This window comes from Bos indicus, chromosome 10 (genome assembly GCF_029378745.1).
Source record: "Bos indicus isolate NIAB-ARS_2022 breed Sahiwal x Tharparkar chromosome 10, NIAB-ARS_B.indTharparkar_mat_pri_1.0, whole genome shotgun sequence".
NCBI lineage: Eukaryota > Metazoa > Chordata > Mammalia > Artiodactyla > Bovidae > Bos > Bos indicus.
In genome coordinates this window covers 58,458,600-58,523,006 of record NC_091769.1, presented here as the reverse complement: position 1 = coordinate 58,523,006, position 64,407 = coordinate 58,458,600, and the positions used below count along the sequence as shown (strand labels likewise).

The following is a 64,407-nucleotide window of genomic DNA, read 5'->3' as shown; positions in this document are numbered from 1 at the left end:
ATGGGAGGGGAAATCCAATAATCACTCTTAGTTTCTCAGAATGCATGAGTCCTGTCTAATTGTGTTTATGCAATGTCTGTCAAGCAGGAAATACTGGCCTCATTCGCCAACGTCTGTAAAATGTTGATATCCAAGGAGAAGAAACCTGAAATTTTACCACGAACCCTTCAGGTGCATGGGCAGCCAAGTCATCCGGGGTCCCCATGACATCAGCATGCCTACAGGGATGGCTGGAGGGATGGGCTTCGGAGCACCAGAGCAAAGCTATTGATTTTCTGCTCCACTAAGAAAGATGTTTAACTGTATTTTCAGATACACCTTTAGGAGAAAGAAGAACAATCTCTCTTATTGCTGTCTCTACTGATGGGCAGTAAATTTAAAATAACCCTTTTCTTTTAAAGCTTTTTATTGTGAAAAATTTCAAGCATATACAAAATTAGAGATTAGTATATTGAATCTGTATATGTGTACTCATTACCCAGATTCAATAATGATCAATTAATGGCCAATCTTATTTTTTATATTTAATCTAGCTATATATTTTTTCCTATTTTTAGTTTTGCTTTTGCTTTTTTTTTGGCTGCACTGACTTGCAGGATCTTAGTTCTCCCGGCAGAGATTGAACCCAGGACCCTCAACAGTGAAAGTGCAGAGTTGTAACCACTGGACAGTTAGGGAGTTCTCATTCCTGAGGTTTTAAAGCATATTCCAGGGATGGATATGGCTTGCACACTTACTACATGTCAGACACTATCCTAGGTGTTTGGATTCAGCAGTGAAAAAATAATAATAATAATAAAATAAAATTCCTGTCCACAAAAATCTCACAGTCTAGTTAGAGAAAGATAAAGAAAATCAACAAGTGCGTTATCCGGTATGTTAGGTGGTAAGAGCAATGGAGAAATATAGGCAGAGGGAGGGCGGGGAGAATGCAGGGGCAGTGGCTACAGCTTTAAACAAGGGGGTCAGGGTATGTGTGGTGAAGATTGGGATGCCTTGCTCAGATGCCACTTTAGAACTGAAAATCTTATCCCCCCAACTGCTGAAATGGAGAGGGCAATGGCAACCCACTCCAGTACTGTTGCCTGGAAAATCCCATGGATGGAGGAGCCTGGTAGGCTGTAGTCCACTGGGTCGCTAAGAGTCAGACGCAACTGAGCGACTTCACTTTCACTTTTCACTTTCATGCATTGGAGAAGGAAATGGCAACCCACTCCAGTGTTCTTGCCTGGAGAGTGCCAGGGATGGGGGAGCCTGGTGGGGTGCCGTCTATGGGGTCGCATAGAGTCGGACACGACTGAAGCGACTTAGCAGCAGCAGCAGCAACTGCTGAAAAGAACCACCTCATCCAGGGTCCTGACTGCTTCCTGGTAAGGCCTATACTCAATGACTGATCTATTCAGGAGTATAAAGGCCTACATCTCTTGCCGCAACTCCAGACAGTTCTGAAGGATCATCTCATCTTTAGATCCCCTGCAAGGTTGGCTAAAACCTCCACTGATATTGTGTCATGGCTCAGTTTTTTCCACTGGCAAATCCTTCTCATTTTTCCCTTCCATAGGTGTTGATTCAAGAGACTATCCTGCATGCTAATCTCCATTTCAGAGTCTGTTTCTCAGGGAACTCAACCTGAGACACTAGGCCTTCCCAAGACCATGATTTCTAGCAAAGATATGATCTGTGTTAAGGGATTAAGCCCTGGAACTATTTGGAGGAAGAACATTGCAAGAAGAGAAAACAAGTTCAAAGGCCCTGCAGCAGAAGTAGGCCTGCTGTGTTTGAGGAAGTCAAGAATGGCCTGGACTTCATGCCAGCTGAACACGTGTTACAGCTAGTACCTTGTGAAGATCCACAAGGAAGCACATGCTGTCAGTAATTCAGCAAGTCCTAGAATGGACCATATAGAAAGGAATCCCGGTTTGTATCCTTTAACTTCCTTTCCCACAAACCCCAAACCACTACAGAACAGGGAGAAAGCCTGGATAACCCCCTATCCCTAAATCCTGGTGCCACAGAAGCCAGCTGCAGGACCTGGGAGGGTGTAGGATGGATACTAACTTGAGGAGCCCTTGGGAAGCCTTAGCCCACCTCAGACATGACCCTGACCAGGTAGCAGTTTTACCCCTGCAATGGGAGGGGATTAGCAGGGCTGATGGAGAGGGATGATGTCTGGCAAAGTTTGGCTATTTGAGGTACACATGTGGCTTAGGAAAAGGTGTCAAGTCTCATGTAAGAGGGACTGTTGTGGATAGATTCATAAGGTGATAAAATTTATTCAACAGACATTAACTGACTTCTTTACAGTACCCTAGGCACTAAGATAGAAAGGTGAGTCCTCATCAGCACCTCCTCTCAAAGAGGTCACAATAAAAAGAAAATATGAACAATGACCATGCACTGTGAAAATCACCTAGAATGGTATTGAGTAGTACCAGAATAAAAGACAAAAAACCCTCTCACTGAATTCTCATTCCCCTCTTGCTGATCTTATCACTTTCTATTTTCACATCCCAGAAGATAATTCATTTAAATTGTCTGAAACATAATAGAATATCTTTTAGTATATAAAATTATTTATACAGATTATATTGCTTTATTGAGTTTTTTTCTGATTATAAAACCAGTACATACACATGTTGAAAATTCAAGGAATTTACAGCTGCCTAATTAACAAAGAAAAAGTCCTAACCTAGCAACCACTCTAAACATAATCAGTTTAGCTCAGTTCAGTTGCTCAGTCATGTCTGACTCTTTGCAACCCCATGAACTGCACCACACCAAGCTTCCCTGTCCACCACCAACTCCCAGAGCTTGCTCAAACTCATGTCCATTGAATCGGTGATACCATCCAACCATCTCATCCTTTTTTGTCCCCTTCTCTTCCTGCCTTCAATCTTTCCCAGCATCAGGGTCTTTTCCAATGAGTTTGTTCTTCGCATCAGGTGGCCAAAGTATTGGAGTTTCAGCTACAGCATTAGTCCTTCCAATGAATATTCAGGACTGATTTCCTTTAGGAGTGACATAATGGGATAAACATAATGGGAAATAAAATTTTCAAGTCACTATTTATGAACACACACATGTACACAACTTTTATGATATGAATCATACTGCTAACAGGAAACTTGATATTTTTACTCAGTAATGTTTAACCTATCTTAAATACTACATTCTATAATGTAATGAACATCTGTTGTTTTGTTTGCCTTACTCGCTCACCCTATTCCTTCTGGGAAATTGCTCTACCATTGTTGTCCTGGAGAAAGCCCTTGTATGACTCACTTCTTCCTCCCACGACCCCTGGAGCAAATGATTGACCCAATCTGGTTTAGTCATCGTACAAACAAGGTAAGCAAACAACAGAAAACTTTGCCATCCAGCCACCTTCTCCTCCTTCCCACTCAGATTCAGTGCTGGCACTTTGCTCTCTGTAGGTGACCTATCACATTTTGTCATTTGGGCCCATTTTCTTTATTCATATACTTTTTTCATTTCCATGCTTTCACTTTCCTTGTTTTGTTTATGTATAGCTGTGCTGGGTATTCATTGCTGCCCTCGGGCTTTTCTAATTGCAGAGAGGCAGGGCTACCCTTCACTAACGCAGCGGGCTTCTCATGGCAGTGGCTTCTCCTGTGGTGCACAGGCTCCTCAGTAGTTGTGACAAACAGGATTATTTGCCCTGCAGCAAGTGGAATCTTCCCAGACCAGGGATGGAACACATGTCCCCTGTGGACAGGCAGATTCACAACCACTGGACCACCAGGGAAGTCCTCACTTGTTTCAGTTGTCTTATTTGCTCATTTTCATCTTCCTTGATGACTTCAACTTCCATCTCATGGTGAACTTCCAGATTCCACATTTCTCGTCTGAGCCACACCAACAGCCATCTCTAGTGTTGGCATCCTGTGTCAGCCTTTTTAACAGCAATGAATCCATGCCTATAACTGTAGCTGTAAAAGCTTTTGCCAGCTCTGTCTCTCTATTCTTAGTCCTTTCGTGAATACCTCTTCTGCAAGACTACTCTCCTTTGTTAAGAAAATGCTGAGTGGATAATCACGCTGACAGAGTGGCTAACAGCTCTTGAAGGAACTGGCAGCTCCTGGAACTGCAACACTGTCATGATCCTCCAATGTGGGGCAGCCATCAAGGTCTCAGCATTTGAAGAGCAAAGGTAAACAGACAAGCCTCCATCACTTCATTCATTTACTTAAGCAAGCAGATTTCCAGATACTGTAAGAAGGGCTGAGAAATGAAGGGTGAGCAAGATAAGACCTTTCCCCTTGGAGAGTTCATAGATTAGTAGGATAGACAGATATGTATACAACGAGAAATAAGATTTTATAAACATATGTACAAAACATTTTCTTAGAAAAACATGCACCAAAAGGAAATATGCCCAAAGTTAGCAGGGATTGCCTCTATTAGATGATTTTTCCCCTTTTAGCTTACTGTATTTTTAGAATTTTTCCTTCAATGTATATTTATTATTTTTGAAATGAAAAGAATCATGTACAAAGAGCAGCACAATAAGACACATGCTGTATTGGAAGTGTGCACAGTATTCTAAAGAAGCAACCAACATGTCTTGGGAAATGAACAGAAAATCTTGCAATATCTTATACTGATATGTGTCTTTCACAAGCCAAACAAATGCAATGTATGGCCTTGTTTGGATTGTGATCTAAGCAAACCATCTGTAAAAATATTTATAAGGCAAGTGGGGAATCTGAACTTTGGCTGAATATTTGATGATAGTGAAGTATTATTATTATGAGATATGATAAAGGTATGACAATAATGCTAGGAAAAAAGAACTCTTATCTTTTAGGTAAACATACTGGTATGCTTGTGGGTGAAATGATATGAAGTTTGGGATTTTTACAGGTGAATATAAAATAAAAACAGTGGTCATGAGTTAATGATTACTGAAATTGGGTAATGAATTCATGGATTTTGTTTCAATATTTTTACTCCTTTTGTGTTTGTCTGAGACTTTCTACAATACAACATGCAATAATAATATAAAATTTTCTCTAAAAAACTTCAAGTATCTCCATCTTCAAGACTAAGCTCGAAAGGCATCTTCTATACTGAATGATCAATCCATGTGTAACACTGATGAAGTTACTGTGCCTTGTATGTTGTTTATTTCACAATCACCTGATCTGCTTCAGTGATACTTGTCTTGCAACTTCAACATATATTTGTTTATATTATTCAATGTTTCTGGTGTGCTTTTACATAACAATTGAATATTTTAATCTTTTTATGATTAAAACAAGAGATCTTCTCTTTGAAACCTTTCCTGATCATTCACTCCATTATTTGCACCCCACCTGAACTCTGCATATACCACAGGGAACCCATAAACACTCTTGTGTTTATTTGTTCACTTATATTTAAGTGACATCAATGTGTAGCACGTGAAGAGCATTCAGTAAATAGTTGCGGTGGTGCTTGTTATAATCAGTCATTTCTCCCAGGCTACAAAACCAGCAGTGACTATATCTTACTTATCTTTGTATACTTGGCAATTATCTTAATACCTGGTACATTCTGAGTGCTCAATAAATATCCCTTAAGTGAATGAATGAATAAATGAAACTTAGGATTACTCTACTCATAGACCTATGCTGAGTCTGATAAAAAAAATCCATAAGACTTAGAAATGTAAATTAATTCATGCCTTAGAGTTTACCCCATGCTCCACAGTTCATTTGGTCAGAAACACACTCTTAGATTTAACACTTTGAGTGCAAATGACAGGGAAAAGCCAAATACTTTTTTCATTTTTGGCAAGCAATGCAATGTCCTCAATAGCCGTGAAAGTGAAAGTCGATCTACTCTTTGCAACCCCATGGACTATACAGTCCATGGAATTCTCTAGGCCAGAATACTGGAGTGGGTAGCCTTTCCCTTCTCCAGGGGATCTTCCCAACCCAAGGATCAAACCCAGGTCCCCACATTGCAGGTGGATTATTTACCACCTGAACCACAGGGGAAGTCCAATAGCCATCCCTTACCTTAGTTGTATCCTGAGACCCTCCCAACTGCAAACACACATTGTGGGGAAAGGCAAGTTAAAGGATGGGACATAGGATGGAGTGGAGCTCAGGGATTAGATCAGCGACAGAGTAAGTCTCCATGAATGGCTATTTCACCAAATTTTTGGTAATGTTTCTTAAAAGCTAAAAATACTTCATGACTTATTTTTTAGGCTGTGTCAAAACATTCCTGGCATAAAATGATTTGATCAAGGGACTTCCCTGGCAGTCCAATGGTTAAGACCCCGTGCTTCCAAGAAGGGGGCAAGAGTTGGATCCCTAACTAAGATCCCACATGCCGCACCATGAAGTTGAAAAAAACAAACAAAATGATTTTATCAAGACATGTATTCAACTGTTCTCCACAATTACATTGCAAAGTAAACAGAGCCTGCCACCTCTGTTTTAAAGAAGAGGAAAATAAGGAAATTTACCCTTCACTTGGATAGGATTTCAAATTGGGAGATTTAATTTTTTCAAATGCGGCCTACTGGGATACTAATGTTATGTAATTACTGCCAAGAAACAACTGTTTGCTTTATTTATTTATTGTAAAGTAAAAAAAAAAAAATAGCTTTATTGCTTTGCCAGGCAAATGGGGCATCAGGTGATGATGGGAGAACTGTGACCTTCTCTGGAATGAAGAGTGCTCCATCAAGTAGTTAACATCTTCAATTTGGTGGGGTTTTTAGTTCTACAGACGATCTCAAATATATTATGTGTTTCCCTTGAGGGGGAACCTGGACCCTGCCCCCAAGGCTGCATTACTGTTTCTTGACAACTATTTGTTTTAAAGTAGGTGCTAGATCCAAAGTACTCTTTAGATTCTTAAAGTATTTGAGTGATATCCAAACCCAAAGCCCTTCAGAATGAGGGAGATTTGTTTGTTAGCTTGCTTGCTTGTTTATTTATTTTTAGGTACTTGAACAACTAACTTGCTCCTTGAAAAGCAGGGATACAGAAATCAAAGGCCTGATTGTGCTGAATTCTTCTCTGTGATCATTATTCAGACTAGTTCCCAGCATGCCACAGTCCAAAGGAAAGGGTCCAAGATCTGTTTAAAACTCAGAGACTAAACAACTTACTCAGCACCCTGCTCACATTATTAGTGTTGCTTGTATTCATTATTTTAAAGTCTTTTTTTGCTAGCTCCTTTCATGCAATAATCTTAGGCTTCTGGAAATATTCTCGAAATATAGGAAGCACCTCCCTGACCTGGTTATGATGAAAAATGCTTTTCATGACTATCCCGTCTCTTCAAGGAACCTTGAAACAACCAAGTTCTTAGACATAATTGAATCCCAGGGAAGAATTTTACAGAAGTGCAGCTTCCTCCCCCCCACCCCCATCCCATTTCCCCTTTTTCCTTTCTTTCTTTGAAGAGGGGTTTCCCATCGTGAGAAAGGGAAATTTTTTTTATCGAAATTGGCTCCTCCTGCTGCTCACCTACCCCTGAGTGTTGAGGATATTCACTCTTAGGGGAACAAGCAATGGTGTGTGTGGGGGGGGAGGCAATGGTGTGTGTGTGTGTAGGGGGGGGACAGGCAATGATGTGTGTGTGTGTGTGTGTTCTGTTTCAGCATCTAGGAGAGTGACTGTGTTGCAGCAATCTATTTGAAAGAACGTTCCCTAAATATCCCAATTAAAAAGACTCCATAGAGCTGAGACAAGAGCACCAAGAGAGCCCTGGTATGTCAACCCAAATTACAAAAGGCACAGCTTTTCTAAGAATATAAGAATTATATCTGTCTTTTAGGTACAGACAGTGGAATGGAAAGGACTTTTTGGAGAAGATATCCCAGAATAATTTCAAAGCAGAACCCTTTGCCTAAGGTTATCTAGCTTTCCTTAACAGGTGCACAGGCAGAGAAGGCACTTGGTCCCTGAGGTAACATTTACTTGCAAGGTTAGGACATGATGTCCACGACCCTGATTGCAGGATCAGCCCTAGGACTGCGGCACAGAAAATACGCTAGCCCGTCTGTCGTCCCTCCCCCGCTTCCATTCGTGGAGAGAATTGGAGTAGCTTTGGAGTTGCTGACGCCATCCCTTCCCGCCTCTGACTCTCAGAGAGCATGCGCTTCCATCCTCACTTCCTCTCAAGGAGGGAGCGAGAATAAGGCTACGCCCAAGCCGACCCGCTGCCCGCTCTTGTCACAGGAACTTCAGCACCCACGGGACGGACAGCGCTCTCCTCCACCTGGAGGAGACCTGAGTCCCGAGCGCCCACTGTCTAATTAATCCCTTTACTCCGGAGCCCAGCAGAGCTCCACTAGACGCAGATCCCCGCCACTAGCCCTCCCCGCGCCCACTCTCCTAGCTTTTCCTGTTTTTACTCCTCCTTTTCATTCATAACAAAAGCTACAGCTCCAGGAGCCCGGCGCCAGGCTGTTTCCGAAGCCAAGCGTGGAAGAATGGGTTTCCTTTGGACCGGCACTTGGATTGTGGTATTGATGCTCCACAGCAGCCCAATTCAGGCTTTCCCCAAACCGGCAGGTAGCCAAGGTACGTGGACCCTTTTCTTCCCACCTCCTTTCTATTTTGCTACGGAAGGTAAAGCTTGATATAATGCACGAGCTGTATATCACCGTGCCTCATTTTCTGATCACATGATATCCACGCACATTGACAAAGAAATCGGTTAGAACTTAGCCAGAAGACAGATTTTCCTCACTTTTTAAATGATAGAGCAGTAACATGGATTGTTTTGAAAAATCTTATTTTGAAATTGGGAGGGGGTGGCTTTTCCGTCTATTAAAGTGGTTTCGTTGTTTGTTTGTTTTTTTCCCTAGTCATCTTACAACCTTTCTCAGATTTTCTGTTCATAACATGTTCAATGTGTGATAAAAAAAAAAGCTTTTAATGTGCCAACAATTCCAATCCAAATTATGCTCTGTCTCCTTGAAAACAGCTGGTAAACCAAGTGTTAGAACTCTGTTAGATTTCTGGTCAGCAAAAAAAAAAAAAAAGTGTAATTCTATACACTGGGATAATAAGCAAGGCAACGCTGATAATCATTTTTATTGTATAATCTTATAATTTTTGTCAATATATATTTTTGTTTCACAGTCATCCAAAAATATTTCTATTTTCTTTTTTGAAGATTTTATTTAATGAGACACATTGTCTTTCGAATACACAATTAAATTTGCATTTGTGTGTGTTTATTCTAGACAAACCCCTACATAATAGAGAATTAAGTGCAGAAAGACCTTTGAATGAGCAGGTAGGTCAGAAGTAAATGTTATTTCATTTTATTTTAGTTATACTATTTAATGTAATCATGCTGTGACCTTTTAGCCATTTTGAATTCACAGACCTCAAAACTTAATAATAAACTGACTGAAATTATGATGGGAAATATAATTTTGGTAATTTCTGTATCCTGACAGTTGAATATAGAGAGTTCTGTATAAAACAAAGAGTTGACTGCATAAAAATCCAGTAAGCTCAACATCACATCCACTCTATTGTAAGATTTCTTAACTTATCAGAGATTTATCTTTTACCAATATTATCAGAGAAGGGAATTAATATTTATAGACCATTTGTTCTTTTATTTCATTTAATCTTTATGACAATACTTTGAGATAAAAAAATATTATTTATATCCTACAAACAATAAAACTAAATCCCACAAGGATTAAATTATTTAGCTATCATATTTGGTAAGTGGTAGAGCAATGATTTAAAACCGGGTCTATCTCCTGTTTGTTTCACAGATTGCTGAAGCAGAAGCAGACGAGATTAAAAAAACGTACCCTCCAGGTAATAAGAAATTAGTTGATGTTAATTTAAATAATGTAGGCCGTGAGAAGCTTAACTAAAATGGATGTGCTGGGCTTGGGGGCTTTTCTTCCAGAAAACAAGCCAGGTGAAAGCAATTTTTCCTTTGTTGATAACTTGAACCTGCTAAAGGCCATAACAGAAAAGGAAAAAAATGAGAAAGAAAGACAATCTGTAAAAATTTCCCCAAATGATAATAAATTGAATGTGGAAGATGTTGATTCAACCAAGAATCGAAGACTGATTGATGATTATGATTCTACTAAGAGTGGACTGGACCGTAAATTTCAAGGTAAATGAAGAAAAAGAATGTTTGCTATCTATTTTCTCTAATCTGTAGTTTCCCATTATAGGTAAGAGAAAGTCCTATACTTTGAAAATCTCTCTTACACACTCACAATCCTTTATTAGTCCATGCCCAAACTTAATTGATATCATGCACAATTCCAGCTCCACAGAAGCCCAGGTTTTATTGTCTCTTTAAAGGGTCCTTTGAGTTCATTTTAACATTCTAATTTATTTTAACTATAAATACAAAATATCATAACTCCCATATAATTAAATCAACAAAATACCTGACACACACAATTCAAGGTGAAATACTTATTACTCCCTTTCCAGTGTTCTCTTCCTAGCTATAGCCTGTCTCCCTAGGCATTCTAACCTTTCCATGGCTTCAGTTCCCATCTATATCCTGATGTCTCATATCACTAGCCAGACTTCTCTGAACTATAGACCGATAACTGTCTACCAACTTAACATCTTCCCTTTGAAGTCTCAGAAGCACCTCAAACTTAACATGTCCAATGTTAAACTCATAATTTCTGTAAACCTTATAATTTAGCCCTCTTTCCTCTAGGAAAGGCACTACTATACATCCTATTTTTCAAGACAAATCTAGGAGTCAAACCATTATTTTCCTTACCCCTCACATTCTAATCCATCAGTCGTATCATTTTTACTTCCTATGTGTCATCTCAATTTTTTTCCTCTGTTACTAATCACCTGCATCCTTTTCCAAGCTCCAATCATATCTCACTTGAACTACAGCATAATCTTTTAATGGATCTTCCAGCATTCGCTCTGACCCCCTCCAGCTTATTCATGTAGCAGCCAGAGTGATCTATTCAACACACAAACATGAGCATGTCACTCTTTGGCATAAAACCTGCTAATAGATTCCCATTTCTCAGGATAAAACCGAAAATCCTTAATGTGTCATCTACAGTCTTACCTGGACTGTCTACTTCTCTGGTTTATCCAGCACATGATCTGATAGAAACCTTGTTTCTTTCCAACATGGCACTGATCGCAGTTTGTAATTTTACATCCCTGAGTGTGACTACTTATGATTTATCTTTGTCTCCTAAAATAAACTGAAAACTCAGTGAGAGTAGAAAGACTATAGTCCCAGTGTCTGGAGCTCATGAACTGATAAATGAACAAATGCACAAATAAGGGAATACATGAGGGAGTAAATTAAATATTGTCCTGAGGCATTGAGATCTGCCTCAATTCCTCAGTGTGTCTTCCATTCTGAGTACTGGTTCTTAGGAGTGACTATAGATTTTCTTATGTGTCTTAATTCTCTTCCATGGGCCACAAGAGAAATATACTGATTATCTCTGCCAGAAAACAACTACTAATTAGACTTTTATAGGCTATCATAGCCTGAGGAGAATTGTGTTGTATATGTATGGGGTAGGGGAGATGGTCTATATTTTTATACATTTCATGTTGTGTACTACATGAAAAAGTTTTTTTGAATTCTACTCTTTTTAACCTAAAATATTTGGGCTAGCAATAAATGGGTACTGGGTATAGCTGCATGTGAAACAGATTCAACCACTTGGGTTGAGTTGACCGTTTAATAAAAATATAAAAATCATCTAATGTTTGTCTGTTTTTTGGTCAGATGGGTTGTGCATGCAGACAGAGGTAGATCTGTTTGTGATCTGATCACTAACTGAGCACCTTATTTTTAACATTGTTCAGCATTTTATTAACATCCCAAATAGATTCTAAACTATCAAATGCTAGGCTGATGGCTCTATGCTTGCCCTAGAGGTCATTTTAAGTCCACTTGAGTATATATAGAAGATTCTTGGAGAGAATGGTTTATGAGTAAATTGTTAATCTTCTCTCATACCCTGGTAATCCTGGAACCAGAAGGTTTGGGACCACCCAGGTGACTAGAGCCTCAGACGTGCAAACTTTCATCCAATAGAGAGGCCAAGGGGCCTAACTTCTGCAGGGCACTTTTACACCTTTAGGAAACCTCTGAATGAGCTTGTGCTGGAGAACCCAACAACTCTCCTTCTTGGTGTTTTCTGCAGTATGTGTGAGTTAGGATTTTTCCAAGTTTCTTTTAAGAAATATTGCTTTGGGGCTTCTCTGTGCATTCACCAAACAAATATTCATTGAGAAATTACTAATTATCAGACTATGAGCTAGACAGTAAGCTCTGTGTAGTTAGGGACCATGTCTAAACTATTTATCACTGTATTTCCAGTCTCAGCCCCTATTAAGACTTTAATACTAACATATTGAATAAATGAATGTTAAGTGCCATATTAGTTGCTGAAAATTCAAACTCAACTGGGCAGATGATGGAACAAGGCCCTTTTATATCCACTTAGAACTGGAGCTGCTTTAAAAAGTTATAAATGTTGAACTCATGTTTGCTTCCCCTCTGAGGTCTATATAGGAGGGTGAAATACCCCTTCATGAGCAGTAGAGAAGTCATTCTGAGTAATTCTTTCCATTGTGGAGGAGCAGGGGAAATCACAGAAGGCAAGGAGCATTGCCCCACAGTTCAGCTATTAACCCCGTCTAGCCAACCTGCACTAGGGGAGATCTGAATTCTTGGCTCCAGAGAATCCAGCAGTGCGGGGAGGAAAGAGGCTACTTCTTTAGAGTCTTGCTAATGTTCTCTCTGTAGTGAATTAAATGAACTTAAAAGCAGCTGTTGCAGTTATTTTCCAGCTTCAGCAGGCAATCACTATTCTTCCTTTTTCAGATCCCAAGGGATAAATGGGAAGGGAAATAAATTCTTCTGCCTTTCCCTAGGCCTGGGTAGTTTCTGCTATACTTACTCCCCAGAGTCTGACTTGCAACCCACAAATGGACAAATCAGACCTAAGTGACAGTGAATCTCTGCTCTGGAAAAAATGGATGAGGAACCCAATTTTCAGTCAGCCAGGAGGGCAGCTGATTTTACAGGGTTTTCTAAGGGACTTTCTTGCTTGTTAGTCACTCTCGTACATAGGACTCAAAGGCCTTGCAGCTTACTGCTTGGCCTGCGATTCAGCAATAATACACTGTCAGAGCACTCCCAGCCCTCCATGGGTAATCACCCTGCTCACTTTCCTAAGCTTTCTTCCAAACAACACAAAGATGATATTCTGCCTGAGGCTGCATACCCTTCCATCTTTGCAGAGTCTGGAAAAATCTATGAATCCCCACGAGCTACAGAAGAAAAAGATAGAACCAGAATAGAATTATGTACTAGGTTCTTCTTTCTTTGGGTGGATATGTTCAGAATTCTTTGGACAGAATTTGGCTAGGGATTCAATGTCTATTTTCTCTAGAAGATAACTGCAGTTCCTTTATTTCAGGTGCAAATCCACTGTCCATAGTAATACAACTACATTAACTTTTGTATGATACTTGGCAATTTAAAAGGTGCTTTTACATCTTATCTCATTTGGTCCTCAGAATCCCATGAAATACATGCTGTTAATAACTTCCTTTATAGTGGTCCAAGAATACATAAATAACAAGAGAGATCATTGGAGCTAAATTTCTGATCTTTCCAAGCTGCCTAGAGGTGACAAGAGGAGTTAAGTGCCTTGTAAACTTGCACATATGACTATCCTGTTCCAGGGGGTATAGACTGTTGCTCAATTGCTCAGTTGTGTCCAACTCTTTGCTACCCCATGGCCTGCAGCACTCCAGGCTTCCCTGTCCTTTACTGTCTCCCAGAGTTTGCTCAAACTCATGTCCTTTGAGTCAATGATGTAATATAGATTGGAAAAGACCAGTTGCTTCCTGGGAGTGCTCTGTGGGACATGGTGCCATTCTTCCTTGCCACCAACTCTACTGTATCCTTCCGTTTCCTCAGGATGGGCCCTTGCTTTAGTCTGGAGTGGTCCTGCCAAACGTACTCCCAGGAAAGCCAAGCACACATGTCAGCAAGCTTATCTGGAGAGGTTTCCATAGATTTACATACTGTATTGTGCAAATCTGTTATCACATTTTAAAAGTTTAAATTTCAGGGACATAAAATAAGTTCCTTATTCTCTGGAGAAAGAGCTGTCACATTAAGCTGCCTTACATAAAGGCGCCCTGATACCTGTTCACAAGTGAACAGTTATTCCAAGTAAGTCACAAAATCTTCAGTACATACTCTTTGATTCTGGGTGTGAGGCAGGTTCCCCCTCCCCCAGCCCAGGAATTTGCCTGCAAAGGGAATACATGTGCAGATAATACCAGCCTACTCCTTGTGTGGAAATGGAATATCAAATTATGTAATATATAGAAGAGTGCTTTGAACAATACGGCATATTATCTATTGGTATTTTACTTTTGTACTATTAGCACTAAAAATGTTGTCTTCAGATCTTCCTTTTATAATCGCATAAGAAGCTTTCAGAATTTCCATTACCATCCTAGATTCTTGAAGTCAAATTTTATTTCAAACCAAGAGTTTACATGGACAAAGCCTCACCTTAAGTATATTCCAAACATACCTGAGTGTACAAGATTCAAATTATAAATCTAATGTAATCCAAGAAACAGGCCTGTGATCACCACAATGTGAAGTTGTGATTGTTCTGTCTAGATGACCCAGACGGCCTTCATCAACTTGATGGCACTCCTTTAACTGCTGAAGACATTGTCCAGAAAATTGCTACCAGGATTTATGAGGAAAACGACAGAGGAGTATTTGACAGGATCGTTTCCAAACTGCTGAATCTTGGCCTAGTAAGTCATATGCATGAGAACAAACCAAATTCGTACAGTTTGGAACATGCTAAGAAGCCAAACCACTTGATTCAAAGAGCCAAATGTCTATAATGTGTCTACTTTATACCAGTCACCATGAGTTTCGAGGACAAGTAAGACTCCATTCTTTCCCTCTAGGAATTTATGCTTTAGCAGAGGCACTAGACAAGCACACACATTCTCACACTACAAGTTGTGTAAGAACCATCAGCATGATTTAGTATGCCAGAAGGTGGGTTATATCCAGTTAAGCAATAAGGAGAAGATTCAGAGGAGGAGGTGTTTGAAGTGAGTTTAGAAGGATGGTTAGGATTTAACCAGCAGAAATGTTTTAAAAATGTGTGAGCTGAGAAAGAAATAAGATGTGCAAAGCCATGCAATGATTGGGAAGCCCTACACAATCTAATCTGACCCTGACCCTGCCCCATCTTGGTTCCCAGGCACATTAACACAGTCCTGGCAGGCTTTGCTAAGTCACTTCAGCCGTGTCCAACTCTGTGCAACCCCATAGATGGCAGGCCACCAGACTCCCCCGTCCCTGGGATTCTCCAGGCAAGAACACTAGAGTGGGTTGCCATTTCCTTCTCCAATGCATGAAAGTGAAAAGTGAAAGTGAAGTCGCTAAGTCGTGTCAGACTCTTCGAGACCCCATGGACTGCAGCCTACCAGGCTCCTTCATCCATGGGATTTTCTAGGCAAGAGTACTGTAGTGAGGTGCCATTGCCTTATCCATGGCAGACTTTAGGAGGGCGCTAAATTTGCAGGTTTCAACAGTTGCCTACCATGACCTGCACCTGAGGGTTGAGAAACAACTTGAGGATTGTTTTCTGTGGGTTCCAACAGTAAAGACGGCCTCTTCCCAGGAGTGCTGGGCAGTCACTGTGACAGTCAGTGTGTACTAGGGGCATAAACAAGGGATGTTCAGAAGATGGACCAGAACATTCTCTTGTCTTCTAAAAATATGTGTTCAGCTAAAGAGTTTAGTATTTTTAAACCACAAAAATAGAACTAAGTTATATATATTTTGACTTTTTGTAACAGATTACAGAAAGCCAGGCACACACATTGGAAGATGAAGTTGCAGAGGTTTTACAAAAATTGATCTCTAAGGAAGCCAATAATTATGAAGAGGAACTCAATAAACCAACAAGCAAGACTGAGAGTCAGACTGGGAAAATACCAGAGAAAGTGGTAAGTATATGCAAATACATATGCATCAATTATATATGTGTGTATACACATGTGCATGGATGTGTGTACTTGGATTCGTATATAATTAATACAGTTCAGTTCAGTTCAGTCACTCAGTCGTGTCCGACTCTTTGCGACCCCATGAATCGCAACATGCCAGGCCTCCCTGTCCATCACCAACTTCCGGAGTTCACTCAAACTCACATCCGTCGAGTCGGTGATGCCATCCAGCCATTTCATCCTCTGTCATCCCCTTCTCCTCCTGCCCCCAATCCTTCCCAGCATCAGAGTCTTTTCCAATGAGTCAACTCTTCACATGAGGTGGCCAAAGTACTGGAGTTTCAGCTTTAGCATCATTCCTTCCAAAGAACACCCAGGACTGATCTCCTTTAGAATGGACTAGTTGGATCTCCTTGCAGACCAAGGGACTCTCAAGAGTCTTCTCCAACACCACAGTTCAAAAACATCAATTCTTCAGCGCTCAGCTTTCTTCACAGTCCAACTCTCACATCCATACATGACCACTGGAAAAACCATAGCCTTGACTAGATGGACCTTTGTTGGCAAAGTAATGTCTCTGCTTTTGAATATGCTATCTAGGTTGGTCATAAATTTCCTTCCAAGGAGTAAGCGTCTTTTAATTTCATGGCTGCAGTCACCATCTGCAGTGATTTTGGAGCCCCCCAAAATAAAGTCTGACACTGTTTCCACTGTTTCCCCATCTATTTCCCATGAAGTGATGGGACCAGATGCCATGATCTTCGTTTTCTGAATGTTGACCTTTAAGCCAACTTTTTTACTCTCCTCTTTCACTTTCATCAAGAGGCTTTTTAGTTCCTCTTCACTTTCTGCCATAAGAAATTTCTGCCATAATTAATACAATCCTTGTGTAATTAATACTTTAGCTGGTGCCAAATAAGATTTGGGGTATGTGAAATTTTTAGTCCACTTAAAATATATTTTAATGAACCAATGAGTTAAAAGATATAAATGAACTCCGCTTTGAAAATAATGTAAAAAGTCATGTTATATTACATAGTAAAGATTATGTCCTATACCCCAGAGTAAAATAACACATATTATGTGAAATGGTTATCTCACGTACAATTCATATAATCCCAGTGCACTGGATTCAAATGTTTCACAACTCTTGGTATCCAACTTCTGTTCACAGTGGATGTCATCATTTGCCCTCAACACCCCCCCCATAAAAAAAAAAAAAAAAACTGGATTGATTTGATATTTTTCCACACCAGCTTTTTTTAAACTTTCTATTTTGTATCAGGGTATAGCCGATTAACAATGTTGTGATAGTTTCAAGTGGGCAGCAAAGGGACTGCCATACATATACGGGTATCTGTTTTCCCCCAAACTCCACTCCCAGCCGGGCTGCCATATAACATTGAGCAGAGTTATCTGTGCTATACAGTAGGTGCTTATTGGTTATCCATTTTAAATACAGCAGTCCTCACCAACTTTTTATTCTGCAGAGCTAGTTGCCTCACGCTGCCGCTCCGTCTACCCTGTGCCCTTCCACCTGCTGCTTCCTCCTTCCATTGACTCAGGGGTCTGTGTCATCCTTTACTGAGATTTGTCATCCTGAAATCTTTCATCTCCCTGGACTCCTTACCTCTTCATCTTTTCTTTGGCCTTAGCCAAGCTACTAAAATCATTCACTCCTCCTCGAATTCTTTTAAACTTCTATTTGGAGCCAACCATAGGGGGTATAAGAGAATATCAAACTCCTCACCTCTCCTTTCATTTTCTTCACCAGAGTGCCCACACCCCATGACCCCTCATCCCCTCCAACACCTGATCACAAATACAAGGGAAAAGTGGCTTATGGACTTATGGTCCTGTTTTAGGGGAGGCTAGAGAACGGAAATTGGTATGAATTGTTCTGTTTTTACCAGCTAGGTTAAAAGCTCTCCTTTGTTCTCCCTACTTCCAATCTCCACCATTTATCATCTTTTAAAACAGCTTTGGAAGATCCATCTACCATAAAAAAATTTTCTAGACTTATCACATAACTCATGGCTTTCATTCAAGCTTACCAGTCTGAAGTAAAACTGACATAGCAATTTTCTTCCTTCACTCCCATTATGTACTCCTTACTTCTCACCTCTAAAATGTCCATATGCATTAATGAAAACAAAATTATTCTTCCAATAAATATTTATTGAGATACCAACTATGTACCAAGCACTGGGGTTACAATGCTCATTTAGAAAGGTATAATCCCTGTTTTCATGAAGCTTAAAGTCTAAAGGAAGAGGTAGATGGTCTTCAAATAGTCATGTATTTTAATTGCAACTGTGTTAAATGCTCTGAGAAAAGAAACATGGTTCTGTAAAACCTCATAAAAAAGGAACCTATCTTGGACTTAGGTTGGGGAGGCTTCCTGGAGGAGGTGACTTGAGCCAAAAACTGAAGTTAGGCATTAACTAAACTGAATAGGAATTAACAAGGGCAGGACTTGTTACTAACTGAATAGGAGTTAACTTGTGAGCATGAAAGGCAACCAAGAGAAGGATGTATGGAGTACCCAAATGACTGAAACCAGACAGTGTAGCTACTACGTATCTTTAAAAAAGATAACCTTGGCTACATCATGGAAAATGCAGGGATGGGAATACATCAGAAGGTAGTTGTGTACCAGTTAGAAGGGAAGAAGTTAAGGCAGCTTGGACTAGAGTGGGGCAGTGAAGCAAGAAATGTATAAATTTGGGATAAACTTAGAAAGTGTGGCCAATAAGGCTACTGATGGATCAAATGTAGGGAAATGAAGAGGAAGAGGCAAGCAAAGCTCTTACATTTCTGCCTAGTTCACTAAGTGGAGAATGGATCATTATGATAGGGAACATTTTCTACACATCAGGTCTGGGAAAAAAATCCTGTGTACCCTCCCAGACAGGCTTTAAAGTGTCACCCAGAAATCCCTAAGGTGTGACGTTCTGCTAGTATCAGACATTGTGACAGGCTTTCCTGTATCTTGGCACCATCCCTCTTGGTAGACTCTAAAACTCAAAGTTCATTTCCTTAGTGAAAGGCAATTTTATGAAAAAACACTCATGAGTATTGGTAAAGGGAAACCTGGCCAGAACAGGAACCTGCCTATTCTCCCTGGAGCAGGATTCAGGGTCTTCAGGTAAAGCACCTGTCTCTAAATCTCAATGCCCTTCCCATGTGACTTGATGCCCACATGCCTGGAAAAGAGTTTGATCTTGTGAAAGAAGAGGTGTTCGTGCACTTTAAAATTCAAGAGCATCACAGACGAGTGTCCATTAGTTCTAACAAAATGTTTATTTTGTACTGATTTCCGCCCCCCTCCCCACAACTGGAGACTCCAATGGCAGCAATTCAAGATGCTTTTACTAATGGAGAAAATGATGAAACAGTATCTAACACCTTAACCTTGACAAACGGCTTGGAAAGGAGAACTAAAACCTACAGTGAAGACAACTTTGAGGAACTCCAGTATTTCCCAAACTTCTATGCACTACTGAAAAGTATTGATTCAGGTAAACATTTTTTTCTGATCATGTGAAACAGAAACAGTAATTCCAGGAAATGTGTGGGTGGGTTTTTTTTTCTTCCTGTTTTCAGTTTCTAAATTCAACCGTCAATGACATATATTACGGCCTCGGGGAAAATGGTTCTCGTTGATTTTTTTCAAAAGAAGTGTACTAGTCATGGAAATATTTAGGAAAGGATAATCAGGAAAGGTGGGATTTCTGGATAATTTAATCTTCATGTTAACAGAGGGTGCATTTATTTGTTCAATAAACAGGTATTGAACACATGTTGTATTCCTGGTTTTGGAGAGAACCTTGTACCCATGTAGGGATGAATCAGAGAGCATTCCCAGCCTGACCCAGTTCAGCCAAAGATTTTATTGCAAACCTCTTTAAGGTTTTATTTTCCTCCTTCAGTAGAACAGTGTATGGAACATAATTTATTATTTTTAAATTATATAGAATTTTGCTTTTTAAGTATTTTCAACTTGTCTTCAAATGAATTGAAGTGGACTAATAAAGGTCAGGAGCTCAAAACGCACTTGGGAAATGATTTGCTTTTCTAAAAAATGAAATCCTTAATGTAGTGTTCTCTTTTCTAAGTGCACCAAAATGAGTTGACTGAAGATTTCAGTTCATGTTTATTTTTGGTTAATCTGCAAGGAGGATAATAATGTGCCAATTCTCTGTTGTTATTATCTAGATAGATGCCCTGTACTGACTTATGGCTTTTCTTCCTCCTATTTAAAGATCCATCCCCAGACTGAACATTCGTAATAAAGATTTCTGTAATTGTAACGTATTTTCCCAAAGTGACCTTAGAGTGAGCTTTCATTTCTGGAGAACATCCTTTTGTCCTTCAGTCCCAGACATTGACCAGATGGCACCCAGCCCCCCTGCTGGTGTCTGCAGGGCTTATGCATCTTGAGGGTCCATTCTGAGCCATCCTGCCCTATTGGTTGGCAGATACCCAGCTCAGAACCTCTGTCATCTTGGTGAGTCACTTCTTGTCAGTGAAGTGCATCAGCATGATACTAAATATTTTTATGGATATGACCTTGAGAAAATAATGTGACTGCTGAAGTTATCATTCACCTGCACTTCCCAGGACTTCTCTCCTCCATCTCTTCTCCCACCTTCCTCTCTCCCAAGTTTGTGACTTTTATATGGTAATTTTCAGATTCCATCGTATGAAATATTTTTTATTTTATGTGCTTTAATCTTTTCAGTTTCCTTGACCCCATTCTTTCTTGCCTTTATTTTTGTAAACTTTTAATTTAAATACTTATACTGAGGGCTTTGATACTACCCACCTTTTTCACTCAAGGTCTGAACCAATTGAGAAATAATTAAACAGAAAATGAAAGTATCTTCAATACTGATACACACTAGGTTGTAGAATGTAGCTTAGTGTGAGAACCAGCGGTGGGCTTGCCTATTCCCTACCCCTCAGTCTACCTCTCAGAACAGCTCTAGTCCTAAAATGGTTGGAGTTTATAAAATAGGCCTGTTTTCCAGGTCCCTGCCTTCCACTGTTGCAAAGCAGTGGAAAGGAGATTCCAAATGCCCATCAGTCAAGAAATGTAGACTGATGGCTGTTGGCTACCAGCCCCATCTGCGAGAAGGCTGAAAAGGTGGGGGGAAAGACTAGAAGAAGTATGTAGAGAAAATCCTTCATGGCAGCAAAAAGAGCAGGGAAGCTGTCCTCTAGCAACATAGGTTTTCTTTTCTTCAAGGAAATAGATTTTTTTTCCCCTGATTTTAGAATTAATGCAGCCACTGAACTACTGTAGAATCACTGGTCACCTTGTTCTATCAAGATACAGAACAGTATGTCAAATATGAAGTTTCCAAGAAACTGTTAACAGTGGTTAATCTATAGGAAGTTAATCTATAGTGGTTTTGCCCATAGGAACTAAGCATTGCGGGGAGGGGGAAGAAGAGAATATTGTGTTCACTTTTTACTTCTGTACCATTGGAATATTTTCATGATTTGTGTATATTCTTTGAAATGAAATCGAGGTTGAAGGCAATATATACTCCTGTTAAAAAGTCAACCTTGCATTTAAAAACTAAACATACATGTGTGTTCCTATTTCAAGTATTAAGCTTGATTAATGAAAAGAGGTCATTCTTGCCCTCAAAAACATAAGAGTAGAGAAGGGTTATTGGGTTACCAATCTTCTAACTTTCCTTTGAGTTTCTATTATTCCTGGTTGCAAACTTTATCAATAAAATATTCTAGATTATGGTAAACCTCTTTGGAAAAGTTATAACTACTCATTTGTGAAAAAATTAAGTATATCAGTACATTGTCCTATATTCCCAGTCATGATGTGGGCTTTTCATAAATGTATTTTAGCTATAAATGGCTTAGCTATAAATGTAGGGAGAACTATTTCAATAAGATGCTGTACTTCATAAATTAACATTAAAAGATGAAACTATATGCCACCATTAAAAAAAAATATTTTGTCCTTTTATATAGAAAAAGAGGCAAAAGAGAAAGAAACCCTGATTACTATCATGAAAACCTTGATTGACTTTGTGAAGATGATGGTAAAATATGGCACCATATCTCCAGAAGAAGGCGTCTCCTATCTTGGTGAGAGTCCTATCTCTTTTGTTTTCACAGTGGCTAGTTTTCTTTGTCCAAAATGAATGAGAGATTTGGGAATAATTATTTTACTAACTTGATCATTTATACCAAAATAGCCTGACTCATCTGGGTTACCAGAATTGCCCAGCTTGACAATGTATACAAATAAAATTAACCTGACATTTTCAGTTCTTTATAGATCCAGTTCAACTACAAACATTTCACATCTGTTGTACTCTGTTTTACTAACATTTTCTAATCATTTTCTCAGAGACAGAATTAAAATTTGTCTTTTTTTCAATTGTGTTCACATGGTTGGGAGTAAATGTCTTGATTTTAACCAGTGGGGTCTGTGTGTGGTGAGCACTGGACTGGGCAGCAGAAACTCTGCCTCCTGCTCCCAGCTCTGCCTCAGACCATGTCTGTCATGCCCAGGAGAGCATCCATCTTTCTGGACCTCAGTCTTGTATCTGTGAGATCAAAGACTCTGTTACCTATATCAGGGGCTGATAAACTATTGCTCATGGGCCCAATCTGTCCCATGACCTATTTTTGTATAGCACACAAACTAAAAATAGCTTTTACATTTTTTTAATGGTTGAAAAAAAGTCAAAAGAAGAATAGTATTTTGTGACATGAGAAAACTAAATAAAATTCAGACGTGAGCATCTGTAAATAAAGTTTTACTGGAACAGCCATGTTCCTCTGTTTTAGTGTTGACCATAGGTGCTTTTGTGCTACAGAGACAGTTGAGTAGTTGAGACTGTGTGGCCCACAAAGTCAAAAATATTTACTCTTTGACCCTTGATAGAAAATGTTTGTCGACCCTTGATTCCTTGAACTTTATAGATAAGCTGAAACAATCTTTGATTCTGCATTCAGGTTGTGAAAAGAAGAAAAAAAGCCTTTTGTTTTCCTGCTTTGTTTTAGTTAATTAACAAATACCACTCATCTTAGATGTCCTTTGGGCAAGATGAATTCAGGGCCCCTTACTCTGATCACTGACAGGGGATGGAGAATTAAATGGAAGAGAAAATATCATAGGACAGAGTAATCCAGAGTTATTCTGTATAAATGCCATTTTTTCCTACATGAAAACTAGTTTTACTCTTTTTTTCTGATTATAAAAGAATATATTTATCTTTAAAAAATAGTCAATGCAAAAAGATGCTAAAAAGACGTGAAAAACCACTCATAATACTAGCATCCAGGTAACATTCTGATTTATATCCTTCTAGATATTTTTCTGTGTGTACACACATACATACCTATGTCATTTTTTAATTTTTTCTTATTTTTTTTAATGGGCTTAAGTTACACACCATGCTTTGTGGCCTACTTTACTCACTTAATAGTAGATCAAAAACATTGTTCCAAATCAACCACTGTTTCATGTTAATACTTGGTGACTCAAAAATTCCACACGTAAGTCATTTATCCTATGAAAATAAATTAAATCTGCCACAAAGTCTTGTGTGCAAGCCAGGTATTTCTACTTTTTTTTTTTTCAATTTTTAAGATTTTATTTTTTCTTGGAAGTTGTGAACACTGAACTACAGTTTCACGAATCAGCAAGAACACTGATTCTTACCCTTTAAGAGTATAATTACAACAAATGAAGTATTTTTTTTTAATTGGGGTTTAGTTGCTTTACAATGTTGTGTTGGGTTTTACTGTACAGTGAAATGAATCAGCTTTATGTATACATGTATTCCCCCCCGACCTTGTTTTTTATTTTTATTCCACTATTATTTATAGGTATGCTGTCCAATGTGATAGTCACATATTGCTCTTTAAATTAACAATAATTAAACCTAAGCAAAATTTAAAATCTAGTTTCTCATTTGCTCTAGACACATTTGAAGGCCACAGATAGCCTATGGCTACCATATTGAATAGCACAGAAATGAGTATTTCCATCATTGCAGAAAGTTCTATTGGATAGCACTGGCTTATAGAAACAAAACAATGGAAATAATCTTGCTACCCCACAAGATTATTATTTATTCTTACTTAGACTAAATTTTATTTTTAATGTTTGTGTTTTTAATAATTGTATGTTTATAAACAATAAATATGGTTTAGAAAGACTAAGGGAAATGTTCATGATATACTGTTGTATGCTTAAAGCCATTTAGAACATAACCTTAATTCTGGTGTTAAAAAATGGATATCCTGGGAGGGGATTTATGTATACCTATGGCTGATTCATGTTGATGTCTGACAGAAAATAACAAAATTCTGTAAAGCAATTATCCTTCAATAAAAAATAAATAAATTTTAAAAAATGGACATACATACATAAAGTTGGAAAGAAATATACCAAAATATGATCTGAGCAAAATAAGTGTTATTTTTTCTTTACAATTTTCTTATCATTTTCATGTATAACTTTTACAATCAGAAAATGAGTTGTATGTAAAGAATTTTCTGTACAAGCATGTTGGCTTTTGGCCTCCACTGCCATGGAGGTATACTCTCAGACCCCTGAGAGCTCAGATGCAGCATGAGTAGAAGGGAGAGAATTAACTAACTTCTTCTCCTCCATCTCAGCATGTGACAACGATCAGTGGTCTACACTTCTGTTCCGGTCCCAACAGTATGTGGTGACTACAAAGGTTGCCAGCTGTGGTTGCTATTTCAGAAAAGAAAGCAGAAGGCATCACACAATAGAATATACTGATTTTCATCTCAAAAAGGGATGGGGTAGGGTAGAAGAAAGAATTTTCTTGAGGCGAAGTAACACAAATAATGGAATCTTTGTAGACTAATTGTAAAGAAATGCTTGTTTGCACATAGTCCTGTCCTACTAGTGAGATGGATATCTGACTGGTTAAATAAACTGAATACCAAGAGTATGGATTCAAATTCACTACTGCCTTGAAGTGGTCAGAGTCTAGACTCCTATCTGGTAACACCTACAAGATGTTACTCTAAAGAGCAGAATTAGGACAAAGACAAGAATACAGATTTTGGCTTAATATGAGTAGAGAAATTCTCACCCTTAAGACACTTAACATGATGGAGGACTTAGCTAACTCTTGGGAGTAATCATTTTGCAGAATATAAGTGTATCAGATCAGCATGTTGTATACCTTAAACTTACACAGTGCTCTATCTTAATGAAAATAAAAAATTTAAGACTAACAATAGAACTAGCTGCCTCATAGTGAGGGACCTGAGTGACAGAAATCCAACTGTTTGGCTTATGCAAAAAAGGAATTTATTTCCTTATGTAACCAAAAAGTCCGAGGGTGGGATAGTCTAGCTTCACGTTTGTGAAGCCCACCAAAGTGTGAGAATCCATTTCTTCTCCATCTCACTGACTCTCTGAATATTTATTCCACATAAGCAACTCCATTATGAAACAAGATGGCTGGCACAGCCTCAAGCTCACATCTTCATGGTATACCAATCCTCATGGAAAGAGAACATCTTTCTCCTAGAATTGCATCTCATTGGCCTGGCTTGAGTTATCTGCTTCTCCTAGAACTATAGCCCAAGGGATGGGGGAGGCAGACCTGGGTTATTCATGGATTGTAGCTCACCAGGCTCCTCTGTCCATGGATTTCTCCAGGCAAGAACACTGGAGTGGGTAGCCATCCCCTTCTCCAGGGAATCTTCCCAACCCAAGGATTGAACTGGGGTCTGGGCTTTCCTGTTGGCTCAGCTGGTAAAGAATCCTCCTGCAATGCAGGAGACCTGGGTTTGATCCCTGGGTTGGGAAGATCCCTTGGAGAAGAGAAAGGCTACCCACTCCAGTATTCTGGCCTGCAGAACTCCATGGACTATACAGTCCATGGGGTCGCAAAGAGTCAGACACGACTGAGCGACTTTCACTTTCTCCCATGTTGCAGGTAGATTCCTTACCATCTGAGCCACCAGGGAAGCCCATTCAGCCACCACTGGAGCCAAATATGCTGAGAGTGGGAGAGGTGTGGGCTTTCCAAAGGAAAATCAAGATGTAGTTACTAGGAGGCGTTGAGTAGACCAAAACCACAGGTGTTCAGTACAGTCCCCAACCCTGGATGTGTTCTAACACTGGCCAGAAATGTGGAAGAGACTTCTGCAACTGACTGACTAGGATGCTGAACTTGAGGACCTCTAATTAATGCCTTTCCATCCTGAGAGTCAATGATTTCCAGAAATATAATCCATATCAAAGCATCTTACTAGCAGTGTTTTGCTTTTTTGTTTCATTTTGGTTTTGGCTGCACTGGGTCTTCTTTGCTTTGTGCAGGCTTTCTCTGGTTGTGATGAGAAGGGGCTACTCTTCGCTGTGGTGTGTGGGCTTCTCATTGTGCTGGCTTCTGTGGTTGCAGAGCACAGGCTCTAGACACAAGAGCTCAGTAGTGTGGTGTATGGGCTTAGTTGCTCCTCACTTGTGGAATCTTCCTGGATCAGGGATTGAACCTGTGTCCCCTGTATTGGCAGGCTGATTCTTATCCACTGTACCACCAGTGAAGTCAACTAGCATTGTTAATATTGTGGAATTACTATTGTGATAATTGGGGTGAGATTTAAACATTTTTAGTAGAATTTTGAAATCATCTTTCAAGACATAACATTTTATTTCTTCTCCTCCCTCTTCCAGAAAACCTGGATGAAACAATTGCTCTTCAGACCAAGAATAAACTAGAAAAAAATGTTACTGACAATAAGAGCAAACTTTTCGCAGGTATGATTTTACTATTTATTTTCCAGCTTTTATCAAAATAACCCTTTTGAGGGGTAAATCATAAATGTCAGTAAATACTGGTAAAGAATTACAGATTTCAAAAAGTTTGAACATCTGAAATCCAACCATAGGATTAAGTAGCTATAACCTTGGCCAGTTTCACTACAGAATCCGATCCCAAGAAGCACTAAAAAGAAATGAAGGCTTTATTGAAGACTTTTAGGTGGTGGTTTGTGAATAAAGATGAGAACTGTGTCATGAGTTAAACAATCCTTTCTAAAATTCTCCTTTAGGTATCTTTTTCTCTGCCCAGATCACCATCACCCAGACCAGTGTCCTGGACCCTCTGTCCCCTCTCTGCTGTTCCCTTCCTTGCTGTCCCCTTCTCTCTCCTCTGGGACAGTCTGTGCCCTGTGTGGTGTGACTTATGCCCTTGTCTCGGTTTCTTCACCCCTGCATCTCCACCCATCACCCTGCTTAGCATGTCAAATGCCATGGGGTAGCCTTTCAGGGATGCAAGATGGGCAAAAAGAGAAAAGATTGCAAACTCTTATAATTTTGTGTATACTTTAATTTTGTGTCCCTACCACAGAGATTATGTACATATATTTGATATAATACATACCCCTTTAAAATGATGTTTTCAAGCAATTTTTAGTAACCTGGAAACATTGTTCCATAATGATGCTAATGACAAAAGCAAGGAACAAAATTGTACTACTAGGAAAAAATTACGCATCCAAAAATACGTATATAGACACACTACCCCACAAAACTAGTAGTGGATATTTTACAAAATGAGACAATAACTGATTTCTTTTTTCCTATTTTTCTGTAGTAATAAACCTTTTATTGGAAAAAAAGCTTATCACTAGACTGCTTGGTGTTCCCTAGTTTACTGACCACAGTAATGCATTACAGTTGTTTTCAAGGGGTTACTTACTTCATGGTTTGATTCTTTAATTCAATATAGCATTTTTAGAAAGAAATATAGGGTTTTTTTGGCCATGTTGTGTGACCAAATTGTGGGGATACTAATTCCTCAATTAGAGATCAAATCTTTGTCCCCTGCAGTGGAAGCAGGGGGTCTTACCCATTAGATTACCAGGGAAATCCCAGAAATACAGTTCTTTTAAGTGAGAAATGAGCAAGGATTATTATTGACAGCAAGGGTCCAACTTTCTTCTTTGTGTTAGGGTGACCAGGGGTAAAGAAGTGTGAAGAAAGAGGCAGGAGAGAAGTCCAGCCACAGCCTCAAACCCTTATGTGTTATTCGAACAGACTGTTCTTCAAAAATAACATTGAGGAGATGGGGCAACTGCAGTTATTTTCATTTGAAATCAAGACTCAGTACTTTGGAAACTGACATATCTCACTTGAATATCTTTGTTGATTAAAATAAGGAGAATAACACAGTGTGATAGAATGAAAAAAACACAACCAGAATCCAGAAAACTGGGAGTGGGGGAGTTGGCCCAGCTCTTCTGTCAACTCAGTGGCTTAGCACATCCCTTCCGCACATCTCTCCTCTCTTTGGGCCTCAGTTTCCTCTTCTGTCAAATGAGGAGGGAGAGGAATCAGACTAGGTAAATCAGTAAGATCCTTCCAGCTCAAAAAATGGTCTGACCTCAAACTATACTTTTTCAATAAAATTTATTTCTACACTTGGAATTAATACATGAAATAGGGTTATAACAGTGTACAATCTGATTACAGTGCCATCAGAGAAGAGTCATGAAGAAACAGACAGTACCAAGGAAGAAGCTGCTAAGATGGAAAAGGAATATGGAACCTTGAAGGATTCCACAAAAGATGATGACTCCAACCCAAGAGGAAAGACAGATGAGCACAAAGGTACGAAATTGACAATTAAATTGGGGAAGCAAAAACTTTCACTTGAAGTTTGATCCGAAAGGCAAACTCCCACCAAATCTGAGAAATTAGCACCATCTGTATAGAAAGAATTCAGCATGTGGTACTTTATTTGAATAGAAATCTTTTTTAATGGCCTTGAGTCTTCTGGGATGGCAAATTGGTTTCATCTTTTGATGGTCTTTAGTGTCCAGTGGGCTTCTGTGCTTGGGGAGAAACATTCATGACCATTTGTGCATTGCTCAATGTCTAGTTTCTGAACTTATAAATTAAGCAATTTTTATTTAAACATAATTGACACTCCTCTAAACAGTCATATACTACTTATTCAACAAAGTCATCAAAATTTACGGATTTAACAAAGCAGATTTGCTTAATCATTTATAGTGATTGCAACCTGAAACTTTCAAAAACTTGTTTAAAAATAAATCAAATATATCAAATTTTCTTAAATAACCTAAATACTTAAAAAAAAAAGCACTACACTAAACTAGCTAAGTAATTATAAAACCTGTTTTTATCCTTATACTTACACATTCCTGGGGTTCAGTTTTTACTCAACTCTAGTAAGTCTATATTGGAGAAGGAAATGGCAACCCACTCCAGTGTTCTTGCCTGGAGAATCCCAGGGATGGGGGAGCCTGGTGGGCTGCCGTCTATGCGGTCGCACAGAGTCGGACACGACTGAAGTGACTTAGCAGCAGCAGTAAGTCTATATAATCCTCCTAGGTTTTGAGACACATTACCATACCCTCAAAGAAAGATACTCTGTCAAGTTGCAAGTTCAAAATCATTAACCCCCAGATTTCAGGTCATTATGTGGGATCTGGATGCATAGTCCAGTGTTTTGAGCCCCTTTAATTACAAAGTGTTCTGGTTATGTCATGGAAAATTTCTATCTGTTTCTCAGATATTCTTTTTCTGAAACTCAGTGTCTTTACCAGAAGTTGTGAACAGATGGCTTAAACCTACTTTTTTTTTTTGTCATTATGATATATTGAACTCTTTGGTATAATTGGAACCTTGTTTATATCTTATCTGTATCTTATTAGTAGGGTCATCTAGAGGTTTCATTCCCTGGAAGCTGAGGGAATGGATCATTGCTCTATTGGGGGTGAAGGTAGCAAGGATGACATTCAACTATTTTATCATCTAGAAACACGTCATTGGGGTCCTTTTTCATTGTTTAGTACATATAATCCTAAGTGGCAATGAACTGACAGACTTTGCTTATTTCTTGCTGTAATGTAAGGCCACAAAAGCTGATCATGTTCTTGTGATATACTCTTTTTTTTTTTAACTTTTTATTTCGTATTGGGATATAGCCAATTAGCAATGTTGTGATCCTTTCAAATGAACAATCAAGGGACTCGTCATACAGATTTGCTGTTGTTCAGTCACTAAGTTGTGTCCAACTCTTTGCGACCCCATGGACTGCAGCACTCCAGGCTTTCCTGTCCTTCACTAACTCCCAGAGTTTGCTCAAACTCATGTCCATTGAGTCAGTGATGCCATCCAACCATCTCTTAGCTCTTAATTTTGAAGAGACTGATCCACATGCAAGTTCCCAATCTTTCCTGCTCATACAGAAACAGGTTCACATTCATATTTGTTAACAGACCCATGCTTAAAATGTCTGTGTATTAAGTAGAAAAGAAACTAGCTATTTATGTATTACCTTGTAACTTAATTAACAGCAATAAAAGTACAAACTATCTCTCTTATATTAAGAAATTAAAAGATTATACTACTTTCTTTGTTAACGTCCATGCATGCATGCGAAGTCTCTTCAGTCGTGTCCGACTCTTTGAGACCCTATGGACTGTAGCCCACCAGTCTCCTCTTTGCTAATATCTTATATTAAGTTTTTCCATTTTTGTAAGTTGTTCCAGTTGATAATAATGGTGATGATGATGATTTTTCTGTTTAAATTGGTGTAGCTTAGGCAGTAGGAACCCTGCCTCCAAGTTCTTCTGTCCCTTTTGCACTGTACCCAGTGGTTTTTAAAGCATCTATTCTCTCTAGCAACAAAAGCCTTTAAAAAAAAATTGAAGTATAGTAATTTGCAATGCTGTGTTAGTTTTAGGTGTATAGCAAAATATGTATGTACATTCTTTTCAGATTCTTTTCCATTATAGGTTATTACAAGATAATGACTATAGTTCCCTGTGATATACAGTAGGTCTGTATTGTTTATTTATACATATTAATAGTAGTGGGGGCTTCCCTGATGGCTCAGTGGTAAAGAATCTACCTGCCAATGCAGGAGACTTGGGTTGGACCCCTGGGTCAGGAAGATCCCCTGGAGAAGGAAATGGCAACCCACTCCAATGTTCTTGCCTGGAAATCCCACTGGGCAGAGGAGCCTGGTGGGCTATAGTCCATGAGGTCACAGAGAGTCAGACATAACTTACTGACTAAACAATAACAACAAATATAGTGGTGCATATCTGTTAATCACAAATTCCTAAACAGGCTATTCTAGAGCTACTCTGAAGTTTCCTGCCCCAGGACTTGAAATCAATTCTCCTTCAAAGAATTCTGGTTCCTTTATATAGAAAATATAGAAAATTAAACCTAAGTTATACAGGTTCAAATGAGTGGTGATGTTTGCCAAGGGTACTGCAAGTATTTCAGTTGCTCGGACTTTTTGAGACAGGGCCAAAAAAGAACTTTTTCTTAATATATGAGGTTCATGTTGATCTTTCCTATCTCATGAAGTTTTAGATTATTATACCTTTCTTCTCTCTAGGCTGGATTTCGTAGACCATCACAAGTTTCTTCTACATTGCCATAGCTGACATGTCAACTCTAATTGTTTGGTAATAGCCTATGTTGGGAAAGGTTATGAGGCTGCATCTGGACTCAGGAGGAAAGAATGTTGCAATGATTAATTAATAGTGTTTGTCATGGGCATGGAAAGGGGGGATTGGTAATATATGTGTCACATTTGGTGAGCAGTCATGCTGCCTTGATACTTCCACTCAACCCTAGGCCTACTTTGGATGAGTGATAAACTTTTTCAAATAGCTTCTTAATTTGCCATCCTAGCAATTTTTTTTTTTTTTTAAGAAATAGAAAGATGGCTTTAATTGTCAGCCAGGGGAAGGGAGAACACAGTAGGCTTATACCTCAAGAATTGTGCCCCTGCTTCATGAGGGGCCTGGGGGATCATATAGATGGGGCTTGCAATCAGGGGTAGGAGCTAAAGAACAAAAGTGTAAGGATCTTGTATTCTTCTTCCTCTTTCTGTATTTCAAAAACAGTCATAGGCTGGCATCTAGTAGCCCAGCCAGCCAAGCATTTTTAAGTGTACAGTTCAGTGGCATTAAGTTCATTCATATTACGGTGCTATGATCACGTCATCCATTTCCAGAACTCTTTTCATCTTGCAAAACTGAAATTCTATACTCATTGAATAGTAACTCCCCATCCCCTCTGCCTCTCCAGCCCCTGGCAACCACCACTCCATGTTCTGTCTTAATGAGTTTGACTACTGTAGGTACTTCAGATAAGTGGAATCATGCATTGTTTGTTCTTTTGCCACCAGATTATTTCACTTAACATAATGTTCTCAAGCTTCATCTGTGTTGTAACATGTGTCAGAATTTCCTTCTTTTATCAGGCTGAGTAATATTTCATTGAAGATATATACTACACTTTATCCATCTGTTTGTGGACACTTGTGTTGCTTCCACCTTTTGGCCATTGTAAACAATGCACTGATGGGTATACAAATATCTCAAGACTCAAAAATCTTTAATTTGGGCAGGGGGAATACTCCTAGAAGTGGAATTATTAAGTCATATGCTTCGCTGGTGGCTCAGATGGTAAAGAATCTGCCTGCAATGCAGGAGACCCTAGTTCTATCCCTGGGTTGGGAAGATCTCCTGGAGAGGGCAATGGCTACCCACTCCAGTATTCTTGCCTGGAGAATTCCATGGAGAGAGAAGCCTGGTAAGTTATAAGTCCATGGGGTTGCAAAGAATCAGACATAACTGAGCATACACATAATTCTATTTTTAATTTTTCGAGAAACCACTGTTTTCCATAGCGGTTTCACCCTTTTACATTCCCGCCAACAGTGTGCAAAGGTTTCAATTTCACTACATCCTCACCAACACTTTTTATTTTCTGGGTTTGTTTGTTTGGTTTTTATGGTAGCCATCCTAATGGATGAGTGGTGAGCTTCTGAAAGATAGCTAACCAAGAAAAGAATGGTCCTGTGGCCTGAGCTAGAGAGCTAGGAACTGGGCAGCACAGAGGACTCCAGCTCAGTGTGCCGGAATCATCTCCTCTGGGAGCAACCCACGTGTGATGACGGTCCTTCCCTAGAACAGCATGTGCCATCATCTAGGAATCATGCTCATTGCTTAGGACAACACTTTATACTGCTGTGCAAATATCCCTAGGAATGGGTTCTCCCATGTCTCTTTGCTTAAGGCATTATGTAAAAAAAGGAATATGCAGGAGTTGATCCTTGGTAGCTCACTACTTCCTATTTAGGATGTAAGTGGAGACTAATGATGAGGTTAGATTTCTCATTAGGATTTCCATTCGATAATAATGGGAAGAGAGAAGGTTAAAACTCCATCCACTTAGTGTTGAACCCTTGCAATGGGCTGTCCTGAAACATTAAGAGTAGGGATTCAGGGCTAAAATTAATTCCCCCCCTGCCCCCCCCCCGCCCCCCCCTGCCCCCCCCCGCCCCCCCGCAACCTGCCCCAGCTCCATTATTTAGAGACTTAATTTATTCATGCTATCCTCTTTACTCTGGAATAAGAAAAACTGATTCTAGTACAGTTTAGAGGACACCAAACTGAGCTTAAGCCAAGGGCCAACATTTCTTGGAAAAAATGCAATTAATGCCTGAAAAGACACATTATGACATACATCTTTGTATTCATAGTTGATTTATTTGTACTTTTCTCAAAGGCTACTTTTCTTCTCTGATATAAAACTCAGTGAGAAAACACCTGTTGTCTCTAGGTTGAAAAATAAAAGAATTCATGTGGGCGAAGGCAGGGTTGGCTGGATTTCCTGAGACATTTATTCAGTAATAAACATTTATTCCAATAGCAGGCTCAATATGCTCAGAAAGCTGCAGAAGGAATTTAAGGACCAATGTCTGCCTTTGAGGACACAGACAGCTCTGAAATTACCTAAGAATAGCTCTTAAGTCATATGTAGGCAAGTACAATGTGAGTCACAAGTGTATACAATAGGCTCCCTTCAGAGAGAAAGCTGGAGGACTTTCAGAGCAGAACGAGAAATGAGGTAATGGCTCAGCTAAAACCACTTAAGGAAATAATTAGAAACAGGACACATTGGCAGGAATATCTTTAGGAAGTCTGTTTTGGTCTTGTGACATGGGGTGAGGGTTCCATCTAACGACAGCAAATATTGATTAACCATGCCAAGCATATGCTGGGGTCTGTGAGGAAAGGGAATAATACCAAAACAACAAAAATAGCATACATCTATATCACTCTTCAACTTATAAAGAAGTTCACATGCATTTCACTTCAAGTTTAATGCAAAAAAATCCTATTTAATTGCCAGTTATGTAACATAATCTATCCATCTTTATAAATATTGTAGCCTATTCAAACTCTTGCTTTCTACAGGGGCTCACACTAAGAATAATATTTTAAGATATTGATTTCTAGTTGATGCAGTTATTTGAATGATCTGATCATTATTCCTAAATATGGGAAAATGCCAGTGAAATCAAATTTACTCCAATTTCAGCCATATCTATAAAGGTGCCTAATGTTTCAATTAAATTGCTCTCTGGAGACCGAAGAATTGTGAAAGTTTATTCCATGATCTAATTGTGGTTCTTTTTGCCAGTTTGACATTTACTCTTTCACTTTTGCTCTATGAGTCACTGAAAATCTTTTTTAAAATCATCCAAGGGGCGAAATAAGCATTACCATACCCATAAACTCATTCCAGTGCTATCATTTGTCAATTTTATGGCTAGATAATGGAATTAAGTTGAAAAAGATGATCTCTAAGATAACTTTTCCCTAAATATCCTATCACTCCCCTATCTTCTTTACAGAAGCCAAAAAAGAGAAAGAAGCTTATTTAATTAATAAATTGATAGTAAAGTCGACTAACTCATGGGGATGCTTTTATGTTTAAAGCAACGTGAGAGGAGAAAAGTCTTGCCTTTATGCAAGCCCCAGGGCATTCTGTTAGAAAGGAGCAAAAGTACTGAAGCTGTCTTCTCCCAGTGAGTCAGCACCTGTGCCAGGAGCTCAGGCAGGCCAGAGACCTACCACCAACACAAGAGTGTGCAGGAGAGCAAAGGAGAATTTCTCCCCACGTGTAGGAACCACGAGTCTTCTTTCAGAATTTACTCCTTAATTTACAAATAAGTAAACCAAGGTTCTGGCTTCCCAGGTGGTGCTAGTGGTAAAGAACCCACCTGTCAGTGCAGGAGACACAAGAGATGCAGGTCTGGCCCCTGGGTCGGGAAGATCCCCTGGTGGAGGGCATGGCAACCCACTCCAGTATTCTTGCCTGGAGAATCATATGGACAGAGAGCCTGGCGGGCTATAGTCCTTGAGGTTGCAAAGAGTCGGACACGACTGAAGCGACTTAGCCGCAGCAGCAAACCAAGTTTCAGAAGATGAACTGACTCACCCAAGAGCTCATAGGCAAACAGCGATCGAGCTGGGCCTTGAACTTGTGTCCCTTGACTCCCACCACTGCCCATCCCTCCCAGCATCCCATGCTGCATCTTGCAGGCATGTCAAGTGGCATCACTTTGCACAAACTCTTTTGTTTTGTTTTTGTTTGTGCTTCAACTTGTCGAATCTTAGTTCCCCAACTAGGGATTGAACCAGGAATCCCCAGGATTGACCACCAGGGAATTCCTACCGAAATTTTTTAACTGAATGGCTCTGGAACCCACCTTGGCATCCATGATACCACTATCAGTTGCTCTGTTCAAACCTGTACTTGTACAATCTTTACTGCACAGAATTTTAAGCTATATATCAAACAATTTTCACAAGCACTGTTTTTGAACATCTAATATCTTTAGTATATCCAATATTCAGTAGGTTAAACATACTGATTTCTACAGAGTTGGGTTTTTTTTTTTTTTTTTTTTTTTGGAGGGGGATGTTGGCAGATCACAGGAGCATGTCAGAATCAGAACAAATTCATGTATATACAAGGATATTTCTCTTGCAGGGCTGAGAATCAGAACAGTCAGAAAAGCAGGGCTACATCTTGACTCTGGCCCTCTTCCCATCTGCTTCAGCATATGTTTTAAGGCTTGTGCCATATTACCTCAGCCATGAGCTATTTTTTTCCAAAGGAAGCTGAAATTAATTTGAAAATAGGCCAGCTTTCCAAAGTGGACTCTCATGGGCTTTCAGTGCACACTATGTAAATAAAAGATCTGCTTTACAGCTCCTGAGAAGAGGAAATGTAAATAGGAACTAGCTGCTTCTCTGAGGGCAGAGAGACACCTGATTTTATTCCTGTTTTTTCCAGTGCACCAGCAAATGTAGTGGCGGGGGGCGGGTGGGTTCAGTATGAGTGAAAGTGGTTTCCAAACTTTGCCCCGCATTCAAATTGACTCGGGATTGTTTAAAAAAAAAAAGTCCTGATACTTAGTCCCTCCTCCAGATATGCTGATGTAATTGGTATGAGGAGTTGACCCGGGCATCAGGATTTTTAAAAGCTCTCCCAAGTGAACCCAACGTGCAGCCAAGATGGAGAAACACTGCCTGTTGTTTGACCAGTTTGGTAACAACAACAGGCACTAAATCTCCAGTCTAAAGGGTGAATTTTACCCAATTCCATTCATTAGAGGCCCCAGATTCATTCTGGTTCAGGTTCTGACCCTTACTCAGCTGTCTGCTTGGGCACATCACTTACCCTCTCTAAGCCTGAGTTTCCTCATGGGCGAAATGGGACCAATAACGCTGATTTCATAGAGCTCTGTGAAGATTAAATGCCATGTGAATATAGTTTGTTTAGCACAGTCATAGGTGTTTTAAATTGTTTCTGATGTAACTACCATTTAAATTCAGAACCATTAAATTTCAAGTCTTGTAAATAAGCAATTCATATTTTGAAGAAGGAAGGAAAAAAGGCAGGGAGGGAGGAAGACCTATACAGTTTATTCTTCTTTAAAATTGTAGTTTCCCTGGTTTGGATTCCATGCTCACAAAACAATCTTCTGATTATGATTAGCTTCTATATAAGAAGGCTTCATCCATTTACTTGTTGAACAAATATTTATTGAGTGTCTATTATTACGTGTCAAGCTTTATTCTAGGCATGGGGGTACATTAACAAACAAGAACTGTTTCTAAGGGAGGAAGATAAATAATAAACTTAATAAATTATATGATATGATAGAAAGTGATACGTATTATGGATAAAAATAAAGCAGAAAATGGGAATGAGGGTGATGGGGGGGTTCCATTTTAAGTTAGGGAAACTAGCCTAACCCATATGTTTCGATCCACAGAATAGTAGTCTTCTTTAAAAATGTATATTTCTTTATTTGGCCTGCACCTGGGCTTAGTTGCAGCACGCGGGAACTTCCATCCTCGTTGTGACATGTGGGATCTTCAGCTGCGACATGTGGACTCTTATTTGCAGCATGTGGCAGTTCCTCGACCAGGGATTGAACCCAAGACCCCTGCATTGGGATCTTAGAGTCTTAGCCACCAGGGAAGTCTCAAGATTACCAAAAAAAAACACAAAAAGAATTTGTGCAAAGTGATGCCTTTTAATGAATTACAATCTAGTTTTCTTTAATTTGCAGTAAATTCATTCTTTGTTGTGGATTGATAATGTTAATATGGTAAATAAAATTATTTTTCATGCATTTCATACTTTTAAAATTCAACACCATTTTTATAGATTATTGGTCACTGAGCAAAACCAACCTGACAAGATGATGCTGGGTCTCCCGATTTCCAGTTGTCTTAGGTTGGGTTCCCTTCAAAGCAGATGCTGAGAAGGGGATTTGAGGTGGAATTTTTAATTGGGAGGTGACCTCAGGAAGCTCTACTGAGGGACAGGTCTATGAGACAGGGGAGGCAAAGGAGCCCCTACAGTGTGTTAATGAGCAGACTTCAACTGTGGTTGGTGAGACTCAGACCTCCAGGGACCATGTGGAATGAGCCCAAGGAAGCTGGGGTGTGTATCTGCCCAATCTGTCCACCCTCAGCTGAGGGCTTCTATAGTAGCATATCTGGAATAACGGAAGCATGAGGGTAGAGAATCAACAGTGTCTGCTACACTATGGTCAAAACCTCATATTTATATTTTACTCTAATTGAGAATTTTTAATGCAATATATAAACAGAAACTAAGCTGTGATACTCCTTTTCTCAAATAAGCTCTCCACAGGGTGTGGAGAAAAGGGAACCCTCCTACATTGTTGGGAATGTAAATTGGTGCAAGCACCATGGAAAACAGTTTGGAGGTTCTTTACAAAACTAAAAATAGAACTGCCATATGATCCAGCAGTTCCACTTCTGGGCATATATCGGGGAAAACTAACGCAAAAAGATACACGTACCCAGTGTTCACAGCAGCACTAGTCACAATAGCCAAGACAAAGAAACAGCTTAAATGTCCATCAACAGATAATGAGTAAAGAAGATGTGGTACACACATACAATGGAATACTACTCAGCTCTGCAAAGAATGGAGTAATGCCATTTGCAGCAACACGGATGGACCAGAGATCGTATTAAGTGAAGTCAGAAAGAGAAAAATCAAAGGCTGTATGATATCACTTATATGGGAAAGCTAAATATGATACAAATATCTATGAAACTGACACAGACTCACAGACATGAAAAACAGATGTGGTTGCCACTGCTGGGCGAAGGTGGGGGGAGGGGAGGGGTGGGTTGGGCGTTTGGGATTAACAGATGCAAACAATTACATATAGGAAGGCTAGACAACAAGGTCCTACTGTGTGGCACAGGAAACTATATTCGATATCCTGTGATAAACAGTAATGGAAAAGAGTATCTACATGTATGACTTAATCACTTTGTTGTGCAGCAGAAGTTAATACACTGTAAAACTATGGTTCAATAAAATAAATTTTAAAAAATGAGCTCTCCATATTAGGATATGATATCACAGGTAAGATTGTGGGAAGAATGCTTAAAATTATTCAAAGAACAAGACTATTTTCACACATCCTCAAATGTTTTAGAAATTCTAATTACCTGATGTGCTAATGACAAATTATTAACTGTTCATTAAAGCAAACCCTATGAGAAACACTAATTGATTTAAACTCATTAAAAATAATGAAATTGCGTTCTTTAGAAATAGTCTACACTAAGATTTCTTTCCTTGTTCAAAATGCCTTTTCTAACAGAATTAATACAAAATAGAGAACACTGGTTTTGGGTTTTATTTCGGTTGTTTGTTTTGTTGTTATTGTTGTTACCAAATCCAGATGTTCTTCTTACAAAAGGGCAATAGACAATGAAAATCTCTACATTCTTTGTGTTGCGATGTTATGACATCCATTGGTGGACATTGGTCTTTCATGCGCTTTAACATTCTTAAAAGAAAAGCATTAAAATCAAGGCTTTTTCTACACAGGCAATTGAAGTGAATAGGGACTAGAAATTGTGACTCTCTTCTTTTGTTCACTTATCTCTTTTTTGCAAAGGAGTTTCTTTGTGCTTCTTTGGGGACCAGTTAACATGCAACCCAGTGGGGAGGTAAGAGTGGGCTTACAAGATCAGGAAGATGCTCAGGAAGTCACTTAGGTGAATGTGGTGGAAACTGAAACATCAGCAAATCTTAAGGCAACGTTACTATTCATGGACTATAGTCAGATGTTCCCAGCTTCAAGCATGGCTCTACTTCTTACTAGCCTTGTGATCTTCAGCATGTTACTTTCTGTCTCTAAGTCTCAGTTTCTTCACCTATTAAAATGGGGATTAAATAGGATTAGCTCAAAAGGTTGTTGTGATGAGTAAAAGAAACCAAGTATTTGGGAACACAAAACACAGCCACTGGTACATAGTAAGCACGTAGTACAGGAAGCTCAACCAAGAGGTCTGGTTAGGAGACTAGAGGCAACAGGGCTCAAAGAGGGTTCAGAACAGATGGTGCCCGCACTGAGCCCTGGCAGCTATTGCTTCTGCAAAGGCCCTGGACTTTGAAGGCGTTTTTTTCTTGGGTCATCCAGTATTCTTCAGGTCACCTGATCTCTTGATGCAGACACTCTAAGCATTAGGGACTCACCTGATTAAGGAGATGGTTGACTCTTTGATACAGAACAAGGCTACATCAGTATCCATGTCTGAATACAGTCTTTTCTTTTAGATAAGTAGCAGGTAGCAGAAACTTAGCCAGACTAGAGTCATAATTTCAGCTCTGTTATTTCCTGTATGGCCTCAGGAAATCACTTAGCCTCTCTGAGCCTCAGTTTCCTCATCTCTAAGCTGATGACAATACCTACACACTGCAGACACAGTGCATCTACAGGGTGTCACAGAGCGGATACTTCAGTGATGCCCATATCCTCCTGCCACACTTAAAGCCTATCAGAGAGTTTTACATCCGGGGGAGTTTTAATACTAGAATGAGTTCTAAAGGTCTCTATCCAAGCCTTGAAATGAGGTCCAGGTCTCCTCTTCATCTCAGTGTTTACACACTCCCTCCCAGATTGGACGAAGGCCTGTGTGCAGCTTATCCAAAGCCATAGACTTGGACTTATCACTTATTTGGTGTTGAATTCTTAAGTATCTGCCACTCTGATTCAGTTCTTGACCTGATAATACACCTTAGTTTGAAAGAACCATGCCTAACTGGAAATGAACCAATCTGAGACTGGTAGGAACCAACCCATCCAGTGAACTCAATCAAACTCTTCTTTGCCAAGATAAACTGTATTTATTTGTGTGTGGGGGATAATGGCCCCTTGATATTACCAACCTGGACCTGCCTCCTGGATGCTTATCCCTGTTAGGGACACTCTCCAAGTGCTCGATAAGTCCAATGTTTGTTCATGGTCTCTAACAGAAGTGTGATCTTTACAAAGAGATGCAGATAGTTTTTATGAGTGTTTAATATAGGTGCTCTTAAATTTTTCAGGGAAAACAGAAGCCTATTTGGAAGCCATCAGAAAAAATATTGATTGGTTGAAGAAACACAACAAAAAGGAAAATAAAGAAGGTAAGGATTTAGTGTGGTTGTTAATTGCAAACATCACCCATTTGTCAGGAGCTCTTATTTTGTAGTTTTTTATTAGCCATGCAGCCTTCAGGGTCTTAGTTTCCCAACCAGGGATGGAACCCAGGCCCCTAGCAGTGAAAGCACAGAGGCCTAACCACTGGACCACTAGGGAATTCGCAGGAACTGTTATTAAAGACCCTCATAGTCAAATTAGGCTAAAGTCCCCTCTCAGCCCAAAAGACTTGGCACCACCCCTCAGATGCAAAAGGGAACAGACCTCCATTTCTCTCAATTTTTAAATCATCCTTTCAAGCAAAGGCATTTTCTTTTCCATTGTTATGAAAAAATGTCAAACAGAAGCAGAGAAAATAGTATAATAAATCCCCACAGACCCATCACCCACCTTCAATAATTATCAACATTTTGTCCATCTTCTTTTGTCTACCCCCACCCCTTTTCTTGAAGTATCTTAAACCTTTCCTGAGCTCCTATTGCGTGCACCCTGCAGTCACAAAGGCAGTCACTCACTCACTCAAAACAAATCACAGAACCAGACTCTGTTCTGAGTGCCAGAAATATGAAGGACCATAAGATGCAGCACCCCCCACCCCCTGCCAAATGACTCACGCCATCAAAAAGCTCTGGGGGGCCTCGCTCAGGACTAACATGATAAGCATGGTGGTGAAGAGATAAGAGGAGAGGGCACATCTCTTTACACTGGGAGAAAGGGCTGCAGGAAAGCCTGTGCTGAAAAGGCAAGGAAGAATTTTTGAGTGAGGAGAGATGGAGGCCGAGGGAACACTGAGCACAAAGACATAAATGGACAAAAGAGTGATGCATTCTGGGAGCTGGAGCCATTCATTTTCCCAGGAGCACTGGGGTGCTCTGTTGGGAGGACCTGCAGACAGAGCCAGGGAGATGGACAGCGTCCAAGTCAGGAAAAGGCTTGTGCACCCTGCAAAGGAGGTTAATTTTAGCCAGAGGAGACTAAATCAGGGCTTAATTAGGTTAACGACTGAGAAGTCTTTCTGGCAGCAGCGTGGTTACAGATTGAAAAAATAAAACCTCAGAAACCAGGCAAGAGATAGGAGGCAAGGATTTGGAGCAGGTAGGATGGGGCTTAAACCAAGGTGAGGGCAGGGGGAGAAAGAAGAAAGGAGAAACTCCAGAGCCACATGGAGAGAGGATTCTAGTATGATTTCCAGGAGTCTAGCCAGAGTAGCTGATGCTTTTAAAATGAGAGGAGCAAGGCTTTTCAAACTTGAAAATGCATTCACATCACCTGCCAGATCTCCTAATGCCCACAGGACCACTAACTCAAGCTCAAGGGGCAGGACCCAGGCATCAGTATTTTTTAAGCTCCCATAATTCCACTGTACAACCAAGCTTGAGAACCAATGAGACAGAACACAGTGGGAACAAGAGGTGTTTTCAGCACTCCTTTAGCCTGTGATCATACAAGTCGAGCAAGGTGGAAATTATTATCAGGCCTTTACACATATTTTATTTCATTTGGTTCAAAATGATATGAATTAGCCAGCTGTCATTTCCATTAAAAGTCACATGAACCATATTTCACCAATCTGTCATTGATTGAAAAATGCACCATCGCTTCATGTACCACTTGAGAAGAAAAATTATAACATGCCATTAATAATGGCAAAGACTTTAAAATTATTTTTATAAAGTTTATCTTAGCATCAGTATAATACAGTATGTACCAAAATGCATTCAGTATGTACCAAAATTCAGTGTAAATTGTACACACCAACCATAGTATTTATGTTCTTTCTTTCACTGATTAACCCATAAATCTGACTTCTGGTCATAACCGGCAACATCCTGCAATTCAATCTTTCTGTTCTAGAAATGACCAACTAGTAAAGCATGGAACGCTAGTGCTTGCATATTGGAGGCTTTATGAATAAACTTCAGAATGATAGTGTTGGGTCTGGGCTTCCTTCTGCCTCTAGGAAGTGAGGGAGACATGCATTTCCCCCTTCTCAAGGCAGAAACAGTGAGCTCTTCCTCCACTACATTTATATGTGCTCTGCCTGGTCTGGGTCATCTCTCAAAGCCTGTGGAGACCCAGTTCCTAGAGCCATACAGTGGCTGGGACACTGTGAACAGGAAATCTTACCATTGGTTCTGACCTTCCTTACCCTCTGCAGATGCCCTTTGCTTGACAGGGGCCTGGGGTGACCTGAATCTACTTCCCAAACTCAGGAAAGGGAGGGCCACACGATGTGACAATGAGGAGAATAATGAAATCTTAAGCAGGCTTAAAAAGAAAGTCTGTACTTTTCAAAAAGCGAATAATAGCCCTTATCCTTTTTGAGTCTTAACAACCTTAAAACCTTTTTAAGTTAGCAAGGTAGCTACTCCTGGTGCCCTCTAACCGCCAGCTAGGGCAGAACTGGGAGCGGCTCCGACAGCCTTTCCTCTGCACCATGCTGGTTTTCCACCCCATTTTCACACAGTGACAGCCATGTTATAAAGAAGAGTTTTTTCCATTTTTCCATTTCAAAAGAAAGCAAAATATTTTCCTGTTTGTCTATTCAAATCATCTGTTCACAGATGTTTTGGGGGAGTTTGCCTTTTGTCCCACTAAAGATACTGACCCAGAACCAGTTCTGAAAAGCCAGTGTTATAAATAATTTGAACCAGTGCCTCTTGGTGCCCTGTGAGTCCGTCAGGAAGCCACTTGAGAGGTGCGCACAAAATATACACTCAGCCTGATTCTGTAACTCGTGCCTGAGAGAATGGAAAGTCAAAACTGAAACAAAACACTTATTGAATGTCCTGCATGTGTTAGATGCTTCACATTCAGTACTTCAAGGCCATAGAACGATCAAAGCAGTGACTACAGACAGACCTGAATTCAGAACCTGATTCTATCATAACCTGAGCAAGTGACTTACCTCCTCTGTCCCGTCTGTTCATCTCTGAAATGAGGACACTAACGCTTTCCTCGTGGGGTTTTGTGAGGAGCAAATAAGATGCGGTTGTAAAATGCTCGGTGCTGCTAGTTGTCTCTTCGGTCGTCATGGCCGTGTTCAAACCAAAAGGAGCAAATGCCCTCCTAACAACCTCTCTCTGCGCCTCAGCTCCCCTTGATATGATAAACACCTGATCCTTGTAAAGGGGTCCTTCTGGTCTGGTTTTCCTTTCATGCAGAGGCTTAAAGATGCCCGGGCGACCCAGGTTCAGCTTCTAGTCAGGCTAGCTAAAGGTGGCCATGGAATCGCTCAGAGCTTTTGTACCACACCCTGCACCCCCCCACCGTCCTTTCTCTTCCCTTTACAAACTGACAGAAGGCAGACCTTTGTTCCAGAAGCTGCCAACAGCCAAGATGAATGGCATGGCACCCAAGAAACTCAGCCTCAGGCAGCTCATGGCCTGGGGGGTGTCGTGGAAGACCTACATGCCCAATCACGGGGGTCATGAGTCATTCGTTTTAATGCCTCCCTAGGATGTATTGTATGTAGCGATTTAAAATGATGTTTCTGAGGAATATCAATGTTCACTGTATAAATTGAGTGAAGGGAATTAGTTATTAATATAAGGTTAAATGTACCCTGTGATCACAACTGTGTTGAGATATACACTGAAAAGCTAAAAGGAAACAGAACAAAATATCCACTGAGGTTATCAATGATAATAGAATCCAGGTGATTTAAATACTAATTTAGTGTTTCTATATTTTCCCTATTTTAAAACAATAAGTATATAATACTTAAAGCATCAAGGGAAGATGTGGGGGTTTTTTTCCAAGCCTTCAGAAAGATGCCACCAGCAGCCTCCTTATTTGGTTGAGGATCTCTTTGTTTTTTGTGGATGGTTCAATGGTTTACATAAATTTTTTGTTTAAGTAGGACAGAGGAACCACAAAGAGGTTATGGTTTCGCTTTTCACTCCCTGCATACAATTCAAACAACATGAAAATCAAGGTAATTCTTAATATGGAAAAAAAAGTGGGTTGTCATAGCAACATGGGCTTACCCAGTGTAACAAGTTAAAGAAGTCAGAGCACCTGGTTCTGATCATAACTTTTACTAGCTGTGTGACCTTGAATAAGGAACTTAAGCTTTAGGGTCTTGTTACCCACAGTGTGTTTCCTGGACCGGCAGCATCAACATCTCCTGAAACCTTGTTTAAAATGCAGAATATGGTCCCCTTCCCCTACTCAGGCCTACTGAATACAGATCTGCAAGTTCCCAAGAGCCCCAGGTGATTGATATAAACATTAAAGTTTGTGAAGCCCTGGTTTATGAACCTGTTCCCTTTCTGGTCAAATGAGGGCTATTCTCCCCACCTGAATGCCTCAAAACGTTGTGATGAAAAGCAGATGGGATAATAGAATGCATATAAACATGATTTGAAGCTGTAAACTACTGCAACAAGGCCAAGAACTAAAACGCCTTCCATTGTGAAAGATGGGCATGGTAACTGCGTTGCACAAAATGCTTCACCAATAGTAATCAGTGTAATGGATTGTGCTTTCCTGATCTTTGCTCATGATACTCGAATGATATTTTCCAGATTATGACCTTTCAAAGATGAGGGACTTCATCAACCAACAAGCTGATGCTTATGTGGAGAAAGGCATCCTTGATAAAGAAGAAGCCGATGCTATTAAGCGTATTTACAGTAGCCTGTAAAAATGGCAAACGACCCAGGAGTCTTTTAACTGTTTCAGAAAATGTAGTGTAGTTTAAAACACTTCTAATTCTGTGATTAAAGTTATTTTGACCCAACGATTATTAGAAAGTGCTGAATTTACAGTAGTTACTCTTAAAAGTGGTTAAAACAATAGCTTTCTTGCCGTAAATACTATCTGAAAAGTAAAGTTGTATGTAAGCTGAGAGTTTGTATATAGAATTCTTATTTCCTTATAGATTTACATTTTATAACCAGATATATGTTGCTTCGGAAAAGCCTGTAATGGAGTGAACTTAAAAGCTGAACCCTCATTCCACTGTGTCACACATACAAATACCCCCCCTTGAAGAATTGGGGGGCTGTTTTCAAGGCATGCTGGGTACCAAAGCACCTCATAGACTATCTGTTACAAGATGTCACTTCTGTACCTCTTCCACTTGGGGAGCTGAAATAAATTCACATTTCCTCAAAGCCTCTAGAGCTTAACGTGTAGCTATCAGCTTTTTTGGCTACGCCTGCTGGCTCTTTATCAGGCCCAATGGCACAAAAAGGAACCTGAAAAATAGGCATAGGATTTGCTGGATTTATTAACCATTTCTCCCCACTCTCAACATTTCCTATTAGTGGGATTTCAGAAATTGAGTTTTTCTCTTAAGAGGGATACCGAACTATGTACTCTCCAAGAAGACAAATGAGGTCATAAAATACTACATAAAGCAAGGTAAAAATTGATGCCAGACTCAAGTTATCCAAACTGAATTTGATCCAAGCCAAGGTTTCTCAACAGAGAGCAAGAGGACCAGGGAGTGGGGTAGATAGATGTGTGTTCTTGACTCTTAGCAACCCCATGGACTGTAGCCTGCCAGACTCCTCTGTCCATGGAATTTTCCAGACAAGAATACTGGAGCGGGTTGCTATTTCCTCCTTTAGGGAATCTTCCTGACCCAGGGAAGGAACCCACCTCTCTTGCATCTCCTGCATCTCCTGCATTGGCAGGCAGATTCTTTACCACTAGCGCCACCTGGGAAGCTTGGAAGGGTAAATATAAAGATAAAAATCATTCCCTTCCTTTGGGGGACCATGGACACATGTATATGTACGGCTGGGCCCCTTTGATAGTCCACCTGAAACTATCACAGCATTGTTAATCAGCTACACTCCAATATAAAATAAAAAGTTTTTTTTTAAAAAATCGTTTCCTTCCCTGTGAACCAAAGCTTGTAGATGAGCTTCCCTGGAGGATAAGGTTAACGAATGTTAGATCCTTGCAACCCCTCTTCCTCAACCACCACCACAGACACAGTCAAGAAACAACACACAGTGATGCTTCCTCCTGAAGTGTTAATGCTTTGAATTAACAAACCAAAGAATGCTTTGAAAATGTATTATTCGGTATAAATTAATTATATATTTTCTATATATTTCAGTTGAAAATCATAAAAATAACATAATGCTTTGTATATCGGCTATCTTACTTCAGATGGCTTCTGCTACCTGTCTTGAACACCCCTACCTCGTATTCAGTTTTTGGTGAGGAATGGGGGACATACAGAGAAGCTACAAATGGTGTTTTCACAGGGAGGAGACCACTGCTGCTTCTCCCCACCTTCTCTAGAGTTGCAAAAACAAAAACCACAGCCTGACACACAGAGAAACAAAACTCATAATGTTTTAGAAAAGCTAGTGCCCATTGGTTAATAGTGAGAAGGAACTAAAACATCTTTGCCTGAACTACCCTTGCCAAAGCACAATGAGTCAGATCATGTGAATGACTCACCTTTGATAAATGACTCAATTTCACCATGGCCTGTAGTCCAAAAATGCTGCTTCTACATTAGAGAGAATTAACTGATTGTGACCCAAGCATTTTCTCCGTTCACTTGCCTAATAGTTTACCTAAATATCTATGCAGTATTTTTAAAATAAGGTATTTACTAGGGGAGTTCATTGTAGCTTTCAGAGCACACTGACATTCATTAGCTCCTATTGATAAACAAGACAGAAGGAAATGGTCAGTCCTGTTTTATACATGAGGAAACTGGTTCACAGAAAGGGCACTGGACACACCCAAACTCTGATGGCCAAGAAATGATAAAGCCAGAATTAGAACCCAGATTCTTGTCTCGGTTCCTCCTCCACAGTGCTTCTGTGTGCAAGGCAGTGACTAAAGGACTCTAGTCCAGCACAGTTTGACCATGGCCTCGGTGAATTCAGTTTTCAGTATCTTGAAGATGAGGGAAGAGATGTTTTGGCTAGAAATTGCCAAGAGAGACCTTAGGCAAAAATAAAACACTCAGAAAAATGTTCCTGAGATCGTGCCCTTCATTTCCAAATTGTCTTCTGGATGGCATTTTTGGATTTGCATCTTTTGGATTACTCTCAAATTTCATATTATTTTATCATAAAAACTCTTTACATTAAAACTAATTCCTGGACTTTTTTTTAAAGAGGCCTCGACCTTTCCTTATTACATGACTGTTCCCCTTCCTAATTTTTTTCCTTTTACTTTTCTGCTTTCTCAACTCCCTGTCTATAATGCAGGTAGTAGTGGCTGCAAGAAATAGCAAAGCATGATCAAGAGATAACCATAGAGCAAAAATAATAATAATGTGAGAAAATATGAGCAGTTATCATGAGAAAAAGCATGAGAAAAAATTAGGGGACGAAACCCAAAATACGAGGGATTACGTACATTATGAACAAGCGAGAAATTTAAGACAAGGGCAAACAGCTGCTTTCCATTCATGCCCCTGTTCAGTTCAGTTGCTCAGTCGTGTCTGACTCTGCGACCCCTGGATGGCAGCATGCCAGGCTTCCCTGTCCATCACCAATTCCCCAAGCTTGCTCAAACTCATGTCCATCGAGTCAATGATGCCATCCAACAATCTCATCCTCTGTCATTCCCTTCTCCTCCTGCCTTCAATCTTTCCCAGCATCAGGGGCTTTTCAAATGAGTCAGTTCTTCGCATCAGGTGGCCAAAATATTGGAGTTTTAGCTTCAACATGAGTCCTTCCAATGAATATTCAGGACTGATCTCCTTTAGGATGGACTGGTTGAATCTCCTTGCAGTCCAAGGGACTCTCAAGAGTCTTCTCCAATACCACAGTTCAAAAGCATCAATTCTTCAGCACTCAGCTTTCTTTATAGTCCAACTCTCACATCCACACATGACTCCTGGAAAAACCATAGCTTTGACTAGACAGACCTTTGTTGGCAAAGTAATGTCTCTGCTTTTTAATATGCTGTCTAGGTTGGTCATAGCTTTTCTTCCAAGGAGCAAGCATCTTTTAATTTCATGGCTACAGTCACCATCTGCAGTGATTTTGGAGCCCCCCCAAAATAAAGTCTGACACTGTTTCCCATCCATTTGACATGAAGTGATGGGATCAGATGCCATGATCTTAACTTTCTGAATGTTGAGCTTTAAGCCAACTTTTTCACTCTCCTCTTTCACTTTCATCAGGAGGCTCTTTAGTTCTTCACTTTCTGCCATAAGGGTGGTGTCATCTGCATATCTGAGGTTATTGATAATTCTCCCGGCAATCTTGATTCCAGCTTGTGCTTCATCCAGCCCAGCATTTCTCATGATGTACTCTGAATATAAACTAAATAAGCAGGGTGACAATATACCCTGTTGGTCAGCCTTAAGGGGTGAGTCTGTGCAATTCTGGTACCGCACGTTCTGTTGCACTAACCCCAAGGGCACTTGTTTCCATTTTCGTGGAACACCTGGAGGAGCCAGATGGAGAAGAAAATGAGCAAAGAGAAAAGAGGGAGGAGGGAAAAAAGGTCCTTGCTGCCTCACAGAAAGAAGAAAGAAGACTCCTTTTAGGAGGGATAAATACAAGGACTTCTTGTGGAAGCTGAAAGATTTATTTAACCTGATTCCTGAATAGACATTGAAATAAAAAAATATTTAATTGTATGGAATATTACTCAGCCACATGAAGGAACAAAACTGAGTCAGCTGTAGTGAGATGGATGAACCTAGAGTTCTGTCATACACAGTGAAGTAAGTCAGAAAGAGAAAAACAAGTATCATATATTAGGGCATATATGTGGAATCTAGAAAGATGGTACAGATGAACATATGTGCAGGGCAGGAATAGAGGCGCAGACATAGAGAATGGGTGTGTGGACCCGGGAGTAGTGGAATGGGAGAGCCGGGCAAACTGGGAGATTAGGATTGACATATATACACACACTACCATATGTAAGATAGATAAGGAGTGGGAACCTGCTGCGTAGCACAGGGAGCTGAGCTCGGTGCTTTGTGATACTGACCTAGAGGGGTAAGATGGGGAGATGAATAGGAGGCAGACCCAAGAGGGAGGGGATATACGTACATATATCACTGATTTATTTCATTGTACAGCAGAAACTGATGCAACACTGTAAAGCAATCATACTCCAATAAAAAATATTTCATTATAAATAATGCATTGCTTAAAGTTTACTGCTGTAACTCGTACATATATAAAAGACAAATTATGTGACTAAAAAGCTAACTAAGTCCTTAGTCCTTCAAATGAGCAACAGTGACTGCAACATTCTATAACATGACTTATCAATGAAATTTAAGCTAGAATTTACCAGTGTGTCTAGTCATGGTGTTGTTTACTTCTTCTTTGATATATCCCATGTTTTCACTATATCTGAAACACAAATCAGATATTACTTAGATGCAAAAGTTACTGGTAATTGCAATTTATTTGCTTTTAGATTTTTGAAACCTTTTCCAAAATTGTGATTATAACAATAAAGATCATTAGAGAAGCTGTCACCATTTAAAACTGTAATTTAAAAATCTAGTATTCCCATTTGTTGGAAAAAACTGAAGACGCAATTATGAAAACATAGTTTATTTTCTCATTCAGGCTTCTGTAGTTTATTTTTACAAAATAGCAGACAAAATTTGCTTTATAGTCATACATATGGAAATATATATATATATAGCACTTAAGTTATAAACACATAGCAAAATCAGCATCACTTAAACAGCAACCATGTTTTTCACATAATTAGGATTTCTCAGGAGATAAACATTGTTTCAGCTTGAATATGTAAATAGTCTTTGAGGCTTTATGTCAGCTAGTATTTACAAAAGCTAGTCTAAAAACTACCACCACCCGCAAAAGTGATGAGCATTAAGACACAGTTTTGCTATCATGCCATAATAAAGACTGAAAATCATAGAAAGCCTGAGGAAACTAGTGACTTCATTGCAACTGCCGTAGCTGTAACTAATTACTTGTGATTTAAAGATGTATACTGCTGCTGCTACTGCTGCTAAGTCGCTTCAGTCGTGTCCGACTCTATGCAACCCCATAGACGGCAGCCCACCAGGCTCCCCCGTCCCTGGGATTCTCCAGGCAAGAACGCTGAAGTGGGTTGCCATTTCCTTCTCTAATGCATGAAAGTGAAAAGTGAAAGTGAAGTTGCTCAGTCGTGTCCGACTCTTAGCAACCCCATGGACTGCAGCCTACCAGGCTCCTCCGTCCATGGGATTTTCCAGGCAAGAGTACTGGAGTGGGGTGCCATTGCTATGAGAATCCAAAAGGATGCTTTTGAATCATCTGTTGTTGGTTTCTTTATGATCCAGCCATCTCTTAACCAGGTTAGATTATGCCCCCTGATCATCTAACTGTGATAAAGGGAAGCTGTATAGAGACCTTCTTCATCTCTGAAAAAAAAAGAAACACAGCATAAATCAGTGTTTAAAAATTGTACTCAGAAAATACATATATTCATTGTACAACTTAATATCCAGGGTAGGAGTTATATCAATTTATAACATCATGCATGCCTTGAAAGTTGTACAAAATGCAAACACTAAGGTATACTTCATTGTCCTCATTTTACTGCTGTCTCAGTTATTGGAATAAAGAATAGTATTTATCATATATTTGTATTTGTTTATACTATATAAATTTATATTAAATTATAAGTTAATTAAACTCACATTTATATTTGTTTGTATCTTTAATAGTCTACCTCTTTGTCAAAAGGATTTGAGGTACCTACAACAAAAGGCATATATATATAATAAGATGGGTAAAACAGAAATTAAAAATCAGGACTATGGAAAGCAGGATAAAATATATTAAGGGCTTCCCAGGTGGCTCAGTGGTAAAGAATCCACCTGCCAAGCAGGTGACTCGGGTTCAATCCATGGGTCAGAAAGATCGCTTGGAGAAGGAAATGGCAACCCACTCCAGTATTCTTGCCTGGGAAATCCATGGACAGAGGAGCCTGGTAGGCTACAGTCCATGGGGTCACAAAGAGTCGGACATGACTGAGCAAGTAAATAACAACAAAATACATTAACCATCAGCAATGGTTAGTTGAACTGAGGACCAGTTTTGGCTGCAAGCTTTCTGGTAGCCAGGGCAAAAAAGAAAACACAGTAAGTTGTGTCATTCTAGGAATCATAAAGGAAGAAGGAAATCGATTCTATAAGAGAAAGTTTTGCCTTAGTACCAAATTAAAGAATAAAGGGAAAAGTTCACATGAGACCTTATTTAGGAAATATCTGGTAACCAATATAGACAATGTCCTTGACAAGTTTCATAAAGAACAGCATTTTACAAGCATTCTCTAGGACACTGGTTCCTCTGATGGTATCAACTAGAGGTCTACTTGGACACTCTCCAGAATTGCTTAGCTGGATAGTTACGCTATTAAAGCAAAGAAGTAAATTTTTTATAAGTACCACAAATAAAAGCACTGCAACAGACAATGCTTTATATAGAATGCAGTAGCTCTATTTACACTTTATACATTAAAAATGCTTTTCTAGCATTAAAATCTAGTTTTAAAGGCAAAAAAAGACAAGTTGACCAAGCAAGGACATCTTGAGAGGAATTTACTCAGCCTCTGACATTTTTCCAGGGTATTTTTACCTGCTCTCTCCTTTCAGTTTCTTGGCTGCCTGTGTTGATAACTTAATCTGCAAGTCCAGCCTCTGCAGAAAATCTCTGGCTGATACTTCCTCAGGCTGCATGGGCTGAACATCCAATTCTTGAGGGCTGAGAGGAGAGACGTCTTCCCCAGCCGCTACCAGCTCCTCTTCATGAGAAAAACTATCAACAGTTTCATTTTCTGGAGAATCTACTGAGTTAAGTCCATTAAACAGCAAAGGCTTCTCTGATATAACTGGGATGTTCAAAGTTTTCTTCAGAAATATACAATCATTGGTAAACAGTTTATTTGCCCTTTTAATTTGTTCCATCTAAAATGTTTAAAAAAAAACAGTTACATATAAATAAATCCAAAAGTAGGGCTTATTACACAACATAAGCTAAAAATACTCATGAGCAAAATATGCTTTCTCTGGATTTGAGATTCTTGATTCCCAGACACCCCCAGTTATTTCAAGAGATGCCAGAAAATTCTCTTTCACAATTTTATAAGAAGAAAGACTAACTTTTCCCCAGTTGTATTATTTCCCCTCTAAGGCAGCTTTTACCAAGCAACTTAAATCCCTGAAGTTAAAAAATGTAGAATATTTAGCAATTATTTAATACATTTCAATCATATTTTAACATTTCTATTATCTGATTTAAACAAACTACACAGTGCAGTGATTTTCTTTATGGAGTGCTTCCCATCTCTAGAATTGTGTTTGGTAAATTTAATGGACACAGAAGGTGGTAAAGGAAGAAAGTACAAAAATTAGGAAGAATGGTGTAGGCTGGGACTGCCGTCATTAAGGCCTCACGGAGAAGGTGGGGGTTCCGATTTTGACTCTTTTGACTTTAGATGGGGGCTTGAAGAATGGGTAGAAGTGGGAGAGGTAAGGAAAGAGGTAGGGAGCTCTTTACATGGAGTATCTTATTTTTCTCTACCTTATGGATTAGGTACTTGAAAATCCACTTTACAAATAAAAGAAACAAAATAAGGAGATTATATGCCATGGAATCATCATGCAATGGGGAGATGCAGAAGCCAGAATTTTATACAGGTTTCAAAACTTCAAACTCTTTCACAGCCTGTGAATTCCTCCAAACCAAAGAAATGGAGATGTAAGGTAGGGATGAAAGGGGAAATGGAATTTGTATGTGTTACCTCATTTAACCTTCCTAACAGTTATGCAATATTATCTCTTTTACAAATGGGGAAAGGGAGACTCAAGAGATTGAAGTGGCATGCCTAGGTCCCCAAATGCAGGTAGGTGCAGACAGCATCCTCGGCTGTGCTGGTGCAGAACTGTCAGGGAAGCACCTGCTTAGGTTCATCACACCACACTATCATGCATCTGCAGGCTTCTCCAGCCAACTAGCCTGCAAACTTGCACCATGCTAGTAGGCTCTTTGCATGCACTACACCATCTGATCTTGTGAGATATGTCAACAAGACAGCTTGGAATAATAGCTAAGCACACAGGCTTGGGGATGTGAAAGATCTGGTTTCAAATCCAGCTTCACCAACACAAACTGAACATAAATTTGTTACTTCTCTCATTATGCCTATTTCCTCGTGTATAAAACAGGTATCATCTACCCTTCACAGGGTAGTTGGAGGGATTAAATGGGAGTTTATATGTAAATATGCATACAGGATAGAGACACAGATGTAAAGACATAGATGTGAAAGGGAGAGACAATTTAGCAGTAAATGGTACTTACTTTCCATTCTCCTATGAAGAAATTAAGGCACAAGAGATGACTGATCTGACCAAGTGTACATGGTTCTGTATAAGCCAGAATTTCTGTCTGACTCTGAAGTCCATACAACACCAAGATTAAAGTACATGACTAATGGAACCCAATTCTGGGATCCTTTAATGCCAAATCGATTGAGTGAAAGAATTAGATTTCTACTTCAAAGCGCCTGAAAAAATAAGTCAAATAAAATACACCCTGTTCCTCCTGCTTTCTAACTATAAGCTGAATCCACAAAATAGCACATTCAATGCTATCTTTTATTTTTTGTGTAGGATGGTCGTTTATGTTCTAGTTTCTAGTTAAAGGAGAGAAGGCAAGGGTGAGAAAGAACATATGCAGATACATTTTAGAGACAAAATTAAAATCTCAGAATTATTAAGTGTCTCTGGTCTAGTTTAGGCTTAGATTTGAGGCACTTTAAGAACTTGAAAATGTGTCCAGAGCAGGTTCAGGTATATCCTAGTCTGCCTTTAGGGCCTCTTGTTTTCACCACGTCCTCCATCTCTCTTAGTACAAGGGCTTCCGAGGACACTGAGCCCTCTCCTGGCTCCAAGGTGAACACATGACTCATTCCTGCCCTTTGAAGCATCACGGTGCCCAAGCTGTCCTGACAGGTCACAGTCCCACCTCAGAACAATTCAGAGATGCAAGGAGACTTCTGCTGGGTCCGGGAAGTGAAGGACTTCTATTTTTCCTTCGAGAAAGAGATGGGTCTGGAGCTGCTGGCAGCCATCCTTTACCACAAGGAACTTAACTACAAGGTCACCTTGGAGGAGATCCATTAGAGTGCTGAACCAAAGCCTGAAGCCCAAATACCCCCATGCCCTTCAGTTCCAGTAATAAGCCAGTAAATGCCACATTTTGGGGTTTGTTTTTTTTTGTTTGTTTTTTTTGCTTAGTTCAATTTGAGTTTTCTGTCACTTATAAATGCAAGAACCTCATTGATACAGCACCCATTGAAATACTTATTGGCAGAGGCCTATAATTGCTAATAGTCACTGTGATCTGGAAATAATGATGGAAGGCAGAAACAGCTGGGAACACCAGGATCTGGTTGTTGAGTATGGGCTGGGAACATCAACCATAAACTGTGAATTCCCTCAGGACAAGACCTGTTATTTCTACAGCTTCCCAGGTCGAGCAAAGATATACACACTAAGTGCTTAGGATGGATGGATTAATAATTAACATAGATCAGAGAAATTGGAGGACGAAATGGCAACCCACTCCCATATTCTTGCCTAGAGAATTCCATGGGCAGAGGAGCCTCGTGGGTTAGTCCATGGGGTCACAAAAAGTTGGACATGACTAACCATGCACGCACGTGTGCAGAGAAATAGGCCTAAAAGATGAACCCAGAGAAGTAACCAGAAAGCAGTAGTAAGTTACCTATTGTGTTGGTTTTTCTTCCTTTAAACCCACCCTCAGCTTCCAATCCATACCCCAGTCTTCTTGAGCCTGTTCTGACCCCAGGAGGCTGACCTCATCAGAACTGCACTTCCCAAGGCCCCTTGTTCTTAGAATTCCGGTCGGTGTTCCAAAAGAAGGCCACCAGCAGCATGGCCACACCATGACTCCCATACCTGCATCCCTCTGTGGTAGAGTTCCTGCCTGGAGCCCCATTGTCCACTCCTCCCACTCTCCTCAGTTTCGGGTACCACACTCCTTCCCCCGGCCCTCAGGCCTAGGAGTAATGTCTCCCTGCTGTTGCTCGTCTTTACCATCCCTTAATCCCTTAATCCTATTCCCACTTCTACAAATGTCTCTGCATTAAACCCTCAAGGGCCACACCTTGGAGTACGCTAGCTGTGGTCTTTGGGGACTCTGATACATCTATCACTTAGAGCAAGAAAGGCCATCATAGCCAGGCAAGGGGCTTATGACAGGAAGCACAAGACAAGCGACTGAGTCCACAGCTGGGTAAAGCCAGGGAGTCCCCAGGGAGTGAGGGCTGGGCCCCCAGCCCTCGTGCATGCCACTGTACCATTGATGCAATGATAGAACTGCCTCTTTTAACAAGTCTATGAGCTTCTCCAGGTCAGGGACTGCTTCACCTCCATTTCAGCATTGCCAGCAAGTATTTAAGTTATATGTTGAGTCTGATGATCTAGATTCTAAGATGACACACAGATGCCAGCATCAAGAACATCAGCAACATCCACAGTTGGCATCAAGGTGGGAACCAATCTAAGGACGGGCAGATTTGAAACTGAAGGTGAAAACAGATAAATGAGGTTAATATAAGGTTGCAAGCAGAAACAAGGGCCCTGGCTTTACCATTTTCTAATCATTCCCTATGTCTGTTTTATTTTCTGTAAATTAAGGAAAATAATAGTACTTTATATAATATGATTATTATGACAATTAAATGGGTTAATTCATGTAAAACATTTACAACAATGCATGGCACACAGGAAGCACTTAAAAATGCTAGCAACTATCATTAAATTTGGTTAAAACTGAGAAAGCAACAAGGGCAGATCCTAACATGTATTCAGCAAATGAAAAGGAGGTAGGAATTTTCTCTCAATAAAAAATACTTCTCCCACAAAGTAAAAATATATAAAGAAAATTTCATATAAACAATCCCAGATGAATAACATGTTGTCACTGCCCCAAGGTAACAGCATTAAGTTTTTTTCTTTTTAAAAGCTATTTAATTTGATCTTAACTTGTTCTTTTTTTACAAGTATAGGCTCCAAACTCTGTAACCAATAGTAAAGTTAAGGAATGAAACCAGCCATGCAAAAAGTCAGGGGAAACAAAAAAGGATTCTTGCCAGAGACAGTAGTTACAAGGCCCCAGCTGAAATTTCACGGCTGAAATGTAGAGAGTAAAGAGCAAGCTGTAGGCCACTCATATAATAAATAAAATTTGGATTTTATTTTAAATGTGATGGGAAGCCATTGGAGGGTGTGTGGAGGAAGTGAGCGGAATGATTTGAAGATCATCCCACTTTATGGAAAATGGATTGGTAAGAAAGAGGTGTTAGTTGAAACAGGAAGCCCAGTTATATAAGAAACTGCAGTAGCACAGACAAGGGATATAAATAATCCCAAACAGTGAAATATTTTAATTTGCTTTGGAATGTTTTATACTTTCATCTGAACTTAGATGGGTCTAAGGTTCTGGGAATTTCACCTCACATAAAACTAAGAAAAGTCACGATCCAATCCGAGAAGAGCTGAAAAACTCTACACCTTTCCCACCTGCCCTCCTTCAGTATTTCCAACTACCCAATGAGTGATGAAAATAGAAAGTGTGACCTTTTCAGAGTAATGCAGAACAACCCTTTGTTTCCTGAGGGCAGATGACTAGGAGGGGGAGATACAGCAGCCAAATGTTTTCATTTTAAAAGTCTTTCCTAATCAGGACTGAGTAGCATGACTCAGTGAAATTTACCATCTGCTCACTAAGAAACAGATTATGGAATAATCGAGTAAGAGCTGACAGGACAGCCCCAAGGACCACTGTGGTAAAATCAGATGGAACAAATCTATCAACAACTTGTTTAAAATGACTCCCCTGTAAATACACGGTGCAAAGGTGAATTCACTCTGAATTCACAAAATGTCTCCTGAAAAGTGATCTCAGTAGCTGCTGTTGGGCCTGAACAAGAACTCTCCCCAAAGGCTATTTTGGATCAGCTTCATCAGGCCACCTACCTAACTGGAGATGCAATATTCAAAGCTTCTTTTTCTTCCTCTCCATTCATTTAAAAGAAAAAAAAAAAAAAAACCCTCCCAAACATTTCAGGATACATAATAAACATTTAACACAGCATTGTGTCATTTATGGAATATTTTCATATACACTCAACTCTCATTTGATTATTATTATCATTATAGGAAAACAAGACTTAAATGTTAAAGGATTCTCTCAAGATCATTTCCTAGTGAGTGCTGGATTCAACCTCCTCACCTGGCTGTCTCCTATTAAATTCTAAGGGTTAGTGATGATCAGACTTCTCCTTTGCCATGTGCTAATAAGGAAAAGAATTTATTTCTTCTCCATGTTATCTCAGAATAATATATGAGATCCCATTTATGAAATGTCCAGAAAAGGCAAACCTAGAGATTAGACAGCAGACTCATGGTTATCTGGGATGACGGAAGGGAACAGGGAGTAAGGGATCCTTGCAAGGTAATGGCAATGTTCTAAAATTGGACTGTGGTCACGGCTGGAAGGCCAGAGGCAGATGGGCCCCCCAGAGTAAAGCAATTGGAGATTCATTCTCTATTGATGGAAACTGGAAGACAAGAATAGCAGGACAATAAAGGGGAGGAGGCTGGGTCCTGCTCAGACCACATATTTCTCGAAGTCAGGAGACTTCCCTGACCATACATGCGCAGAAAGGCTCCTTGGAGGCCAGAGGAGAATTCTGTCAAGGGATGTTCTACCCAGACACCTTTTGGGTAGAATGCATCCTGGCTAAGCGATGTGTGCAGACACATGGGTGGATCCTGAGATACACCAAATATGGACTGTGAACCAGGCAGATCAAAATGATTGGCCAAAGGAAAACTGGAGAAAAGGCCCCCAAAAATAATTCAAACTGCCACGAGGGCACAACTCAGGGACTCTCCCTCTGAATCTGCCCATGTGTCTATCCACACATACTGTACTCTTTTTTCCCTCCTAATAAATACTTTACTTGCCTCAGTACTTTCTGTCTCCGTGGAAATTCTTTTCTGCAAAGCTGAAGGGTCAGGGCCCTTGTCTCTGACCACTGGTCTAGTAGCTAAGATCTGGCGCCTTCACTGCCGTGACCCGGCCTCAATCTCTGACTGGGAACCTAAGCCCCACTCCAAGCCACTGCAGGCTAAGGCCACCCGAGATCAGCTGCACAACTCTTGAAAAATCCTTGAATTGTACACTTAAGATGGGTGAATTCTATAGTATATAAATTATACTTTGATAAAGTTGGTTTTAAATAAAAAAGGCATGAGAATCTATTAAACCCTAAAGCTACTAAGGGCTACCTTAGTACCATACCTCTTACAACAGGCAATACCATTTATTTATGGTTCTCTCCCCTTTGACCAGCAAAGTCAACAATTTCCAGTAACAGCAGAAGGGGCTAAAGTTCTAAACACAAAAGTTTACATACACTTACATTTCTAACTCACCGCACTTGTTCCCCCTAAAATGAAAATCATTTCACCTTTTCTCAGCAAGGTGATTTCTGATAGGAGAAGTGAAAAGCAAGTGGGCTCAACAGCTCATTGGAAGACAAAGAGAAGACCTAGGAATAAAACTGGACAGGAAGTGACTCTGGACACAGGGTGGGGGGTTGGCACAACTGTCTGGAGAGGGTAGAGGTCAGGGAAGTTGTGAGGGGGTAAACAAAAAAGACAAAGTGTGTGCAAATAATAGCTGCCCTTGCTGCCCCTCACTCACTTTCTAGTTATACACAGGGCTTCGAAACAAAAAGTTTCCAGCAGCTGCCCGATTGGTCAGTTCCCTTCACAGGCTTGCCCCCAATGAAAGGAACTGGCATCACCGAAAAAGCTGTAGCAAAATACAGAATACTGGGTTAGGGGAAGGGACTTAATGTCTCAGTGCAGATAAGCACAGCCCGGGAAATTCCAGCCCCAGCAAGTCTGTCTGAGATCTGAACTATATTTAATAGCTTCTCGATTCATCCCCGGTAGTTTCAGTTTCCCTCACTGAGGTCTTCCATGGACACAACATTTAAAATTGCAGCCACAGCCACCAGCCTAATCTCCTTTCCCTGCTTAATTTTTTTTTTTCATTTTGCTTGTCAGTACCTGACATATAATATACTTTGTTTACTTACTGTCTCCACTGACTAAAATATAAGCTCCATGAGGATAAGAACTTTTAGTTATTCACTAGTGTATCACCAGAAAGGTAGAAGCTGGAGAAAAAAAAAATTCTGATGAATTATAAACACTGTTGAGAAAGCGAAACAGGAAAGAGAGGAAGGGCACTGGGGTGAAGGAAGCTTGCAATTTGACATGGAGTGGCCTGGAAGGCCTCAAGGAGGAGATATTTAAACAAAGACTTGAAGGCAGTGAGAAAGCAGGTCACAAAGCCAATATCAGCCACATGATTTGCAGGTCCCAAGGTGGCTTAGCTGGTAAAGAATTCATCTGCAATGCAGGAAACATGGGTTCAATTCCTGCATTGGGAAGATCCCCTGGAGAAGGAAATGGCACTCCAGTATTCTTGCCTGGAGAATCCCATGGACTGAGAAGTCTGGCAGACCACAGTCCACAGAGTCGCGAAGAGTCTGACACGACTGAAGTGACTGAGCACACATGCACAAGGAAAGTGAAAATGTGGGGCCACTGTTAACAAATTATTAAATATTTAAAGACAGCAACAGCAGAGCATTAACTGCATGATTCCTCTAAGCGTGGAGTTTATGTGACTGCACAGCTCCCCCAGCTATGACATGGCCCTGCACACAGCTATCAGGGAAAGTGCTCCCCACAGATGGATGGAACAGCAAGTTCAAAGATCCCAAGAAGGGACAGTGCATTTTGAATGAGAAAAGGGGCCATGCTTATAAAACAGGAACATTCCTGGGCTCCTTTACTGGATATTCTGATCCAGTAGGTTTGAGATAAGCTCTAAATCTCCAATTTCTCATCACCTACTCCTTTAAGCAATTTAATTTAAATACGATGTGGGTGATCTTGGCAATCAATATGAGAAACTTAACTAACTCAACTTCTTTCTGTTTAATTGAGGAATGAAAAACCTTTCTGCCTTTTTAACTTCCACATAAAACCAATTTTCAATGAATAAATCCAAACATCTGTAGTTAATAACTGCAATAATATCACTTCACTGTTATGGTGAGTATCTGCACTTTTACTAGTTCTGTATAACCAGTGGGAAGAGTCTCTAAAAATTTCATCAACTGGAGTTCAAAGTCCAAAATAAATGAGAACCATTGGTACTCAACCAAGAGGGAGGGTTTCTCAGGGAATATGTCAATGAATTTCTAGATGGGAGTGGGGGGGTGGTGCTAGTGGTATTTACTGGGCAGAGAACAGAGATGCTGCTAAACATCCTACAATGCACAGAACAGTCCCCTGAGACAAAGAATTATCCAGTCCCTAGTATCTATAGGGGTGCAGTTGAGAAACACTAAAATAGATTGTGGTTACAGATTATAGTTCCCAATTCACTATATTTGAGCTTAACATCATACAATTAAGTCTTTATAAAGGTAATAAAAAATCTGACTTATACTTTAATGAGAAGCGATGATAAAGTTATCAAGAACAGGCTCTACATCAGCGAAAACAGGGATTAGAAAGCATTTGATCAAAGGTGGAGAACTGCAGTGAACAGATGTTCAGGAGCTCTGAGCAACCCAAATGGAATCATGGAGGGCAATGAGGAGCAGAGAGACTGCTGTGGGTAGGGGTCAGGGAAATGACACTCTCTGGATATCTTGGATTCCTAGGTACAGTGAGCCTGGCCTAGTATTGAATAGAAAAGATGCACAGAAACCACAGAGAAAAGACCGTCCTTCTGGAGGAATCAAAATGAGCAAGATAGCTCTTGATAAGACTAGGATAAAAATAAGGATGGAAATCAGAAGTAATACCTAGAGCAAAGCAAATGTTTTATCACTGTGCTAATTCAAGCTAATCTCAATGAATAAGCATTGGAATATTGGAATGGAATACTGGAAAATATCCTTACTTCTCCTCTGTAAAAAGGAGATTAATTACACCTATCTCCAAGCCTTAGCGGAAATCAAACTGAGTAAGAACAAGATGGTACAGGACAAATGCAATGCCTGGCACACAGCAGGCCCTCAGCAGAAGGTGTAGCTACTGATAACTTCCTAACTGCTTCTTCTGGCTCAAACCAGTCCCCATGAATGCAAATATAAGGACTGAAGTTCTATGTTCACATTTAGAAACTCCCAAGCAGGCGGAACAGGACAAACCACGGCACGAAATCCTCGGTACATGTCTGCACAGCAAGATCCCTGCTCTCAGACTGTTTAAATGACAGTAGGACCTGCCAGGTAAACACACACCAGCTTGGGTGTGCAAACGAGATGACTCAGTCTCTGTCACTGGTGAAGAGCCAGAAAGAGTTTCACTTGCAGAGAAAGATAAAGACAAGATCACCTTTCTTCCTATTGCTGTCTCGGGTGCTTCAGGGAAGAACAGTGAAAACTGGTAACAACTCATATGTAAAAAGGCTATCACATAGTTTAGAGTTAATTATAAGTAATTTTAATGAAAAATATGCTCCCTCGGGTTTCCATGTTCTTCCCAGAGGTGTAATGCAATAGGCCCAAGGCACAGGCACACCTGCACTTATAAATTTATAATAAACACAGCTCTCCAGCTCACCTGGACCACATTCTTGGCCACTGCTTAGCGACAGGTGTCACATTCACAGTTGCCAGTGAGCCCAGGAGTGTAATTTCACTTCTAAATAAAGAAGCATAATCAATAGAACCAGAACCATCCGGCGGGAACAACTGTACCCTTCCTGACCCATCATAGTGCTTGTTTACCCAGAAAACAAAATTATCTGCCCAAACCCACACATCAGTTCGGCTTTCAGGAAATATTACATAGCAGTATGACCCGGAATGAAAATCGGGCGAATCTGGGTCCAGGTGGTGCCGATGCCCTGGTCCTCTTTGGCCTTCCTCACGCGGCGGATCCTATCCGAGTGTGAGCAGGGCATCGGGAACTCGATGCGCCCACCCGGGATAGCCTTCCGTCGCTGTCCCGGCAGCGCGCGCTGGGCGAGCGGCTCGAGGCCGAGCCGCCGGGGTCCGCTGGCTGCTCCTCGACGCCTGGCCCCTCGCGCGCCCCGCCCCGAGCCGCTGCGCCCCCGCCCGCGGCCGCCAGCCCTGCTCACCGAGACTCCGTACTTGAGCGCGATGCCCTGCAGCGTGTCGCCGGCGCGGACCCGGTGCTCCACATGGCGCTCGATGACGCCGGCGCCCAGCGGCGCCCGCACGCTGGCCGTGCTACCGTACGAGCGGGTCTTGGTGCGTGCCAGGCTCAGCGACAGCTCGGCCTCCTCGGCCTCGGAGCCCAAACGCGAGTGCGGCGGCGGTGGCGAGGGGGCCGAGGGCCGGGGCTCACGGGGGCCGCCTGCCCGCAGGGACGGAGCGGGCGAGGAATCCGCCATGGGTCCTGCGGCGGCCGCCGGGTCGGGAAGCTCGCCAAAGGGGCGGCGCCTCGTCCGCCGCCACCTCCTCTTCCTCCTCACAGGGGCTGCGAAGGGCCGTTCCGCGGGGGCGGCGGGCTGGAGGCCTCGGTGGGAAGATACGGGCCCGCCATGGTGGCCGCCCGCTCCTCCGCGTCCGCCTTTCCAGGCGCACCTGCAGGAGGGAGAGCGGAACGAGCTCCGGCTGCTGCCCCGCGGACCGCTCGGCTCCACCCTGCCCACCCGACTGGCCCCGCGGTGCGACAGGCGGAGAGCGCTAAGGCTCCCGGCAGTGTAGCCACTGGGGCCCCATAGACGCCCTCGGTCCCGAGGTGGAATCCCGCGCCGGGCCGACAAAGCCCCACTCTGCCCAAAGCAAAACACCAAAGCTTTGTTCTGCTCCTTTATTGATTCCATAGCAGGCTTCAGCTTTCTTATATCTTCAGCTTCTCCCAGCCCCCATTACCCCAGGACCTCACAGAAAAATTAAGACCATTAAACACACATAATTTCTCCAGGCCCATCTCAACAGCCTTTCAGGGTTCGGTGCCCTCAACACTCCGGGGAGGATAGTGCTTCTAAGGCCTGGTGTGACCTCTAAACCCTTCACTCGTTCTGGTTTCACTCTTCACTGCTCACCAGTGCCAATTTTAGTTCTGCGCTGCCTTGCAAGTCTGCCTAGCTACAGTCCATTCTCTTGGCTCACTACTTAGAATTTACCACCTGTCCGCTGTTTTTTCTTATCATTTTCCTCCTTAATACCCTGAAATCATGACTCCCCAAAATTTTATCACTAACTTCACCTCTTATCTGTATTCTTTATCTAAACACCCTCTCCTCAACTTTCTGCCTTCTGATAGTATACTACACAGAGTGGGTGGACGTTTATTAGAATCTAGCACTCGGGATTCTGTTGTACTCTGGACAGCTCTTCAAGAGGAGGTACCCTATTGGCAGATTAGGAGACTGGAGATTTGATTCATTGGCTGAAGTTTCGATATGTGGCTGTGCTGGACAGAGACAAAG

General features: G+C 40.5%; 2 protein-coding genes across 4 annotated transcripts; one reads left to right on the top strand and one right to left on the bottom strand.

Moving 5' to 3' along the window:
* Nucleotides 1-8,130: 8,130 nt before the first annotated feature.
* Nucleotides 8,131-46,029, top strand: SCG3 (secretogranin III). Of its 3 annotated transcripts, XM_070797543.1 has the most exons (13): nucleotides 8,131-8,549; nucleotides 9,218-9,270; nucleotides 9,767-9,812; nucleotides 9,907-10,122; nucleotides 14,674-14,816; nucleotides 15,879-16,028; nucleotides 19,372-19,549; nucleotides 22,032-22,148; nucleotides 26,737-26,820; nucleotides 28,537-28,674; nucleotides 40,807-40,887; nucleotides 44,763-44,837; nucleotides 45,430-46,029. In XM_070797543.1, the coding sequence occupies exons 1-13, from the start codon at nucleotides 8,459-8,461 to the stop codon at nucleotides 45,546-45,548; spliced, it is 1,491 nt and encodes a 496-aa protein (XP_070653644.1). In that variant the 5' UTR covers nucleotides 8,131-8,458; the 3' UTR covers nucleotides 45,549-46,029. The 3 variants fall into 3 exon arrangements, with proteins under 3 accessions (XP_070653644.1, XP_070653646.1, XP_070653645.1); XM_070797545.1 differs by lacking the exon at nucleotides 9,907-10,122; XM_070797544.1 differs by lacking the exon at nucleotides 44,763-44,837 and having other exon boundaries at nucleotides 8,133-8,549.
* Nucleotides 46,030-50,396: 4,367 nt separating this feature from the next.
* Nucleotides 50,397-63,505, bottom strand: LYSMD2 (LysM domain containing 2). The gene is made up of 3 exons (XM_019968830.2): nucleotides 63,088-63,505; nucleotides 52,453-52,781; nucleotides 50,397-51,233 (listed from the first exon to the last, which is right to left on the bottom strand). The coding sequence occupies exons 1-3, from the start codon at nucleotides 63,361-63,363 to the stop codon at nucleotides 51,191-51,193; spliced, it is 648 nt and encodes a 215-aa protein (XP_019824389.1). The 5' UTR covers nucleotides 63,364-63,505; the 3' UTR covers nucleotides 50,397-51,190.
* Nucleotides 63,506-64,407: the final 902 nt, after the last annotated feature.

What these genes read in the sequence shown, in the direction of transcription:
- SCG3 (XM_070797543.1), top strand. Translation starts at nt 8,459, where the DNA reads ATGGGTTTCCTTTGGACCGGCACTTGGATTGTGGTATTGATGCTCCAC. An exon ending in ACTGGACCGTAAATTTCAAG is followed by an intron (nt 10,123 to 14,673) that starts GTAAATGAAGAA and finishes TGTTCTGTCTAG; the next exon opens with ATGACCCAGACGGCCTTCAT. An exon ending in TAAGAGCAAACTTTTCGCAG is followed by an intron (nt 26,821 to 28,536) that starts GTATGATTTTAC and finishes ATCTGATTACAG; the next exon opens with TGCCATCAGAGAAGAGTCAT.
- LYSMD2 (XM_019968830.2), bottom strand. Translation starts at nt 63,363, where the DNA reads ATGGCGGATTCCTCGCCCGCTCCGTCCCTGCGGGCAGGCGGCCCCCGT. An exon ending in CGCTCAAGTACGGAGTCTCG is followed by an intron (nt 52,782 to 63,087) that starts GTGAGCAGGGCT and finishes TAAACATTTTAG; the next exon opens with ATGGAACAAATTAAAAGGGC. An exon ending in AAACTGAAAGGAGAGAGCAG is followed by an intron (nt 51,234 to 52,452) that starts GTAAAAATACCC and finishes TTTTTTTTTCAG; the next exon opens with AGATGAAGAAGGTCTCTATA.